Below are 72089 nucleotides of genomic sequence, written 5' to 3'. Positions count from 1 at the left end.
CAAAACCCAGCTCCTCCCCCATCTCGTGCGAGACATTGTGACTAGCAATTCCCTCTGTGGGTGTACTGTTCTATATATCAGAGTGAAAAGGCATTTAGACATGGTAGTCCTTAATATTAGCGGTAATGGAATCCAGGGTAAGTGATTGTATCCCCTGCCTAAGCCTGATATACAGAAAAACATCAAGTGGGGTCTGCCGTGTGCCCTGAAACATATGCTCGACAGTGCGGAATGGGCCTTTATGATATAGGTCTCTCCAGGTTCGGATGTGGGCCCGCTCTTTGAAATTGTGAAATATGGCCTCCTGAAGCAGTGGCATGCTCGGGTGGTAAATGAGAGGTAACAGTGGCAAGTACAACATGGGGACATTTAGCATGCGCTCTATACGTTGCCATGCCGCTATGGTGCAGGTGAGGGCGGTTGGTATTCTCTCTCTAGCTCCGACCGGTTCATTTAAGGCACCATCTATTGGAATGGGGTATGGAAGCCAGTGTTCTGCCACAAATTGCGGCATATACCGTGGCTGCTCCACCCAAAACCATGCGTAGTGGGCCTGTGCGCTTGTGTAGTATAGTTCGAAATTTGGTATGCCAAACCCTCCCTGTGAGTAAGGCCGAGTCATTATATTCCATTGCAATCTCGGTTGCTTGCCACCCCATACAAGGCATATCAACTCCGATTTCAGCGTCTTAAAGACATAAGCCCCCGGATAGTACGGAATGTTTAAAAAAACGTAAAGCAGTTGGGGGAGCACCACCATTTTTATTAAGGACGCCCATCCCGCCCTGGAGAGGGGTAGAGGCATCCAGCGTGTGACGCAGTCCTCTATCCGAGTTATGGCCGTCCCATAATTTAATCTCATAAATTCCTTTCTGTCTCTAGTGATTTGTATCCCCAGGTACCTCAGTTCCTCCTCACATCACTCCAAGGGATAGTCCAGTGGGAAGCGCATTGTTGCAGCCAGTGGGAAAATACCCAACTTACCCCATTTAATTTGGATCCCTGACAGCCTCCCAAACACTATATATTCCCTAAGGATTGGGTTCAAATTTTGCTGTGAGTCTCAGATGTAAAGGGTATATCATCGGCATTTAGGGATATAAGTAGTTGGCGCAAATTGCACCGTAGAGCCTTGTCATTGTGGTGCTGTCACAGTTTTGCTACCAACGGCTCCACCGCAATAGCAAAAAGCAACGGGGAAAGAAGGCACCCCTGACGGGTTCCCCTAGTAATGCTAAACGACTGCGATGCGTGCCCATTAACAAGTACCTTGGCAACCGGTAAGTAATATAATAATTTGATCCACGAGAGAAAGAGGGGTGGGTAGCCCATGCATAGCATTACACCGAAAATGTAATCCCACTCTATAAAATCGAACGCCTTGGTGGCGTCTAAAAACATTGCAGCTAGAGGGAGGTCCAGTGAGATATTATTCAAAATAGCAAATAGCTTTCTCAAGTTATGGGAGGTGGCCCTCCTGGGCAAGAAGCCCGACTGGTCAGGTAGAATTAATTTCTCCATCAACAAGCACAGCCGAGTCGTGATCAGTTTGGACAAGATTTTGGCATCAGGAGAGTGGCCTGTAGGAATCACAATGCTTGGACGATTTCCCCGGTTTCCATAGCGAAATTATGAGAGCCTCTCTCATAGATGCAGGAAGGTGACCAACTTGCAGCGATTCCACATACACTTCTAGAAGAATGGGGGCCATCAAGTTCATGTATGTTTTATAGAATTAAATAGGAATTCCATCCGTCCCAGTGGCCCTACCGGATTGCATACTCATTATGGCTTCCCTTACCTCATCCAGTTCAAACGGAGCACATAAAAACGTTCTCTGCACGTCGCTTAGCCAGCCCAATGCCACGTCCCCAAGAAAACATCTAGATTCAGCTCATCCGTTCTGTTTGTAGTATAGAGTTGTTTGTAATGGCTCAGAAAGGCATTAAGTATGTTGGTTGTGTCCTTACAAATAATCCCTTCTAAATCTTCAATTTCCAATATATAATTAGAGCAGCGAGGCTGCCTTACCTTGTGCACCAGAGCCTTACCTGGCCTATCTCCTTCTCCATAACTTCTGGCCACCCAGTATTTTCCCCTAAATCTCGTTTCCCTCTACGCCTCATCCATGTACTCTGTAAGTGTGTCCCTAAACTTAGCTTGGGTAAAGCTATTCAGACCCACAGCAAGCTCCGTTTCCAGCACTTTAAGTTCTGTCTCTAATTTCCGCAGCGTATTAAGTATATCCCTAAGGACTCCGGGCCTCTTCAACATACAGTACCCATAAATAATTTCAACACTATTCACTGAGTCTTTGTTACGCGCAAAAAAGTCTTGTATCTTGAAAATAAGTTGCTGAGGCAGGTAAGTAATTAACTTCTTGTTTTATTGTCAACAGGACGGAGAGATCAGAAATACAACCTCTCTCTGTAACCTCTAACTGTCGTCCTCTACATTCCAGAACTCCTCCACATAGGAGTTCTGGTTATACATCATAAGCAGAAACCAACACATCTTTCCCCTATATAGAACAGAAACTTGAATCAAATACAAGAATACGAGAATAATCAGTTGCTAGACCCCTCACAGATGGGTTTCTGACCCAAATATGGGACGGAGACTGCTCTGTTGGTGGTCACCGAGGAATCTAGAAAGATCGAGGAGGATCGGTGGCAGTCATCCTCCTCGATCTGAGCGCTGCATTTGATACCGTTAATCACGGTATTCTTCTGCGGCGTCTGGTGGACATTGGAATATCTGGCAGAGCTCTGGAGTGGTTCAAATCATATCTGAACAACAGAGCCTTCCGGGTTTACGAACACAATGCCATCTCCCCCAGTAAACCTCTGGGCTGTGGAGTCCCTCAAGGTCCTTCGTGGAGCCCGATGTTATTTAACGTCTATATGAGACCGCTGGCTGAGATCGTCCGCCCATATGGGATTAAGATCATCACCTATGCGGACGATACTCAGCTGGTGGTCTCTCTGGCTCAAGAGAGTGGCTCCTCAGCCGGGGTGGATCTGGCAGGCTGTCTGGCGAGGGTCAAAAGCTGGATGACCAACTCTTGTCTCAAACTCAATGGAGACAAGACGGAGCTTATGTTACTGGGTCGGCTCGCTTCAGCTTCCATCGATTCGATTTGGCCACCCTGTCTGGGCCCACCACCGGCACCAAAGGACACCATTAGGAGCCTTGGTATCTGGTTAGATAGGTCTTTGTCATTTGACTATCAGGCAACCAGATTATCTGCCATCTGCTTTGGCTCCTCAGAATCATTAGAAAGATCCTTCCTCTGCTACCTTTTCAAGCAAAACAGACCGTGATTCAGGGCCTGATCCGATCCCGTCTGGACTTCGGGAACGCCCTGTATTTGGGAGCACCTGATTTTACCTTGCGCAAACTACAGACAATCCAAAACTGTGCTGCCCGGACATTATTGCAAATCCCCCGCAGGATGTCTGTTAAGTCTGGGCTAAAAAGCCTACACTGGCTCCCCGTTAGGGAGAGAATCAGTTTCAAGTCCTTTTGCCTCGCTCATCAGGCATTCTGGGCTACTGGTCCAGCAATCAACCTATCCCTCATCACCCCGTATCACCCTGTCAGGCAGTTGCGCTCAACTCATGCCACCCTGGCTACGGTGCCCAAAATAAAGAGAAATAGAACGGGAGGCCGTTCTTTCTCCTATAACGTGGCCAAGATGTTGAATGCTCTCCCCCAGTATTTAAGGTCCAATCCAGAACTCACCTCTTTTCGCAAGCAATTAAAAACGTTTTTGTTCAATAAGTAGAACCCTCTCTGGTACATCACTCTCATCTAACTACACCTCTGTTTTAGTCCCAGCGCTTGGACTCCTCAGGGCAGCTATGTGCGCTCTATAAAATTCAATTTCATTTCATTTAATTTCATTTAATTTCATTTCACAACATATTAAAATATGTAAAACATTTCATAGAATAGAGAAAAGAATTCTATTCGGACATATTATAATGCTAATTAAAATCATATAAACAATATTTCATGAGCAAGAAAAATGAAGTACAAACATATTATCACACCTATTTATATATTACATAGTCATGAAACTTATTAGTTAACTTTGTTGATCTAGTAGAGTGTTCACGAAGATGAGAACTGGAAGATGTCGAAGGTAGATCAGCACAAGTAATAATAATAATAATAAAGGGGTTTATAAAGCGCCTGGTGACGCCATCCCAGCGTATCCCCGCGCTGTGGAGCGAGAGTCAAGAGGGCAGAGACAACCATCCCTATAGGGCAAACAAATGTGTTTTTAAAAGTTTCCGGAACATAATTTCCGTTTTGGCTAGTCTGATCACAGCTGGCAGGCTGTTCCATTGGGTGGCTGCCAACACCCGAAAAGAGCGGCCTCCCATCCTGGCCCTTCTTACACGAGGAACTGTAAGGAGACCCATACCCATAGAGCGAAGTGCTCTTTGGGGCAGATAGGGGATGGCCAAGTCCTTCAAATACTCTGGCGCTTTTGCAGAGGTTATCCTATAACAAAAGAGTAGGGCTTTAAAGAGGATTCTTTTCTTTATAGGAAGCCAGTGAAGGGCAGCCAAAGTAGGCTTGGATGCTGTTCTTTTGGGGAGTCTGAGGACTAAACGGGCCGCCGTATTTTGCAGCACTTGCAGTCTTCTCAGGTTCTTCTCCGTAGTTCCTAATAGCAGCACATTCGCGTAGTCAACACGAGAAGTGACCAACGCTTGGGTCATAGTACGTCTGGCCTCAAGTGGCAGTAGGTCCAGAGTACGGTTTAGGGTCTTCATAACCCCAAAGCATTTCCCCACCAGTTTGTCAACATGACTCTCAAAAGAGAGTTTAGGGTCAACCCAGACCCCCAAGTTCTTAGCCTCACTGCACGGGATGGGCAGAGAGCCAAGGCAAGGCGGCCACCATTCCTGAGTCCAGCTCGCCCCATCTCCCCCTATCACTAACACCTCCGTTTTAGCCCCATTGAGCTTCAGGCAGTGTTGATTCATCCAGCCAGCGAGCTCCTGCATGCAGGTTTTAAAATTGGCCGCTGCTAACTTGGGTGATTGTGACAGGGAGATGAGCAGCTGCGTGTCATCGGCATAAGATACTAGATCTATGCCGTATGACTGAACTACAGCTGCCAATGGAGCCATATGCAGGTTGAACAGGGTGGGACTCAGGGCCGAGCCCTGAGGCACCCCCTGTTCTAAGGCAACGCTGTTGGAAAGGAACATACCTCTCTGAACCTGAAAACTGCGGTCCGAAAGAAAGTCCTTGAGCCATCCCAATGCTGCCTTGGTAACCCCAGCGCCGCTCAGACACCGTAGCAGGGTGGAATGTGCCACAGTGTCAAAAGCGGCGCTGAGGTCTAGCATAATGAGTGCCATAGTGTTTCCCTCATCAGCTCCGATCCGTAAAGTTTCGGTTGCTCTCAGCAGGGCAGTCTCAGTGGAATAGTTCTTTCGAAAGCCGGACTGAGAGCTGTGAAACATATTGTTTGACTCTAAGTACTCCATGAGCTGAGTGTTTACCAGTTTTTCCGTCACTTTCGCCAAGTAAGGTAAAAGGGAGATTGGACGGAGATTTTCCAGTATATCCTGGCTTACATTTGCTTTCTTTTTTATCGGCAAAACTATGGCTTTCTTCCAGTCTCCTGGAAGGGCGGCCGAAGAGAAAGACAGTTGGATAACATGTCTGAACAGAGGCTCTAGCACCTCCAGACTGGCATTGAGTATTTTGGGGGGGGCCGGATCACGGGGGGAGCCTGATTTAACCTTCTTGCATACAGTGACTAGTGTTTCCGCAGCAGGGACCTGAAAACTGGCCAGTTCTGAATCTAATAGACCCACCTCCCTACTACTGCCGAAATCAGGGCCACCAGTCAGATTACCCGTAAAATTGGCATAGATGTCCGTAATTTTACCTGCAAAATATTGAGCAATGTTGTTGCAGGTTTCCACTGAGTCAGCGGAGGGCACACTATTGTTCGAGAGTACAGATATCTCTTTGAAGATTTTAAAAAGTTCTTTCGAGGAGTTTTCCGCCTCAGCAATGCGATTTTTATAGTGTGTGGCTTTGGAGACCCTTATAGCCTTATAATACTCTTTTTGCATTTTCTTATAGTCTGTTTTAATCCCCGGACAGAAGCTGACTCGCCACTCTCGTTCCAGCTTCTTACAGGCAGATTTCACAAGTTGGAGTTCCGGAGTATACCAAGGGGTAGTTTTCCTCACATTCTTCGTGCTTCTCTCATTACGCATGGGGGCCGTTTTATCAAGTGCACCTAAAATGCGGTTATGTAGCTCATGATGGGCCACTTCACAGTCATCTCCTCCTAATGGTCCTCCTACTGTAATTAGTTCACTGAAGGTAGACTGCGAAAAGCCTTTCCATTTCCGCCGCTGATACCTCTGCTCAGAATCTCTCCTTGACTCCGCCTCTTCTATCTGAATCAGGAACGGAATCACAAAGTGATCAGACCAGGGGACCGGGATCGGAGTAAGAGGTTGTACCCCCGAGCGGTTTCCAAAAATAGGGTCTAAAAGGTTCCCTAATCTATGTGTAGGGTCCTGATTAATAAGATCAAGTTGTAGGGAGCAGAGATTGGAGCAAATATCCTTCGCTTCCATATCCAGTGGATCATTGAAATGAGCGTTCATGTCACCAAGCACCAGGAAACTCTTTTTCCTAATAGCTTGGTGAGCAGTGACCTCCGTCAGGCTGGAGCTGAAATCAAACATCCTACCAGGTGGTCTATATACCAGGATGCCTGAGAGAGAGGTTTGGGGTCCTAAGTTAATAGTAAAAGCACCAGCTTCCGAGTGGTTGATGGTAAGGGGTGCTAAGGAGCATTGGAGAGGCAGTCTGGTGGCGATAGCAATCCCCCCCCCCCTGCCTTCCTTTCTGTCCAATCTGGCCAAGGAAAATCCGGGGGGCATGGACTCTATAATATCAGGGTCAGATGAGCCACCTAGCCACGTCTCAGTAAAGAACATAATGTCATAGTCCTCGTCCTCAAGTAGATGGTAAATATGTGTGCTATGCTTACTGAGCGAGCGGCAGTTGACCAACCCCGCCTTCACCTGCCTGTTGCCCGGGACCTTTCTAGCAGAAATGGAGGGCTTGAATGAGCACCACGGGCAATCACGTAGGGATAGCGCTTCCGAAGAGTGCATACAATTTGAGACAGCCTCGGGACGGAGAGCTAACAGCTCCCTACTCTCGTATCGTATCCTAGGGGGTGATAAGCGGGCAGAGTCCTTAGCCCCGCGCCCCGTCCTGTCGCGGACGGGCGCAGACGGGCTGGACTTTGGCTCGACTTCGGCTCGCTTCCGGCGCGCCCGCTGCACATTTATGGGAGGGGTAGGGGCGACTAGAGCGCAGATCTTAGAGCCCTGAGCCCGGAAGTGTTGGGCTCCTCCTCCACCCTCCGCAACAAACGCCCAAGATGGACGCGGCGGACCGGGGCGGGAGTTAGTCAATCACAGTACCCCTAGACAGCTAATATCAGCCAACAGGTGAGGCAGAGTATTTAAAAATGACACAGCAATACACTCAAAATTTAAAATTAGCTTCAATCGCCAACATTAAAAAACGCTATTGATTCAGCGCTGCAGTGCAAGCTATGTACACACATCGTCAGCGGAGTAAGGACAGCCACTGCCACCGGCTGACCTCAGCTCCACAGCGCGAGTGCACTAAAAGGGAGTATTTATGTAAATCAGGTACAGCGCGACTAGAGCGCAGATCTTAGAGCCCTGAGCCCGGAAGTGTTGGGCTCCTCCTCCACCCTCCGCAACAAACGCCCAAGATGGACGCGGCGGACCGGGGCGGGAGTTAGTCAATCACAGTACCCCACAGTACTTATATCTAAGTGATGGTTTGATTAGTACCAAATGAATTGTACTTATCGGAAACAGAAATTTTACTTTTATTCCACCACCTTCTATCTTGTAATTGCACAGCACTCTTATTAGTTCTTACAACAAGCTAAGGCTGAGAAAACTTAGACGAACCCTTTGGCAAGATTCTAGAACATTTAACTTGTACAAAATCCCCCACTTTCACCTTGAGTTCTCTTGTGCAAGGTTGAATGTATTTATTTTGAGCTTCAGCTCTTTTCTTGGCAACTTCTTGTAACTTAGTTATTGGTACACTGAACACACCCATCCATCCCCTTAACATTTTTGAAGAAGGAACTCAACCTCTAAGTAATACTAAAGGAGAAACTCATGTGTCTGAACTGGGTTTAGTGCGTACTGCCCATAATAGATTTTTAAGTTCTTTTTTACAATTGAGATTACTGGCCTTGGAAAGTTGTGTGTTCTCTTTGATTACCCTATTAAACCTCTCCACAAGGCCATTACTCCTAGGGTGAAAGAGAGATGTTTAGGTATGTTTTATATCTAAGAATTTTAGAAATTCTTCAAATTCTGAGGACATAAATTGACAACCATTGTCGGATATATTTTCATCAGGAATCCCATCCCTAGCAGAAAGAAATTCCAGAAATTCTATAATGCCAGAAGTTGTCGGAACCTTAACAAATTTTAATTCTGGCCAACGACTGAAATAATCCACGACAACAATACCATATTAGAATACCATGATCTGTTAACTTCAAAGGACTAATGATGTCAATTGCCAATTTGGACCATCATTTAGACGGAACTTCCACAGCTTGAACAGGACTGGGGACAGTCACTTGAGTCTTATCACTGATGGCACATTGTAAACAATCCCAGACAAAATGTTCAACTTGTTTATCAAGGCCGGGCCACTAGACCTGTTCTCTGATCCTCCTCTTCATGGAACGTATGCCTACATGCCCCTCATGAGCTAAGGTAAGTACCTTGTTCCTCATACTGGTAGGAACTACCAGAGAAGTAGAACAGAATAACAAACCATCAATTATTGACACCTCATCAAAAACATGTTTTAATTTGTCAATGGAATCTTCAATGGAAGACTGGGAGCCCCACCCTGTGAGAATCATGTCCATCACTTTTTTGATGTCTTCATCACACAAATATGCATCTCTCCACGCGCTCTCCAAAATGGCACTACATGACTCTGAAATGGCAAAACAAAATACATCTCCATCATCAACCTCCTCAATGTTATCTGTGTAATTAATACTTGGTAATCTAGATAGACAATCAGCGACAATGTTTTTTTTCCCTGGAACCTATTCTACTTCAAAATGATGATTTTTCTCCACCTTTTGTTGTGAAAAGTTGCACCAAAGGCTTGTGATCAACTCTTACTGTGAATTTTGAGCCCCACAAATAGTGTTTAAAATGGACAATGCCCCACCAACAAGCTAACGCTTTGTGCTCTATTACGGAATAGGTAGCTTCAGCACCTTTTAGACCTCTTGAAGCAAAAGCTACCACCTCGTCTCTTCCATCTCTGCATTGCATTAGAACTGCACCAAGATCTTTTTGGCTTGCGTCTGTCATAATTATAGTAGTGTCATTGATATTAAAAGGTTTAAAAGGAATGGCGTGTGCAATGTCATACTTAATTTTCCTAAATTCTTTAGCGCACTCATTTCACCATTTGAAAACAATATTTTTCTTTAAAAGCTTCCTCATATGAAAAGTTTTCGAAGAACAATTGGGAACAAACCTTGCATAGAACTCAATTAGCCCCATGAAAGATCTCAGTTGATCTTTGTCAACTGGAACACAAAAATCTTCTATAGCTTTAATCAAACCAGCTTTTGGTTCAACCCCTTTCTCAGATAGTTTATACCCCAAATAATCCACAGAGTCTACATTCATTTTGCATTTTTCAACACTTAGTGTAACTCTTTTTTCCTTCAAAATGTTAAAGACTTTAGTTAAAACTTCATCATGCTCACATCGATTCGAACCATAAATTAACACATCATCCTGAAAAGCCATCACCCCAGGGATGTTTTTAATAATGCCTTCAACAATTCTCTGGAAAACTGCCGAAGCAGATGCCAAACCAAATTGCATTCATTTGAATTGAAACAATCCTTCTGTGATGATGAAGGTAGTATAATGTCGTGAATCAGGATGAAGGTCAACCTGATGATAGGCTGACGTCATGTCAAGTAAACTGAATTTTTTACTATCCTTAAGGGTACTAGTCATCTCAGTTATATTTGACAATTCGACAGAGGTTTAAGTTACAGATCTCTCAATTGTTTTAGATCTGCTATTTCTGCTGGACATTCTCTAATTAACAATAAAACGGTAGGTAAAAATGCTATTATTTGTAGAATACTTAAGAGTATCAGACTTAGAAGACCTCCTCAACCTAGATATTATTCTCTATGGGATGTTAATTTAATTCTCAACCTTTTCTGTTCTTGGCCAGTTAATTCTCTTCTCAGCAGGAAGAATCTTTCTATCAAATTAGCTACTCTTCTTTGCTTAATTTCATGCAGAAGAGTTTCTGATGTTAAAGCTCTTGATATTTCTTATCGATCTTATGATATGTTTGGGGTTAATTTTGAAATACATAGAAGAACAAAAACTATGTCAGATTCTATTTTCTATCCTCGTTTTGATAGTTGCACTAAACTCTGTGTTGTTCAATGTATGAAAGAATACGATGTTAGAATGAACTCTCTTCGTCCTTTGAATGTATCTCAATTACGCATCTCTTTTTTTAAACCCCACAAAGGAATTTCTTCTTCCTCTATTGCTAGATGGGTTAAGACAGTCATGAATCTTGCTGGAATCAATCTGAATATTTTTAAACCACATTCTATTAGAGGCGCAATGGCCAGTAAGTCATTCTGGTCAGGTGGTAAGTTAGATGATATTCTAAAAGCTGCTGATTGGTCTAATTCTAGAACCTTTGCTCATCATTATTGCAAACCTGTATCTCACATGTCTGATGTTGTTTTACATGGCTACCAACATGCATAATGGTAGCCTCTGGTCTTGTAATGAAATTGCGATACTCCTATTAACATGACCAGAGAATCTGGATTTCATTAAAGACACGGAGGCTAACATTATCCCTCCCACCCTTTCCCTGGGTGGTTGATTATATGATATAATACGGTACAGGTTGGTTTTATGATATGATGTGCTTATTTGAATATTTTACTTACAAGCTAACATTCTTTTCCTTTGCAGGACTACTTACATTCTTTTCCTGTTCAGGACTATTATTTAGCTGATTGTTTAATATTCAGATCCTTAATATTTTTATTGGGATTTATTAACAACCTTTCTTTGCTTTGCAGATAACTTCTCTTGATTTTGTCTTCTTGATTCCACATCTGGTGGATCAATCGTGGATGGTGTATTCTTCAGTCATCCTTCTTCAAGTTTGATGTTTCATTGGAGTTGTTTGGACATTTCCTTTCTCACTGTCACCACATTTAAAAGAGGCTGATTGCCTAGTGATTCATGCTATTGTTGGTTCATATGTATTCTAAGTTGGAACTTTTGCTTTGTGACATATGCTTGGACTGCATTAAAAGTTGTATGTATAATGTTAGACTCCGTGTCTTTAATGAAATCCAGATTCTCTGGTCATGTTAATAGGAGAATCACAATTTTTTACTATCCTTAAGGGTACTAGTCATCTCAGTTATATTTGGCAATGGATATTGATCTATCCAGATGTTGCGATTCAACTCACGAAGGTCAACACACATGCGAAGGGAACCATTGACCTTGCGCGCTAGAACTATTGGGGACACCCAATCGGAGGATTCTATGGGTTCTATGACACCAGATGCACAAAGTTTGTCTATTTCATTTTTGAGTCCCTCGCGCAATGCCAATAGCACCCTGCGAACTTTATGTACAACTGGTTGACTGTCTTCAATCAATCTAATTGTATGCTTAAAACCTTTAATTAAGCCTAACTTGTCATTAGAAAATTCTGGATTAACAGTTACCCCTGGTTCATCTTTGAGTGCATGTACAAATCCTTCTTCAGTGTGACCTGTTCAGTATCATGCGGATCCAGAATAATTTCCAAATTATCTTGGTCTTTCCAACCCAAAAGACATGAGTCGTCTTTAGCAACATACACAATTCCATCGGTATGATTACCTTTGAAACAAAGATTTGCATCAAATTCACCCATAACATTTATGTTTTTGCCACCATACGCAATAGGTTTAACAATAGAGCATCTTAAAACGTGACCTTGTGATTTAAACAGATTGTCCCATATTTTTTCTGATATGAGAGTGAATGGAGATCCTGAATCAGCTAAAACTTTGATGTCAACTCCATTAATTGATAATGTACACAGTGGTCATTTATTTTCAGATGCAATTACAGCAATGACATCAGAATTGTGGGAATCCGACAAAGTGCAGATTTAAGTTGTTCGATATTCATGACTTTTTTCGTGGATGACGTGCTTGGTTTGTTGAATGATGATGGCTTGATGATAGAATTGCAAGCACTAGCAAAATGACCTTTCTTTTGACATTTACTACATGTCTCGTTAAGGGCTGGACAAAACTTGGCATTTCCAAGGTGAAAACCACTTCCGCAACGATAACACCCCCAATGTTTATCAGGTTTAGAATTAAAGTCAAAGCCCCCTGGTTTTCCTTTATGTTTATCCTTTAATGAGCTTTTGAATTTGCTTTTAATGGCAGAAACCATTGGTGCTGGATTATCAGAACTGGAAATAGACATTTGCTCCAAATGAGAAAAAGTATTTTCAAGTCTTACTGCTATTTCCAAGGCTTTTTGTAGTGACAGGTTTGGTTTGTTCAGAAGGGCTTCCTGGATTTTTTTGCTGTTAGTTTTTTCCACTAACTGATCTCTTATCATTTCTTCCTCAAATGTTTTGTAATCGCAGGATTCAGCTAAACTACGTAAAGCACATAAATAAGTAGTGGCAGACTCACCAGAAAGTTGTGCTCTCTTTCTAAATGTGTGTCTCTCTAAGGTAATATTTTTACATGCTTTGAATCTGTTGTCAAGAGATTTAATTGCTGTGGTATACTCATCTTCACCTCCGGGATCACCTTCACCTCCAGGTAAAAGCACAATTTATTTTGTGGTGTGTTTTAGAATGGTGCGACCCTCAGATCCAAGACAGTGCCTTAACATTGTGAATTTCTTTTTATGGTGAACGAATCGCCATACCTATATCAGTATGGTGGTACTTCATTAAGGGCTTTGCTCAGTATTGTGGTACCAGTGCTGGTACTGGGGTTTTTAAGGTTGGTCATTGGGTCTGACCACTGACCGGGCCCTGCTCTCAGCTCCTCCTGGGCACCCATCCACCAAACACATGAGTATTTTCCAGCCTGGTCCTGTGTCCATCCCTCCATGGGCATCCAAAGCCAATAGGCTCCCAACCCTCTGTTTTGCACTACCATTGACCGATTAGAGCTGGAGGGGACATGGCCGTGCCTCCAGTAATCCCTGCACCCTGCTTCCCAACCTTGCACTGTGCACAGAGTTTGTTTGAGTACAGCAGGGGTTGGCAGTAGGACCTGGCATCTGACTAGGCCCAGCACCCATCAGTCTAGGAGCGCCAACCCCCACTGCAGATGGGCTTCAGCTGTGCACGCATGGGAGCGCCACCCAGCCTCCCATGGGCACTCAACCAACTGTGGGAAGGCAAACCCTCACTCCAGCAGCAATTCTGGCTATCAGTCACATTTGGGGTGCAAGTTGTACTCCTTGTTAAAGACGGGAAAGGAGGGCATAGCATGTGGTGGAACGAGTATGGCATTTACGAGTGAGCTTCGACAGGTGCTCGGGCTTCAATGAGACAGGAGCACAGGAGGAGGAGACAGCAACTTCACAGGCCTCACTCATCTGAAAAGAACAAAGGAAGAGCCAGGGACAGTGAAGGACAAGATGTTGACAAATTAAGCATCCGCAAAGCAGCGGTGGCCATCCTTCTGATCCCACACTTGAAATCAAGGACAGTCTCAAATAAATCAGTGGTAATTCCCAGGGCTCAATCTCGTGCATTGCAGTGAAGTCAGAGGGCTCTGGGAGCTTTGTTTACTTTCTCTCACCTGCAAGGAATGTAACCTGGTAAAGCACATTCAGGAAAAACAATGCTACCATATTAAACCATTCTTAACCTGGTGGCTCCTTTGTCAGGTGCCCCTAAGATTATTTGCAACTTGTGCATGAAGACATAAAAATAAAACTATTAAAAACACCCAGATAGTAACAAACTTAAAAAAATGTGTCTCTTTTTTTTTAGCTGCCCCTGGAGAGACAAGAGAGAGAGAGAATTGGAAAGCTGAAAGAATAGAAGTGATAACAGTGGCAGCTCCTCCGCCAAGGCGGAGAAACATCGCCCCACTTCTCACTGAGTGAGCAATTAAAATTGGAATAATAAAATGATAATAACTAAACGTTACTATTGTTTCATTTAAATGTAGCGGCTCTGTTGTTTGGGGCAGTCTGGGGCTGGACTATTCAGAGGCTTGGGGAAGAGTGGTGCCCCCCTCCATATTTCACATGAATGTTTGGCCGGCCCTCTTGCAGCCTGGGTGGAGAACATGCCCTGAGTCCCATTTCTTGCATGAACACCAAACCAGGGTGCTCAGATCAATCACAACGCTGCATTGCAGAATTGTGATTGGTTCAAGGGAGCTTGGGTGCTTACCAACCATAACACTGAATTGCAGTGCTTTGAATGACTCTGGGGAGTTTGGGTGCTTCCTGCTGCCAGAGAAGTCAGGAAGAGGACGAGAGGACGGAGGAAAAGCAGTGGCTGCCTGCACCAAGGTAAATGTTTTTTAAAATTTCTTTTTAGTTCCCTCTCCCCTCCCTCTGCTTCCCCTCCTCTGACCCCCTATGTCCATTCGGTAGCAGTGCTATTGAGAAAGAAAGAAGACAATACCATGTAACAAGGACATCTTAAGGATTTTGGGGGCTCCTGTTCAGAACAGCTTTACATTTATGATCTGATTTCAGCTCTTTCATGCCCTCTATGGTCAGGTCCCTTACACTCTGACAGACAATCTGGTCTAAATTCTAAATATGTTTCCATCTAATATTCAGGGATAGTGATGTGTGTTTTCAATACTCTAATACAGTAGCACCTTACTAATATAATTGCTAATAACCTCTGTGACCGTCTCCTGTTTTGCATATGTGAAGTCCTGTTTCCGATCTAAAATAAACTTTTTATGGATGCAGTGTTGTGTAGTTCCTGTATATCTATATACGATCTGCGTATTTAGATAACATAAACTACATGATTGGAGTCTAAACTGATTTCACACACCCTGAAGGATATGTTAGCCTCTAGACCAGTGTTTGAAATGGGGCTCTCTAGTTGGTAAGGGTTTGCACCTTTGTCCAAGTAGGGAACCTTCCTACTAGTCAGGATAAGGGAGTTTCACTTCTAAAATAACCCCTGCTCACACCCTTGGTAGCTTGGCATGAACAGTCAGGCTTATCTTAGAGGCAGTGTGTAAAGCATTTGCACATACCCAACAGTAATACAGTGAAAGCACTACAAAAGGACACCACACCAGTTTAGGAAAATATCCAATATTTTTATATACTAAAAACAAGACCAAACACAATAAAGAATCCATAATACAGTACTTAAAAAAATAGATACTTTGCAAGATGTCTTCTAAACTGCAGAAATACCTGAAAAACAGTTTGTATGAGTAGGTAGCTCTGTCCGGGGATACTGCAATGCTGAAAACACCAGAGTCTAACAGTTCCAGCCGACCGCATCGATAGGGACCAGCAAAAGCGTGAACAGACTCTATAAGAGTACTTTTCTCATTGTAGCTTACATGGAAGTGCGAGACAGTCATGGCCACCGTCACGGTGGCATTGCAAAATGTAAATTGTGCAGGGCGCGGTGTCCTCTCAATGAGGTGCAGGCAGCGGCTCATGAAGATCATCCAGACGGTGTTGGTGAGACCAACACTTACGATGCAGGGCAAGACGGTGCTTAATGCGGTGCTGATAGGTTGCGGTGCAGGTGACAGAGCCGGTTTGTGGGAGCTGGCGTTGGTCGGCCCAGCCATCTGTGCAGGACGAGGTGGTGCGTTTTGAAACTTTACGAGCGGTGCCTCCAACCACGATGCGTCACAGGTGTCGAGTCAGCAGCAGCCACAGCATCGGTGAGACCAGAACGGCGAAGTGTACTAATGTGGTGTGGACTGCGCTGCCCCCAGGTCACGGTGCAAGCAGCGGCTCAGTGGTGGCAGCTTCGGTCGTCGTCGTCATCAGTGAGACCATGGTGTTGGTGCAAGATGCGGGCGGTGCCGTCTGCAGTGCCATCAGGACAAAGAGTCAGCGACGGAGTCAGTGATGAAGTCGGTTGCAGTTCCCTTCTCTGTAGCATCTGACACAGCAGTTCCAGAAGCCGTACCCAGAGGTTGGTGGAGTCTTTGTAGCCCGTGAGCCTCCAGAAAAGGAGGACAGCTCGATTTCAGGCCCTCAGAGATACTCAGCAGAAGTAAAAAAAATTCTGTCCAGTCCTTTCAATGCCCAAGGCAGAAGCAGCGGCTGCAGGCCAACCCAACAAAGGAACAACACAGCAAAGGGGCAGTACTCCTTCTGGCAGCTCTTCTTCTTGGTAGGTTCCTTGATTCCAGCGAGTTCCTAAGTTCTGGGGTCTGGGCCCCAATATTTATACTCCAAATTCCTTTGTCCTCTCAGGAAGAGAGTGCCTGTGCTTAGTCCAAACAAGTTTCAGTCTCTCTGGCCATGCTTCCCAGCAGGATGCAGATACAGCATTGTTCAAGGCAGACAGGGCCTATTCAGGTGCAAGGGAAATCTCCTCCCACCACATGTAAGAAAAGGGTAGGTTAGGGCCTGGCAAATGGGTACACTTGCCAAGTCAACATTGCAGTTACAAACTGTGCGCAGACTCTGCAGTGGCAGGTCTGAGTTACCTTTTCAGGGCTACTCATGTAGGTGGCACAACCAGTGCTACAGGCCCACAAGTAGGATTTGATTTACAGGCTCTGGCACACTCAGTGCACTTTATTATGGACTGACAAGTAACTAAAATATGCCAATCATTAAAACGCCAATCCATAACACAATTTCACAGAGAGCATATGCGCTTTAGCACTGATTAGCAATTATTTGGACAACATGAACTAGGGGCTTGGTGCCAAGACTTTGATTCCGGAGGATATGTTGAACTATAGAACAGCTGGCTCACAGTGCCACCGTAAACCATCCTAACCTACCAGGGAGTGAATCGTTTCTAGCAATTACTGAACACGACAACCCTGGCCCCTCAGTGATCGAGGAAACAGTACAGATCCTTTTGCTCCGTTTCTTGTGCTCACTAAAATGCAAAGAATACTCATTGGGGCATTTTCAATAAGTTGTATTGAACTAACGTTATTCTTGGATTAAATATGTGTGCTGCAATGATTAATAGACAGAAGCAGATGAATGTGATTACAAGCACCAGATACGTAAATAGCAGATATAGTCCTACCATGGTGCTAAACGGTGTATATACGCAGGCATAAAAACAAGGAAGTATTCAAGCATACTCATACGATGAGAGCCCTACTCCAAGTGTACCTAGAGTTGATGATCCAATCCAATTACTTGATGGGATATAATAAAGGACTCCGTCTTGGCTACAAACTGGACACCCCTGACGAGATGTCAGGCACCTGTGTGGTGTAGTCTCAGCATGCTGGGACCCTCGGTGTCAGCTGAAATGCTTCCTCTAACAGTCTATGGAGATGCTCATCTTTTATAATAGAAAGCTGCCTTGAGATATGCATATAGATTAGTGATGTTAAGGATATGTAGATAGCTCTGTTGCCCCATGGATGAAGATAGAGATGACATTTGCACATAGTGCATAAAGAGACCTTGTACATGATGTTCATGGCATTGTGATAATGTTTTGCAGAAGAAGACAAATATTCTACTGCAGTGGGGACATCCAGTATTGCTCTTCCCGGATTTCACCCTTGTAGTACAGCAGCATCGGGCCTACTTCTTGGTAGAAAAGAAAAGACTATGAGATTTATCCTTGAAACAGGTCTTCTTGTTCCCCGTCTGCTTGAAAATTATCATTGGTGACCTCAATCACTTCTTCATGGATCCTCAAGACACCTAGCCCTGGAAAGATGAAACTTATGGCACTAAAGGTACTTCCTATAGAAAAGACACTCAGGTCAATAGGCAGGGAAGACAGGGATGGCAGGGCTGTCAGCAGAAAAGAGCTGGTTCTATCAGGGTGGTCTGCCCCCTAAAAGGCTGGCCCCCTAAAAGCCTCTTGCTCACTTTGTCTATGCCTTAAAACATCTCTGCAATGTAACATCTTAGGTTAGAAGGTGTGTGTGCATGTGTATGAGAGAGAAAGAGAACACAGAGCTGGGGAGATAGAGACCAGTTGTGAGAGAGGTTAGGCATTTCTGAGGTGAGAGGGGTAGAGAAAGTGAGGAATGCAGAAAGGAGACAGGAAAGTGAAAGGAAAAAACAAGTGAGAGGGTAAGACAACTGAGAGTTGAAGGTGACCAGATGTTACAAAATAGCAGGATGGTGTGAGACCAGGAAGGTCCTGACCCCGGCCAGGACAACCAACTTTTGCAGGCCGAGAATGTGGGTGGATCGCCACTATATATACTATAGCTATACTCTGCAACTCAAGGATGACTCTAGGGACGCGTCCTCCACCCTGAGCTCAACCGTTGTCCCCCAGGTCACCCCGCAGATAGCAGATTACAATGTTTGAGGGGAAGTATCATCACAGTGGACAACTAGATTTTGCCTACCTCCCACCCTCTCACCTGAATACACCATACATCTTGAAACTACGGACTCATTCATTGTATCAGATGTCAGGCCCACTCTCTTCCCCTCCATATCCTCCTACTCGACCGCCAGGAAACTTTCTGTAGTACAAGTCTACGTTGCCTTACTATTATACCTGTTTGTATGCCTAGGAGACGCGGGCTGCCTATTGTTGGCCTCCCTCTAATTTTCAGCTCCCTCTCACAACAGTCTCACATAGTCTCACAGACCTGTCTTCATGTCTTCTTTCCACCTTGCAGGCTCTTTGTTTTTTGTTCCTGTTAGGATGACCTTTTTGTTATTGACTATGCAGTTCTTACTCTGGAGGGAATACCCTACTGGAAAGAGCTCTGTCACAGACATTATGGCCCTATTGGTAAATAACATGTATTACATGGAACATACAAGGAATTGGTGGCACCATAAAAAGGTATACATCCGAGCACAATTGATCTGGCAATCAGATTTGATCAAGAAATCCACTTGAATATGACCGAAGTTCTTGCACTTCTGGCGAGGACAAATCTTTAGTACAAATTCCTCATCCTTTGCTTGGGGTGACGCAACCTGGGTCGGTGCAGAAAACCCTTTACGAATAGAAGACACCTTAGTTGAGTTGATATGTACTAGTCTGATGATGCATGGAAGGCTTGCCTGTGGTACTGGGTAGGAGCGATGCTCCTAACACAACACAACCACGAGAATGACCCACCCACCCTGCTGCCCATACCCCGTCGACTGATCTTTTTTATGTGTTGTTAATTTTTTAGTGAGTGAAACAAAGGCATATAGTAAGAGCACCTTATGAGATTAAAGCATAACGGTACTGAACAGTGCAATGGAAAGGGATGTGATACAGTTTACTAAGGAGAGAAGGGAAAAGGGTTATGGAGATGATCAATGTCCAAGGGAAGCTGATATCCAGGAATAACCCACAAGCCCAGTACAGGCCTGTCCTTCAGGAGGCATATGTGTTGGGAGACCATTGGGCTAAGGGCCCTCGAATGGAGGGTGGTGGGAGGGGTACAGGAAGGTTCCCAGACAAAAAGGAGTGTCGGGTAACAGGATTGCATCTCCAGAAGCTTGGTATTGCAGACAGCAGGGCTGGAGGAAGGCAGGGACCATGTCAAGGTAGAGGAGAGCCCCCACTATCAGTTCAAGTAGTTCCTATGCCCATTGCTAAGGGAATGAGGGGTTCTTGGCAAAAGGTAGCACGGATGGAACAGTTGTCAGTGTCAGTTACCCTTGAGGAGGGACGGTGTCCCACAGACCTGTGAGCCTGAGTGTCTGGGAAGAGGGAGGGAGAGGGGTGGGTTAGGGGGGACGAGAGGGATGTTAAGGAGGAGGTGTGTGATGGGGAAGAAGGGCATGGGAAAGGTTAAGTAGGGAGGCAGGAAGAACACACTGGGGGATGAGAGTGATAAGTAGCGGGGGAAAAAGCGAAAGCGAATGAGAGAAAGAAGAAAAAAGGGGGAAAAAGAGATGGACACTATGAGGGGAGGGTAGAGGTGGAACCGAGGGAGGGAGCAACATTGAGGTGGGCCAGGATAGGGGGAAGGGGGAGTCATCATTGCACAGGTGGTGACAGGAGGGAGAGAGGTTGTGGCCATCCAGAAATACAGTGAGGTCCGGTTGTGCGATTGAAGCCGATAGAGGAACTAGGGCAGGGTACCTGTAAGCTGCATGGACTGTGAGGTAATGAGCCCACATCTGCATAAATAGCTCAGCCTTGTCCTGTAAGTTGCACATGACACCCTTGTGCAAGGCAGTTTAGATCATTGCCACTGACCAGTCTTCCTGGGATGAGAGTACGAGCGAGCTCCACTGGCGGAGGATACATCCTAGCTGACCCCAGGGCCGTGTGGAGGAGGCGGCGTTGTGGGTGGGGTTGAGAAGGAGACTCAGTGGCATGAACACACCCAGGACTGTTCCAATATGCACCCAGAAGGGTTGAATCGAAGAGCACTCGCAGATGATGTGAGCTATGTTGTCGTGGGTGTTTGCGCACCGCCGACAGGGATATAGTCTTGCTCTGTTCATTTTTTTCAGTGACCAATGGCAATCATTTTGAGAAGACAGAACTTTCAGCTTGCCTCTTTTGTGTTCTGGTCCATCTGCCCAATCTTCATCCTCCCACGTGGTCTGTAAGTGGGTTTCACATTTGCGCAACGATATGTAAAAGAGGTTGTGAGAAAAGGTATTGGCATCCTCACACATTCAGATAGGTCACTAGAGGTGAGGACTATAAGGATCAGTGGCGAGCACCCAAGCAGAACCGCAGGTAGTGCTGCAGTTGCATGTAACACCAGGTTTGCCACTGATGGATTGCAAACTTCTCTCACAGCTGGCCAACACCTTTCTGTCACTAGCAAGCAGGATTTGTTCCAAGGTGCGTATGCCCACCTCTCTCCAATCGGTCTAGCAGAGGTTCCTACCGCCAATGCGAAGACCATCATTGCTTCACAAAGGTGCCTTATTATGTAGTCATGGGTCTACACCGGATAGGTAGTGGGTGCACATACAGGCCTTGTGTGCTGCACGTAGCACAGGATGCAAGAGGTGTAGCTGGATAGCATGGCCGTCATAGAGAAGGGCATGTCCCTTGCCTCCAAGGAGTAGTGATATTCAATATGAACTGCTTGTGGTGGGTCTGGGATACCAGAGAGCAGCGATGCCAATTGGGAGAGATGGAGGGCCAGGGCATAGTGTTCTCCAGACGGAAGGCCAAGTCTCTGCAGGACCTTTATGCCATTAGTTTGGACACAGCTAGTTGGGGTGTTAAGGATCCCCACACGAAGGAGCAGATCTCGGAGGCGATGAAGTGCAGTGTGGACAAAGGTACCAATATGGGGAGCCTACTGAGCATATAGGTAAAGCGCAGCAGCGTGACCAATCATACTGCTTGCGCCCTGCCCCACATAGATAACCCCAGGTGGGACCATTTCTCCTTTTCCTGTTTCATCTGAGCCAGCAATGGATCCAGGTTTTCCGAGCCAACCCCCTCCAAGCACCCCAAGAGTTGGGCAGCCTCACTATTGTCCTAGTTCACCTTGTAACCAGAAAGGCATGATGGCTTCAAGCAGTGCCAGAAGGGAGTGGTTGAGATCCGTTAGACTAACCAGGACATCATCCGAATAGAAATGGATTTTGGAGGAGCTGTCCATGGCAGTTACACACACAATACTGGGTGAATTACGAATAGTAGAGGACAGGAGGAACATGAGGTGGAAGAGATGACATCCCTGGCGGGTGCCCCTCCAGATAAGGAAAGGGTCAGAGAGGAACCCCTGCTTTTAACTTGGGTTGTTGGACAGTCATGCAGCAGTCGCACATTGGATATGAAATGGTCGCCCAGGCAAAATTGTTCTATGGTGGCAAGGAGGTAGTCTGATTCGATGTGGTTGAACACTTTTTAAGCGTTTATGGAAAGAGCCATTGCGTCAACTGGAAGGTCCATGCACCGGTCACAGGGTGTGGGCCAGAGTGAGGAGGTGGTTCCTGGAGGAGCGCCCAGGAGGGCAAAGTGCATGAGAAGCTCACATAGCGGGACAGGCCAGGTAGAACAGGATCCCGTATCTGTGTAGGGTCACTGAGAGGTGGCTGGATAGCCAGATGTGGAATGGGAGAAAGAAAAAAGGAGAGACAGTGTTAAGGTGCATTCGGAGGCATGGACAGTAAGGTAGGGGTTAAGTCAGTGCTAACAACAGCGGGGCAAAGGTGGTGTAGTGTGTTTATCTAGGTACCTGTATCGATAGTCCTATTCTTGGCCCTTGCCCGGTTATAAATCAATAATATCCCTACAACGGCACAGAAACCCGTTTCATATATTAAGTCATAGCGCATGCTGTCACATTAAGCAAGCACTATTCCTCCAGCCCCCTAGAAAGCACACCGAGTTCTTAAACAAATCCAAACCTCAAGTAACCTGGAAAATCCCCGCCTGCGATTGTTTTGATTCCATTTGAGAACTCCTGTAGAGCACTGTAAGAACGACCAGTTTTTAGTGACATCTTTATTGACGTCTTATGTCCATTCTTACGTCAAACCCGGCACCTTTCAGGTATAAATATACCAACGCTGCCTTAAGCAACGACACGGTGGTGGTGAATCTGGAGCAGCGACTACTTGCCGAGAGCCCAGCTGATGAGAGCCCACGGACGCTGCCCCTCCCCTTTGACGCGCTGAGAGAGACGCTGTCTTTTCTCCTGCCGAGAAATCCAGCTTCCAGCGTTTCCAGCTCGCCTTCGCGGGTGACTGGGATATCGAGTTCTGAGAGAGAGATACCAACCCTCCTGCCTTCAAATCCCCAGGTACTGAACTGACTAAACCCTTACAGAGAATTCTTGAGTCAGATTCTTGGCAAACCAAACTTAACTTAAACTGCTACTTACTTACTCCCTCCCATGTATTAGGCTTAGGTCAGGTACACCGGGGTAGGCGTAGTTAGAAGCACCAGTTGACTACGATTAGTCAATGTATATATGTATGTATCTATTTTATCCATTTTAAGGTATCATATGGCTAAGTAACCATATCAATGCTTTTACAGTATTATTTCATAATCCTGCTTTTACTGTATGCACTTTACTTAACTATAAGTATTGCAATCGTAGCAATTCATTTCTCTTGTATGAGGAAAGAGACTGCTCAATAAATAACACCTTTTATTGAAAAACACCCATCTCTCTTTTTCTCTGCAAAACTGGTGAAACTAAGTACGCACGTATTGACTGAGTAAAATAGCTATCTTTTGTTTTCACACAACTCTAGAGATACACTCTTAATCAGGGAGAGCAAAGTTGTCATGTTTTGTGGTTGTCAGAAACTAAATCCCTTCTTGTCTATCCAGGGAGGTTAAACTTCTCCTTGCCTATTCCAGAAAGTTTCTAGTGAACTCTGAGCTAGCTGGCACACAAAACGTAAGTCTAATATAGTCAGTAGAATACCTAGTTAACCTCTGTCCTACGTCTATACTACTGAAGATATTATTCCAATGCGCAGAGCCTATTAGGAATATAGGAACTACACTACAGTGGTGGGGCATGTTAGAATAGAAATGTTCCTGTTTGTCCATTGCCTTGTGTATGTTAGCATTCACTGCACCATTTTCTACTTAGGTGCAATTTTGAACCATGATCAATACTAATCCTTTGCTGTTTATGAGAAAAAGCCCCTGTTACATTTCTTTTCTGCAATGTTAGGCTTTACCTCACTGATGAATAGACTGTTCATATTAGTGCATACCTTTCTCATTAGATAGAGGCCCTCTCCCACTTGTCTGGTGGTGGGTGCAGGGTCAAACGACCTTGGGTTGTATCAGGTGGTGTGAGATATGCGAATCAAAAAGTATTGTTTGTATTTTGCTCTCCAGATGCATCTGCGTGGAAAATTCCACTGTGGGCGTGTTTTAGCCTAGTTGCAAGATGTACATATGTATCTTTTTGCTTGCTGATTTCAGTCCCTCTACAGCACTCCTAGTGACAAGGTTCCACTCTGAGTGTATCTGAATAAACTGTTATTGTTTTGTATTCTCTACTGTCTGACCGACTCTTCATTTGGTATAGAAGGCTGAGAGATGGTCATTAGTGACCCGGGGTGAACCAGAACGGGCCACTTCCTTCAGGCAAGAACAGGGATGGGGTTGGATCCAAATAAGGGGATGATGAAGGACTAAGGCATATGTGAGCAACAGAGAGCAGAGAAGAGAGTGATGGGGAAGAGGGTGGGGTACTGCACCTATGGACTAATTGATCCTAAACAGTGATTTTAACACTGTCCTGGACATTACAGTGGAACAATTCCACCCTTCACCCCAGGGCAACCCCGCCATATTCAACTCACTGGTTCTTGCTGATTGGATTCACCATTCGACAATTGTAGAAGTCTTGCTGACTGTCAGATCTTATAAAAGGATACTCTTGATAACCGCACAGGAACAGAGATGCTGGCTTCCAAATCCCCTCAAGGCAACCGCCCAGAGCTCAACACTGTTAAATGAGACTCCAGACTTTTACCTCAAAGGGAAGGGGAATTGGATAAAATAATAAACAACAAAGAAGAGATCCTCTTGAATGGCTCCCTCGTCAGTCCGACCCGCAGACCGTCTCAATCTTTGGAATACCTGCAAGGAAAAATATTACAACTGTCTAAATTCACCTGTTACCCAACTCTAACTTCTATTACTCTAACCCTTACTTTTACCTACCATTTCTACCAAGAGATTTGACCCCTCTTCTAATGGATGAAACTCTAGGTTTCTTTTGTTCGTTTCTTGGGTGTCTTTCGCTCTGTAATTAACAATAACACTACATTAATCTTATTTCTCTTGTGTGTGTTTTTCTGCTATCTAATTCCTGCCCCTGTTCCTTACTCACTTTCTGTTCGTACTCTGCCTCCGCTATTCTGTAGTCTCTTTCAGTTTCTTGATATCTTTTTCTTGTTTTAACTGTAAAACATATTTAATATTAGACCGTTAACTTCTGTCCTTTTGTTTCTAATATCTACTATGCTCCTTAAGCTATGTTCCTTAACTTACTTATGTATTCTTATCAAATCTCTTCTAGTAACTCCTGGCTTCACTCATTTATTCGCTTGTACTCTCTCGTAGGACTCGGCTCTTAACTGCCCCAGAGTTACCACGAGATATCCTGTACTGTAAGTATTTCTTAGAACAAGTTTTGTCTCTGTAATTATACGATTTCCACAATGTCTATTAATATTCTTAAAAGTCACTTATCTCTCGCTTTCTTTCTTCAGGTGTGCTTCGCAAGACTTCTGTTCAGGTTCTGCCGTCACTGAAACGCCTTCAACGCAGACGCGCAGATTGACCTCGCCGCCTTTTTCCGAAGCTCCAGGCAATACTACGTTTTCTCACTGGAATGACACTTGACTCTGTATTATTGTCTAACACAATAGATTCTATAAACTCGGTAATCTCCTGTCCCTAACTAGGCTTTCCCTGAACTAACTAACGCTGAATTCCAAATTTGCCGCTTCTCCGTGAAATACCGTTGGTGAAGTGCGCAGTTCTTCATTCTCTCGCGCCTCACCTGAACTCGGTCGTTTTGACTTCAAACACTAGACAGCTGACCGCGGCACAAACCAGCGGCCATCTTGAGATTCCGGGCGCTCCACAAAGCGGACCAGGAACCAACTTTTGACTTCTCTTTTGACTGATAATTTCTGCCACAGGCAGTGATTGCTACTTGCAAATTAGGAGTCCTGACAGTACCCCCCAACAAGGCCGAAGTTTTCCCCCGGGGTTTTGTGGGGAAGCGTTGATGAAAGGATTTGACTAATCTGGGAGCATGTACATCCTCTTCACATTCCCAAGATCGCTCTTCTGGCCCATAACCCTTCCAGTCTATGAGATAGAACAGTTTCCCTCTTGAACATCTAGAGTCTAAGATTTCCTTGACTACATACTCGGTTCCTGCCTCTGGATTAACTGGTTTTGGTGGTAAAGTCTTCCGTAAATTGCTCGGGGCCTTTTTTAACAATGAAACGTGGAATACTGGATGAACCTTAAGCCTAGATGGTAAGATGAGCCTATAAGAAACTGGATTTATCTGTTTCTCTACCGGATATGGGCCAATAAAGCGTGGCTGGAACTTTCGATTTCCTTTCAGCCTAAGATTTTTGGTATTTAGCCACACCTTATCTCCCTTCACTAGCTTAGGACCTTCTCGCCTCTTCTTATCAGCATAACCCTTGTATTTTTCTTTTGCCTTCTGGAGACTTTCCCTAGCATTCTGATGTACTTGATCTAAATGCGTTACCATCTCCTGTACTGCCGGGACACTTAAGTCTACCTGTCTAAGGGTTGAATTTGGATGTCTTCCATAGTTCATATAAAAGGGGGAGAACCCTGTAGAAACATTTTTGGCATTATTGTGGGCGAACTCTGCTGCCCACAAATAATCCACCCAGTCTCCTTCCTGTTTCAACAGAAACAATCGCAGGTACTGTTCTAATTCTTGGTTGACTCGTTCTGTTTGACCATCGGTCTCGGGATGGTAACTAGTGGAGTATCTTGCTTCGATTCCTAAATTTTCCATAAAGGATTTCCAGAAATGGGAAATGAATTGTGTTCCCCTGTCTGAAATTACAATCTTGGGGATTCCATGTATTTTAACTATATCTGTACTAAGGAGCAAGGCTAATTGTTTAGCAGATGGGATACCCTTCAGTGCCGAGAAGCGTGCCATTTTTGTAAAGGTGTCTACCACTACCAAAATTGTATTGTAGCCCTTACTAAGTGGTAAATCCGTGATGAGGTCTAATGTTATAGTGTGCCAAGGATGAGGAGGTGTAGGTAATGGTTGAAGGAAACCCTTCGGAGCTTGCCGTTCAGACTTTCCCTGTGCACAGATCTCACAAGTCTTTACATAGTTCTCAATATCCTTGTTCATCTCTGGCCACCAGTACTGCCGCTTAATTAGTTCCTTGGTTTTTGCTTCTCCCTTATGACCAGCCAACTTCATATCGTGATTCTCTTGCATGACTTGTAACTGCAATTCTTTGATAGGGATATAGAGACCTTCCTGATAGTAGGGGAGTTGACCTACGACTCTTCTTCCTTCTTCTTCTCTAGTCCAAGCCTCCATCTCTTCTGGTGTCATAAACTCCAAAATTTTGGTTTCCAAATCCACCGAAGAGATGGCTCCAATGATTTTCTCTCTGGGGATGATGGATTGATTCTCCAAAGGGGTTTTCCGATTCTCGGTATCAATCCGGGACAAGGCATCCGCCTTACCATTCTGCGCTCTTGGTCGGAAGGTTATTATGAAATCGTAGTCAGCAAAATACAATGACCATCTCAGTTGCCGAGGAGTTAATGTCCTAGCCGTCTTCAAAAATTTCAGATTCCGATGATCAGTAAATACTGTGACTTGATGTTGGGCCCCCATGAGATGATGTCTCCATTCCTTGAAAGCGTCCTTTATCGCCAACAACTCCTTCTCAGTAATGGTGTAATTGCTCTCGGCGGGAGACAATTTCCTCGACCTGTACGGCACTGGATGTAACTGTCCCGTTAACTTGTTTCGCTGGGAAAGAACCCCTCCCACCGCTTGATCAGAAGCATCAGTTTCCACGTAAAAAGGTTCGTTGGGATCAGCATGTTGTAGAATTGGGGCCGTGGTGAAGTTCTGCTTCTATGAGTTAAATGCCTCCTCAGCCTCTTGGGTCCAATTGAAAGGAATACCTTTCCTCAGCAATTTGGTAAGCGGTAAGATCTTGTGAGAAAACTCACTGATGAATCTGCGATAAAAATTGGTGAACCCAATAAAACTTTGAACCTCCTTCACACTCTCTGGAGACTTCCACTTGACAACCGCTTCGATCATTCGTTGGTCCATAAGTATTCCTTTTGGTGAAATTACAAAACCCAAAAACTCCACTTGGGTCACATTAAAGGCGCATTTCTCTAATTTCACAAATAGTCTGTTTTCCTTCAGCTTTCTCAAAACTCCCTTGACCTGTTCTGTGTGCCTTTCTGAATCAACTGAGTAGATTAAAATGTCATCAATATACACGATGGCACATTGGTCAATGAATTCTTTTAGTACATCATTAATGAAATGTTGAAAGGCCGCCGGGGCATTACAAAGTCCATAGGGCATAACTTGATATTCGAATAAACCAAATCGAGTCCGGAAGGCAGTCTTCCACTCGTCGCCCTCTCTCATCCTGACCAAGTGATAGGCTCCCCTTAAATCGAGTTTTGTATATATTTGAGCCCCTTTCACTTGATCCAGTAAAACCGATATCAGAGGCAACGGGTACCTATTTTTCTTGGTGATTCTGTTGATAGCTCTATAATCAATGCAGGTTCTCAAATCCCCTTCCTTCTTCGGCACAAAGAATAAGGGCGACGACACTGGGGATTGGGAAGGCCGAATGAATCCGTTAGCTAGGTATCTGTCTAAATACTCTTTGAGGTGGCGATGTTCTTTTTCCGTCAAGGCATACACCCGACTACAGGGCAAGTTGGATCCTGGTTCGATCTCTATCTTACAGTCATAATCCCTGTGTGGGGGCAATTGTTCCGCTTCCACCTCGTTAAAGACTTCGTGGAACTCTGAGTATTCTTCGGGAATCGCTTGAGCGTTGATTACACATATTGAACCTTCCAGTCGACTTAAAGAATGAGATGGGCTGACTTCCGTTTCAACTTCTCTTTCCTTATGTTTGAAACAGTTTTCTAAACAGTATTCTGAGTTCATTTTGATCGTTCGATTACTCCAATCGATGGTGGGGTTGTGCTCAGTGAGCCAAGGAAGGCCCAGGATCAATTCGAACTGAGGAGCGTCTATCAAATTGAACTGAATTCTGTCTTCATGACCACTATCCGAGACGAGCTGGATCACCTCAGTGTGACTTACAATGGGACCGGATGACAGGTTGGTTCCATCCACAGCCCTAACTGGTTCGCTTTTACTCTTCATTATCGCCTGTATTCCCACCTTACGAGCAAATCTCAGATCGCAAAAGTTCCCCGTGGCCTCAGAATCTATCATTATCGACACACCTGATAAGGTGTGTTGTCGAAATTTAACTTCCATTGATAAATTTAGATGCAGGGCTGCCGACTGTAAGGTGTTGGCCACTCGATGTTCCTCTGGAGTCTTCTCTAATATCGCACCTACCTGTTCAACTCCTCCAACAGGCAGTGCAACTAGTTTTCCTTCGGCTTGAAGATAGTCTTAGGCTTCTTAGGGCAGTTCCTGACAAAATGGCCACCAGTCCCACAGTACATGCACAGATTTCCAGTCCGTCTTTTTTCTTTTTCTTCCTTTGACAAAGGACCTCGGATAGTTCCGATCTGCATGGGCTCCACTCCTGAGGGACCTTCATTATTTCGGCTACTTTCTGACCGAGCCCGATCAAACCTTGGCACCGTTGGTCGAAAATCCTTCCTTTTTTCACCTTTTCGTTCGCCTTGCCGAAAGTCTATTTCCAATACTAGATCCACCAATGCAGATATCTCTGTGGGGCGATTCGGTATTCCAGCCAAGGCGTCCTTGAGTTCGTCTCTCAAGCCACGATAAAACACCGCTGCTCGTTTACTCTCTGGCCAGTTTGTCTCTACTACTAGTTTGTTGAACTGAGCCAGGTAACCCACCAGGTCACGGTTTCCTTGCTTCAAGTCAAGCAGTTCATTGTCGACGACCTGTGATATTCTTCTTCTGTCGAATATTCGTAAGAACTCCTCCTTGAATTCTTCATAATTTCTCAAGATTGGATCATTCCTAGTGATGAGCGGCATGGACCAAGCTGCCGCGTCTCCACTCAAATAGGATAAAGCGAACGCGACTTTGGATTGTGCGTCAGGGAAATTTGAAGGGCGACACATGTAGTGCAGTGAGCATTGAGTTATAAATATTTGCGCCTTCTGTGGGTCACCATTAAATCGCTCCGGGGCTGCTAAAGGAATTACAGGGGATAAGGAATGGATCACTTGAGTAGTCATTCTATTTGTACTATCTGGTAAAGGGTTCTGAGTCTCTGTACCCATACTAAAGGGTTGCCGAAGTTTATGTGCTAGCTCTGCTGTTTCTTTCCTATTATTTACTAACTCCAACCTGAAATTTTGGTTCTCTTCTCTAACTGCACTTAACTCCTTTTGGATTGTGTCTAAGATAACTCCTAAACCTTGCAGGTTTATTCCCTCCGCCATCTCTGCTCGGGTGCTAAGTGCAACTTGGGCACTTCACTCTGTCAGATCTTATAAAAGGATACTCTTGATAACCGCACAGGAACAGAGATGCTGGCTTCCAAATCCCCTCAAGGCAACCGCCCAGAGCTCAACACTGTTAAATGAGACTCCAGACTTTTACCTCAAAGGGAAGGGGAATTGGATAAAATAATAAACAACAAAGAAGAGATCCTCTTGAATGGCTCCCTCGTCAGTCCGACCCGCAGACCGTCCCAATCTTTGGAATACCTGCAAGGAAAAATATTACAACTGTCTAAATTCACCTGTTACCCAACTCTAACTTCTATTACTCTAACCCTTACTTTTACCTACCATTTCTACCAAGAGATTTGACCCCTCTTCTAATGGATGAAACTCTAGGTTTCTTCTGTTCGTTTCTTGGGTGTCTTTCGCTCTGTAATTAACAATAACACTACATTAATCTTGTTTCTCTTGTGTGTGTTTTTCTGCTATCTAATTCCTGCCCCTGTTCCTTACTCACTTTCTGTTCGTACTCTGCCTCCGCTATTCTGTAGTCTCTTTCTGTTTCTTGATATCTTTTTCTTGTTTTAACTGTAAAACATATTTAATATTAGACCGTTAACTTCTGTCCTTTTGTTTCTAATATATACTATGCTCCTTAAGCTATGTTCCTTAACTTACTTATGTATTCTTATCAAATCTCTTCTAGTAACTCCTGGCTTCACTCATTTATTCGCTTGTACTCTCTCGTAGGACTCGGCTCTTAACTGCCCCAGAGTTACCACGAAGTATCCTGTACTGTAAGTATTTCTTAGAACAAGTTTTGTCTCTGTAATTATACGATTTCCACAATGTCTATTAATATTCTTAAAAGTCACTTATCTCTCTCTTTCTTTCTTCAGGTGTGCTTCGCAAGACTTCTGTTCAGGTTCTGCCGTCACTGAAACGCCTTCAACGCAGACGCGCAGATTGACCTCGCCGCCTTTTTCCGAAGCTCCAGGCAATACTACGTTTTCTCACTGGAATGACGCTTGACTCTGTATTATTGTCTAACACAATAGATTCTATAAACTCGGTAATCTCCTGTCCCTAACTAGGCTTTCCCTGAACTAACTAACGCTGAATTCCAAATTTGCTGCTTCTCCGTGAAATACCGTTGGTGAAGTGCGCAGTTCTTCATTCTCTCGCGCCTCACCTGAACTCGGTCGTTTTGACTTCAAACACTAGACAGCTGACCGCGGCACAAACCAGCGGCCATCTTGAGATTCCGGGCGCTCCACAAAGCGGACCAGGAACCAACTTTTGACTTCTCTTTTGACTGATAATTTCTGCCACAGGCAGTGATTGCTACTTGCAAATTAGGAGTCCTGACACTGACATGGCAACCTCAACCAAAGAAATAGTCCTTTTAGTCACCCGCCCATACCCACCATGTTCATTTTGATCACTTCATCAACTGATTTGCAACATATCCCTAAAAATATAATTTTTTTATGCTGATTATCTCTGTAAACTCCTTTCTGATTATAAACCATTAATTGTGCACCTTGCCTGGGAAAGAGTCCCTAGCCCGGTACCTACTTGGAGGATTTAACCATTGTGGCTGGAAGACAAAAGAGCTATTGAAGGGAAATGTACTAAGTGGACATTTGTGACAATACACTGCACACCACAACTGTTGTGTGTTCATCATTGTAGACACATTTACAAACGACTGAGTAAGAGATGGAAGAGCTCGAAAGCAAACCATCCACTGCCCCGACCTCTCTCACATGGTTGCACACAAAAGGGACAAACATGTTGATCTTGTAGAACGACTGCAATGCCAGGACACTACAGCTTATGTGGCTCAAACCCACACTTAATCTGCTAGTCCAGACAGATTGTAGTACACGTATTCCACTCCATTAGATAACATCCTGTATGCACTTCAGAGAAATGTATGGGTCAACAGTATTCACGTAACATCAACCCAACGTTTGTGCCACATTAAAGGAACTTATACGTGTTAGCGCCTCCTCTGCAACCACCAGCTTTTCATCAATTTCTAAAGGGCCTAATGGTCCTCTTTATTCCTCCCCATAACGAAGCTCTTAAATTCCCTAACATTGTGCAAGAAATCCATCAGGCAATACAAGTCCCAGCACATGGTGAGGCCCTGGCTTAGCCTATTGACGAAGCTGTGGGCCAACCTTTACAGTTCTTTAAGTCAATGGACCTTTGCTGTAGCCTGAGAATTTAAGGGTTATTGACAACTTTAAATTCCATAGACAGTGTGACCAATCTGACCATAAATTAAGAATCAGATTCTGTATCTTGATGTTGAAAAAGTATCTAATATATTCTCAAACATAAAGTAATATAAATCAAATACAAAAACATACAACATTATTATTGGAAGAAACAGGCCAGAATTTACCTATCCATACACCAAGCTAAGAATAAAGGAAGCCCCATTAATCCATAAGCTCAGAAAGGTGTCAGCATCAGAACTGCTGTAGAAACCTTGGAAACAAATGATTATGTATAGCATAAAGCAACGCAAGCAGAAGTCAGGAGATATCTGTACCTATTGTGTTTAAAGGCATCTGATCTGACTTTAAAATAAGTTCACTAATAAAAAACACTTAGAAACTTTGAAAAACACATGCCCTCACGTTAATCAACCTCATCATTTAGATTCTCTTGAGGAGTTCCAGCGCCTAGTACAAGACTCCCAACTTCCAGTCTTCACTTCTGAAGCGTCCTTGTATTCCTCCCTTTGACAGACATCGCCAACTGGTAGTAGCACTTCCTTGTTCTTCTCATTAAATTTAATTGGCCTTGGAAGTTCTTCCATGCCTCACTATCTCAAATCACACTGATCCTTCACTAACTAAAAATGCTTTGGTCTGTACCTGCAAAAGAGAAATATATCGAAAACAATTTTCACTTTCAATGTTGAAAGATCTAACCGTAAGTGTAAGACACAAAGCCATGCTAACATAGCATGTTACTTGCAAAAGCATAGAATTGTGAAACACACATATAAACCTGTAAATACATTAAATGCATTTTAATGAAACTCCAGTACAAACTTGGGTTGTAGCTGAATTGTTGTTGGTGGTCCAGCTGTTCCTAAAAGAAAATGGTTTATGCACACACACTCATTAGAACACGCTACTAACGTACTTTCTATAAAAGTGCACCACATATTTTTGAGTCTGATTTTATTTTTTACGAATACCTGAGGCCAAAAGTAGATAAATATATATGTGGCTTCATAAATATGAAAGGATGGAGCAAATTTACGCTACTCCACTTCCAACAGAGTTTTATGCCACATATGAGTGTCTTCAGAATCGATTGTGACCTCCATACCTAAGTCCAAAAACAGTACTACATGTGTTTCCTCTTTTTGTCTACTGTCTATCCTCATAATGGTGTGTTACATCCTCAGTAATTTACTGGCAGACCGCCTTCTCTCTGACCTTTTGTTGAATATTTATTCAGATTAAAATGTATTTGTCCATTCCATAATACCTCCCTCAATGTCTGATGCATAAAGCCCACAATGGGAGGGGATTCACTAACATGGCCAAAGATGGTCTCTATCTCCATCGACCTAGAACAATACTTTGACATGCTTAGCTGGGATTATATGCTAGCAGAGTTCAAGCATTAGGGGCTTGCCCCAACCCGGATACTGCAATGGATCCAATTGCTATACCCTTCCCCCTTTGCAAACACTGCATGTCTGAGTCATATGACATCACTCTGCTCCTCTTCATATATTGTTATTCTACACTGTAACACTATAAAATGTCACGCTACAGGCCCGTCCCACCGAGCTGTATCCACAGTCATCTCCATCACAATCTGCTCAAATTCATATATTGCTATTCTTCACTATAACACTGTATATTATAATACTACAGCTGCATACCCCTGAGCTGTATTCCCAGTCATCTCCATCACACACTGCTTCTCTTCATAAATTGTTATACAGCACTATAACACTGTACAATATCATGCTACAGCCCGTTCCCCTGAGTTGTATCCACAGCCATCACCATCACACTCTGCTCCTCTTCATATATTGTTATTCTAAACTGTAACACTGTACAATATCACACTACAGCTCCGTCCTCTAAGCTATATCCAAACTCAACTCCATCCCACTCTGCTCCTCTTCGTATATTGTTATTCTAAACTGTAACACTGTACAATATCATGCTACAGCTCCGTTCTCTAAGCTATATCCAAACATTTCTCCATCCCACTCTGTTCCTCTTCGTATATTGTTATTCTAAACTCAAAAATGCTGGAAGCTTGGAGCTGCCCCAGGTGACGGCTGGGACAGCTGGGACAGCGGACGAGATCATAGATGGGTGATGTAGACTCTGGCTGGACATCGGAGGAGCTTGGGCTAGAGGAGGGGGCAAGGGAGGGGGCTGGATCCGGAATAGGTTGGCTAGGATTCGCCTAATGAGGACTGGGGTGCCGGCAGGGGCTGTGGACAATATGTACAAGAGGTCCGCAGATGAGAGGCCCTGGAAGGGGCTGGTGCAACACAACAGGGGATGGGCACAGGTTGGAGGCCTATTAGGTGTCCGATTCTCTGAAGCTGAGGGCTTACCTCTCGTAAATTTGGGTGGGAGTAGCTCCCTAGGGGTGTAGAGGGAGCAGTAGAGTGGTAGTTTGGATGGGTTCTAATGTTGTAGTGCCTGTTCTGGGGGGAGGGCATAGGGAAGGGGTTCGGAAGGGGTTGAGGGGAAATAGTAACACCGGTGTGCTCTTAGACAGGAGCTGTGCATTGGGGAGGGGCTGCATGGCCAATGGGGTCGCTACATGATTTGAAATGTATTACCTGGAAAGTGAGGGGGCTTCACACAATGCTGGTGCCACAAGGTGCATGCCTATCTGGTGCAGCGGGGGTGCAGGTGGCTCTCCTTCAAGAAACACATATTAACAGGTCTGAGGGAGCACCGCTGAAGAAGAGATGGAGGGGGCAGTTATTCTACACAACTTATTCAGCCTTTGCCAGGGGTGCTCTGATATGGGTCAGAGCGGTGTTCCTTTTCAGCCAATGCAGCAAATGATTGAACCAGAGGGACGGTTTGTTGCGATCTTTGGGAGGCTAAATGGAGAGGATGTGGCACTGTGCAGTGTGTGTGCTCCCAATGTCAACCAGCCCTCCTTTTTGAGAGCCTATCGGGCAGCATGGCGCCATATTTGACCGGGGCGATCATACTGGGGGAGATTTAAACTCAATAGTAGATGTGGATAGGGACAGGTATCACCACCCGTTTTCTGGTGCACCAGTGCATAGGATCTCCAAAGCGAGGAGAGCGTGGCAAACTAACTGGGGACAGATTGATGCTTGGCATGCCCAGCATTTGGAGGAGAGAGATTACTCTTATTATTCCGGTCTCCATGATCTGCACGTGCGGCTAGACGCAATATTATGGTCCCCTGATGTCGATGCCAAGGTGGTAGGAAGTATTTATCGAAAACGTTGTCGGACCATAATCTGCTCATAGTGCGAATACGTTGGAGCCCTGAGAGGTCACTGATCCCGACCTGGCAGCTCCTCCCAGAAGTGCTGGAAGACCAGGTATTTGGTGAGGACCTGGGGGCGGGCATTGAGCAATACTTTGAGCAGAACGAGGGGACGGTAATGTTGGTGGCAATGGAATGGGATGTGTTTAAGGTGGTGGTCAGGAGCATCTGCATTAGCAAGGTGGTGGGATTAAGGAAAATGTTGATAGGGGATCTGTAGAAAGTGGAGAGCCGATTGCGGGATGTGGAGAGGGACCGGCCAGGGAGGCCCGAGGCACAGACTGAGGTATTGGAGGCTCAAGAGGCAGTAGCGGTACAGGTGGAGAGACTGCGCTCCTTTGATTATAAGAGTTATAGAGCGCGGATGCACGTGGAGGGGAACAGTTTGAGTGCTCCGCTGGCGTGGCTGGCCAACCCAATACCCAGGGTTGAACCAATCTTGGGCCTGATGGCGCCCACAGGGGAGATGGTGAGCACGCAGACGGGGATTAACAGCATGTTCCTAGAATATAACGCTGAGCTTTATAGTACCAAACTGACCACAGATGCAGTGGGCATAGAGGAGTATCTTGAGGAGATGACCCTGCCGAGTTTAAATAAGGAGCAGGGAGAGTTGCTGGGCAGCGAGATTACGGTGGGAGAGATCAGGATTGCGATCAAGCAAATGGCCGGTAACAAGACATCTGGGGTGGATGGCCTTCCCATAGAATTCTATTCCACGTACGCAGACTATCTGGTACCGCGCTTACAAGTGGTTTATAAGGAGGCGAATAAAACAGGGAGGTTGCCCGAGAAAACAAGAGAGGCTATTATTACCCCCCTCTTGAAACCTGGTAGGGAAGCCACTGATAAGAAGGCTTACCGCCAGCTCTCAATGCTAACAACTGATTAGAAAATCCTGGATAGGATTTTGGCATCTCGTATGCTTCCATACATGCCGCAGTTAGTGCACCGGGATCAATCCGATTTCATACCTAAACGCAACAAGTCTATTAATGTGAGACGATTATTGCAAATTTTGTAAGAATGCTAGGGTCCGACATCGACAGTCTTTATTCTGTCGGTGGACATAGAGAAGGTATTTGATAGCCTGGAATGGCCATACCTCTTCCAGGTAATGCGCAAGCTGGGTTTGGGCGAAACATTCGTGAGGTGGACCCGAATACTATATGATTCAGTGACGGCCCGGGTACGGACTGAAGGGACGGTGTCATCGCCCAGTTCAGTAGGAAGAGGGACGAGGCAGGGCTGCTCGTTTTCTCCGCTCATGTTTGCACTGGTGATTGAACCGCTGGCGTTGCAAGCTTGGTCAGGGAGGCACTGTGCTGGGTTGGAAGTGCGCAGAGAAGTGCATTACATATCACTTTAAGCAGATGATCTGCTGATATTTTTGGCCGCCCCTGACGGGGTGCTCACGGGAATGACGGAGTTGTTGCGGACGTTTGCTGAAGTATCAGGGTTGCGCATGAACTGGGAGAAGACATGCCTGTTCCCGGCGTGCAGGGCAATGAAACCCTCAGATGAGCTGGAGAGAATAAGATGGGAGCCCTCTTGCCTTCAATATCTGGGGACGAACATCTATCATGAGCAGCCGGATCTATTGGAGGGTAATGTGAACAGAGCGGTGCCAGGGGTCAAAGGAAGCATGGCGTTTTGGAGAACTTTGCCACTCTCAGTGGCTCTACTGAAAGTGGTGGCGTTGCCTAGACTCTTATATTACTTTAGTACGCTTTCGATCTGGATCCCAGGCTCGCTGTTTAAGACGCTTAGGGCCATGGTAGGGGGATTTCTGTCTGGGAATGGCAGGCTGCGGGTGGCCCTGGCTACAATGATGAGGCCTAGGGGAGAAGGAGGATGGGTGGTCCCGGATTACGAAGTATATTATTTAGCAGCCCAACTGCAGTGGCTCACGCAGGTGGTGGCACCGGAGTTTAGGGGACCAAATGGCCCAGCAGACCGATGGCTGCCAAGGCATGTTCTCTCATTCGTAGTTCTTGGCCAGCAACTGCGAGTTGACTCCTTGACGAATGAGGAGAAAACACCAAAAGCATGGTGGAAGAGATACAAGCCTAGGGGTGGTATTACTCGCCCATACGCACCGGATATCCCCCTGGGCATGTGCATGGCTTTCCCGCATGGGGGAGACTGGTCAGTGTTAGCGGAGTGGGTAGTATTAGGGCTACAGATGATCGGGGACTTGTATGAGGAGGGAGTCCGCTTGCCTTTCCAGGCACTACAAGAAAGGTATGGGTTGCCTAGGGGTGACTATTTGCTACATGCTGCTCTGGTGTCTGTGATTCAGAAATACTGAGGGAAAGGGCTAACAGAACCACAGACATCCATAACATGTCAATATATTGTAATGGCAGCGGGGACGGTAAAGGCAGTAACGTGCCTATGCAGGCGAATGGTGGAGGAGGGACAGCAGCCATTAGATCAGTTGCGTGAAAAATGGGAGGCGGACTTGGGTAAGGATATACCTGATATGACCTGGGACAAAATAGTGGAAAGAGATTGGAAAGGCACGACGAATGCCAGATATCAACTTATCCATTTTTATGTTATACACAGAACGCTAAATACTTTCATGTGGAATCAGCATGCTGCCGGGACGTATTGGGTGGAGGTGATGGATGTCCTCTGTGTGGTCACGGATAGACAGATAGAGCCCAACATGGGAGCATGTATACTGCACTGGTTCCCGCATACAGCGCAAACTAAGATCACAAACAAGTTCATTGATTTAGGTCTATTGCTAGCTAAATGGGAACTAACTCGACAGTGGAAACCCAGGCAGGGCCCCAATGCAGCTCAATGGAGGGCTGAGTTCACAACTTGGGCGACAAGTGAGAGTATGATTAGGCTCCAGCAAGCCAGGAGAGCGAATAACGAAAAGGCCATAGAAACTGGGCAGGCATGGGAAGCACTGGTGGCCCTATTGAGGCTCCCAGAATCGGACTCAGACACGGATTTCTTGGATATAGTGAACAAAACGGTCCTTAGCTTATTTCAAGATCAACAAACCAATGCTGTATAGAAACACAATGGAAAACTATACGTGTTATAAAATTTCCAAACCCAGCCGGGAAAGGAGTTTATTTTATAAAGAAGCAATGTTCAATTCAGTATTACATTCGTAATCACAAGACACAAGCCTGTGTCGTACATGAAAAGAAGGAAACAGAAAGATAGCATAAGGGTGAAAGGGGTGTCTATCAGGCAAAGAGCGAGAGCAAAGACAGGGTACTGTTTATAAGTAAAAAATCAATCACAGTATCGCCTGGAGTGGAATATAAACAATCTTATTGATCAATGTTGTAAATATGAACCCACTCATGGGTGTCGACGTTTCGATCCCTATTGCTCAATAAGATACATGGGATCATCATCAGGACATTTGTAATGAACAAGACATGCCTGATTGTAAAAGAAGCCTGTTCAGGAGAGACGAAGAGAAAAAAATATTTCAAACAACTTAAGAGTAGTTTGCAGACGCATGCCAACTATGTATCGAAATCGCAGTGTGTGACCAAGTGCATGGTGTATGTGACTTAATCAAACATCAAGTAACAGCATTTTCAAGTTCCTCGGAATCGCAGTGGCGTGCGTGAGTGGCTGCGAGAATTAGCGTGAAATGACGTGATTGTGAACCATTCAATATAATGGTCTACTGGGTATGGGGATTATTACTAGGAAGTGTCAATGATAGCACATTAACGTGGAGTGAGGGCGAGGGTGGCCTTTACTTCGAGTGCGGTGGGCCGTGTGATAACCTCGGGGCCAAAATGCTAGGGACAGAATCAAGTTGGAATGCCCAAGTTTTAAAAGTAGCACAAACCATGATTTCTTAAATAATGAGGCTACAAGCGGACAACGTACCACGCAGAGAAATGACAAGGTGGTTTCTTCGGGGGTCCGGACGCAATAGGTAAGGCAGGATACTTAAACCGTATTGGTCGTTTCTAAACGCGGAGGTGGCGCTGAAAACAGAGAGGCGCAATTAATAACAGGCTACGGGGGAGGCTCTGTGACTAAGAGCAGCGGCGGTATAGCTTACCTTGAGGTGCTCAAATTGGCAAACCAGCCGGAGTTTATTTTGAACAAAAGAAATAAAGTAAAATAAAAAATATGTGTAGGTATCGTGGACCGTACACGTGGGATCCCAACAATGGGGATTTGGACGCTGTAAGGTAAAGAGTAAGGAGTGCATCAGTACCGGCCATCGGGCGGGTCATAGCCAAACAATTTGGACGCTCCACAATTACTTACTCAGTCCCGATGAGGACTCGTCTTCCCGTGGCTCCTCGGTCGATGCCGAATGCAAGTCAGTGGACTGCGAGAGCACGCCGAGATAGTAGCACGCCGCGCAGGTCACATGACCTTCAATACGGGTGCCAAACCTTAAAGGCGGGCTGTCTACTGCGGGGGCCATTTTGTAATGGCTAAATACGGGGGAAGGGGCACCAGTGAAAACAAAGTGATAGTGCCAAGGTGACTTTTAGAAACGGTGAATAATTAGTAAAAACACATTACATAACCAGTCGGTAATTTCACTTCCAGGAGATCATATTTATATTTAAAGTTCGCCATGATGTCATGGAGTATTCATTGTGCAGCATTAAACCAGAGGGTTAGGCCATTACTGTCTTATCTCATGAATTCTTTGTTCACTGTTCAATCAGAGCAACGTAGTCCAGTCCTCACTTCGATTGAGCCCAGTCCGAATGGTATTGAATTGAATGATGGATTTCAATTCCTCACGATTTAGCAACTGCTGTAGGTTACCGCCCCTCTGTGGTAGTTTGACGGATTTCAGGACTGTCCATTGGAGGTCATCCGCTGTATGCTTCATACTGGCATAGTGTTCAACAAGGGGTGCATTTGGAGTGCCACACCTAATGCGGCTTCGATGCTGACTTATTCTGGTCCTTATTTTTTGAGTAGTTTGGCCCACATACATTCGCGGGCACGGACATAGAATCGCATAAATCAAATTGTGACTATTACAATTTGTGAAGTCTTTTAAATCAACTGTGATGTTATTGTGACTAAATGTGCAACCCTCAAGTGTCAGATTACAAACAATACAATGCCCACATTTCACATGACCCCTAATTGGGGGCAGGCCCCAGCTAGACTCAATTGTACCTGTCGGGGGTTGCGCAGGTAAGGCTGCTCGTACCAAATGCTCTTTACGAGCAGCCTTACTTGCACATTTAGTCACAATAACATCACAGTTGATTTAAAAGACTTCACAAATTGTAATAGTCACAATTTGATTTATGCGATTCTATGTCCGTGCCCGCGAATGTATGTGGGCCAAACTACTCAAAAAATAAGGACCAGAATAAGTCAGCATCGAAGCCGCATTAGGTGTGGCACTCCAAATGCACCCCTTGTTGAACACTATGCCAGTATGAAGCATACAGCGGATGACCTCCAATGGACAGTCCTGAAATCCGTCAAACTACCACAGAGGGGCGGTAACCTACAGCAGTTGCTAAATCGTGAGGAATTGAAATCCATCATTCAATTCAATACCATTCGGACTGGGCTCAATCGAAGTGAGGACTGGACTACGTTGCTCTGATTGAACAGTGAACAAAGAATTCATGAGATAAGACAGTAATGGCCTAACCCTCTGGTTTAATGCTGCACAATGAATACTCCATGACATCATGGCGAACTTTAAATATAAATATGATCTCCTGGAAGTGAAATTACCGACTGGTTATGTAATGTGTTTTTACTAATTATTCACCGTTTCTAAAAGTCACCTTGGCACTATCACTTTGTTTTCACTGGTGCCCCTTCCCCCGTATTTAGCCATTACAAAATGGCCCCCGCAGTAGACAGCCCGCCTTTAAGGTTTGGCACCCGTATTGAAGGTCATGTGACCTGCGCGGCGTGCTACTATCTCGGCGTGCTCTCGCAGTCCACTGACTTGCATTCGGCATCGACCGAGGAGCCACGGGAAGACGAGTCCTCATCGGGACTGAGTAAGTAATTGTGGAGCGTCCAAATTGTTTGGCTATGACCCGCCCGATGGCCGGTACTGATGCACTCCTTACTCTTTACCTTACAGCGTCCAAATCCCCATTGTTGGGATCCCACGTGTACGGTCCACGATACCTACACATATTTTTTATTTTACTTTATTTCTTTTGTTCAAAATAAACTCCGGCTGGTTTGCCAATTTGAGCACCTCAAGGTAAGCTATACCGCCGCTGCTCTTAGTCACAGAGCCTCCCCCGTAGCCTGTTATTAATTGCGCCTCTCTGTTTTCAGCGCCACCTCCGCGTTTAGAAACGACCAATACGGTTTAAGTATCCTGCCTTACCTATTGCGTCCGGACCCCCGAAGAAACCACCTTGTCATTTCTCTGCGTGGTACGTTGTCCGCTTGTAGCCTCATTATTTAAGAAATCATGGTTTGTGCTACTTTTAAAACTTGGGCATTCCAACTTGATTCTGTCCCTAGCATTTTGGCCCCGAGGTTATCACACGGCCCACCGCACTCGAAGTAAAGGCCACCCTCGCCCTCACTCCACGTTACTGTGCTATCATTGACACTTCCTAGTAATAATCCCCATACCCAGTAGACCATTATATTGAATGGTTCACAATCACGTCATTTCACGCTAATTCTCGCAGCCACTCACGCACGCCACTGCGATTCCGAGGAACTTGAAAATGCTGTTACTTGATGTTTGATTAAGTCACATACACCATGCACTTGGTCACACACTGCGATTTCGATACATAGTTGGCATGCGTCTGCAAACTACTCTTAAGTTGTTTGAAATATTTTTTTCTCTTCGTCTCTCCTGAACAGGCTTCTTTTACAATCAGGCATGTCTTGTTCATTACAAATGTCCTGATGATGATCCCATGTATCTTATTGAGCAATAGGGATCGAAACGTCGACACCCATGAGTGGGTTCATATTTACAACATTGATCAATAAGATTGTTTATATTCCACTCCAGGCGATACTGTGATTGATTTTTTACTTATAAACAGTACCCTGTCTTTGCTCTCGCTCTTTGCCTGATAGACACCCCTTTCACCCTTATGCTATCTTTCTGTTTCCTTCTTTTCATGTACGACACAGGCTTGTGTCTTGTGATTACGAATGTATTACTGAATTGAACATTGCTTCTTTATAAAATAAACTCCTTTCCCGGCTGGGTTTGGAAATTTTATAACACGTATAGTTTTCCATTGTGTTTCTATACAGCATTGGTTTGTTGATCTTGAAATAAGCTAAGGACCGTTTTGTTCACTATAACGTTGTTATACCCATGGTACTTAGCTATCTGTTGGGTCTCCCTTGTTACTTATAAAAACGGATTTCTTGGAGGCCTCTCAGGAAAATGTTAGTGAACATAATAATTGAGCAGGACTGGGGCCAGCGGAAATAGGGGAACATCCCAAATAAGGTCCACACCCCAGCACAATGACGATGATTGAATATCCTTTCTTATTTTACTTGGAGCACACTGGTGGGAGGGGTTAGAGGGTGAAGGGAGGGTGGGGCAGAAGCATGCGGGAGGCACCAAACTTGGGAGCCATTTTGCTATGGGATGGTACCTTGGTACTGATTGCGATAAGGATGCAATCTCAAATGTGAACAATGAACACACTTGTAATGTATCAAGAACTGTGATCCCCTCTAAAAATGTGCCTTGCAATTGGGGTTTGTGTGTGTTAAAAACCAATAAAATTACTTTATAAAAAAAAACTAGTGTTCCTGCAGCACTGATTGTACCACCCAGAGGCTAGGGTGGCCAACCATGCTGCTGGGGAACTGGGTTTAACTCTCGGTGTGAGGCTCATCATCCTGTAATTCTGGGCAAATCACTGTAATCTCCCCATGCCTGAAAATTAATGTGCCCATCTGTGATACAACTGGTGCTCATGTAAAGTTCTCTGATACTTCGGTTGAGTTCATGTTACATAAAATATTTTAAAAAAACAAAGTAGCCCTGTTAAACCTTTCTCAGGTTTGCCACTGCAAAGCCCATGTGTATAGCTTCACCTCCACCTTGACTTGACATTTAACACCCTCAGCCAAGCCTTAAATTTACCTTTTATTACAAACCCCAGATACACACTGCCACATCACTACCACCTCATATCCACTATGCCAGGCCTAGTAAAACTGGAGAAATGTGTCCATTCCCAACTATGCAGCCACATAGCTCAATTCCACCTCATTGACCAGTTCCAATCAGGCTTCGGTCAGGACCATAGCTGAGAAACACTCCTGACACACATTGTCGAGGACGCGCTCCGAATACTAGATCAAAACAAATCCTGCCTACAAATCCTCCTAGACCTATCCTCAGCCTTCGATATGGTCAAACATGACAGTCTCCTGGACTTAATTGAACCCAGAATGGGTTTATCAGGCGTTGTCCTAAAGTGGTTTAGACTTTTTTAGACAACCAAACTCAAAGAATCAAGATTAACCAATCGCTGTCCCCTGCCACTCAGGTCACCTTGGGAGTCCCTCAGGGTTCCTCCTTATAACCTACCCTCTTCAATTTATTCATGGAGCCCTTACAGAAAATTCTGAAAATCTACAATGTTCATCGCTCCTATATCTGCGCCCTTGTTCCATAGGTCTTTAACACTATAAACTTCACCAGGAGTAAAGTGTCCCCCATTCTCGACCTCCATGCGCTTTATTATGTTGATCAAATCCATCACCTGCTGGGTGTTTTCATCTCCAGTCGCCTGGTTGTTAAATGCATAGTAATGATTCCCACATTTTGCAATAAGCTTCATGAGCTGTGGCTCAGCTTCCCTCACAAACCGATCGATTTATTTATCTTTCAAGTCCTCTATTCCCGTGAACACAATCACCATGTGCTTCAGCGCTTTCCTTTCAGGCTTTGAATCCTTTTGACAGATTGCTGTTCCTCTTGGCTAAACTGCCCCACCTGGAGTACCAGGAGAATGGAATATGGTCCTGGATGACAGAGCTTTAGAGACCCTATCATATTGCTCCTCACTTCTTCAGGTACCTTTCTGTTGAAGATCTCAGGAGTATCGACTACTACAAGGTTCCTTCCATTCAGATTGCTGGTCGTTGCCTCACACGTCAAGGTCACTGAGTTCTGAAAAGCCCTGGACAAAAATGGCTTCCCACCAAGGATGGAGTTTCCGATGGCACTTTTTCCAACTCCTGCAATTTCAGTGAGTATAAATCTCAGCTCTCTGCCTTTAGCCCCATAGTTTCTGTAATCTGCAAAGCAAAAAAGATGGACAATCTTATTGTTGTATCTTATTTTATAATTTTATAAACTTCTCAGCACCAGGAAAACTGAAATAAACAAATGCACCAGTACAATAGACTAGAGATAATTTTGGCACCTAAAAATATCCTCTACTGAAGTGCTGTCAGTTTGTTTGTGAAGTACCATGCATTTTGTATGTGGGGATCAGACCTTCCTTTCATTTTATTGTTTCTCATTTGGAAGGGTTTCACTTTTCCTCTGTGTACTATTGTGAATAAATTGCCTGCGGTTGGGCCACCATCTTGGGACTCTGTTTATCTTGCCTGCCATTTGATTAGCTGATGGAATATACTTTGGCTGCCAACTGCACAGCATCAGACCTCCATAAATCTTATTTTTGGCAGTTATGAAAATCTTCAAGTCCTACATATGGTGAATATTAGTTATTTTGCATGCTTACATGTGGCAGGACCTCCCCTTGGTCTTATGCTGACTATGTAACCCTAAGCATATATAATGCCCCTGTTTTCTGTACTCCTTAGACTGCCTCATACAGTTTCTCAGGGTACTTTGTGACGTAGTCTCCCTCATCTGAGGTGAATAAATTAATTATTTTTATATTACAGCTTCTCTGCCAATCCCTTCTTTGTTGTTTTAAAAGGATCAGGTATCAGTAAGACCCCTGAGTAGGTTTCTCTTTTCTTCAAATGGTACCCAAAGTGGGACCTCATCAGAGAAGTGACTATCCAAGGGAGTGATCTTGACAGGAATCTACTGAGGAGGACAGGACTCTACTAAGGAGGTACTCTGTGCACAGAGATTCTGGGGATTCTCTGTCTCTGCAGCCCAGTATACTTCTGATCTTCCTGATTTTGAACCTCCACATGTTTACCACTCCTGCCTGAGAACCTTTTTGACGTGAGTATTCTAAAAAACGACCGCTAGGTCTTTCAGAACTTGGCAGTTAGAATCTGGACACCAGTGATTGGTAAGGGTCGTTTTGATGCGACACTTGCTGTTGGTTTGATACCAGGGATTGGTAAGATTGTTTGATGCGGCTTACTGTTGGTTTGGAATTTGTATTGGCCAATTTTGGAATCTGTAATTGAGAATATATGAATTGCAATTTGTGTTGGCAGGTAATGAGGAGACTTTTCTCTACTTTGTATAAGATTTAAACGGCACAACGTACAAGCGTACTTTAAGTGCTACTTTGCGTATAATATTTCCATATTTTGCAATATTTTTGGCATGCCTGTTTCAAGCACACATCGAAGAATCTGCTGCTTTTTGGAGGTACCATAGTGAGATGTGAAGTAAATTGGCCAGCTCCCCTAGAGGGAATACCTAAATAGGTATAGGTATAAAAACATATTTCTTCCTTGTTGATTTTGTACCCCATGGAATTGAAATATGAACATAAAACAAACAAGGATCCTATTCTGCGCACTTTTATAAATGGAGATATGCAGAGCGATTTTTTGGTGTTGTGCCAGCCAAAACTAGTGAATTGAGTGTATTTTGGCTTCTTGAAAATAAAACAGTCTGTTGGGCTGTTTTGTGCAGTCTTTTGGAATACTATTGAGCAGCTCTTCCTGTAAATATGACTTACAACTAGTATTAAGAAATGGTTTGGTTAGAGTACAGTCTGGGGCTGTCCTTTGTTTCTGTCCTAAGTGTTGATCTGTGGGTTAATGTGTGTTTAAATATCTATGTGGTTTGTGGTTTCACATTAGTGGTTCTTCTGTGAGTAAATAGAGATTGCACTCTGTGTGTAATAATGGCTAGCCTTAAGCGCGCTGTATTGTGTGTTCTGAGTGTATGACCCCTTCTGTATATGTCTGGAATGAGCTCAATGTGTTTGTTTTTTTGCTGTCATCATTCTGTTATGCAAAATGTAATTTAATTAATATTAAATAAAAATTAAATAAAAATCCAGAAATTAACCATATGATATGCTAAATAACTACATGTTACTATTAAATTGATTGAGTAAGCAACAATGCACATGTACAAACTATCACAAGGCTAAAAAGATAAAATTTGAATTCACATTCATTAGGAATAAAATAGGCCTTACAAACGAAATGGGGGAAGGAGGCTGGCTCCTCTACAAATTAAGGGCAGGCAAAATGTATGCTTCTTTTTTTCCTCAATTTTTGTTTAACCTGTCTAAGCTGTCTGTGAAATAGCAAGGAGACATTTAATTGGCTATTCAGTAGTACTGTTTTAAACATTGTTAGCATTAATAAAATGAATAAATATATATGTTATGTTACTGTCCATCCTTTTTGATGAAATTATGACAGGATGAGTAGTGTAGATTGCTGTTCCCTTAGTTGACCTTTAAGGGGAACTAGATGTGGGTAGTTTTTGTTCTACAAGTCTTAGGTGATAACACCATTATTGTATGTTTGTTATTCTCAAGCGACATAGTTTTGCAAGGGCATTGCTAGTTTTTATTAGCTAGTCTGTGTAAATAAACTGACAGTCCTTATTAGATCTGATGTTGCATAGTTGGATCATGAAAAGTAGAATGCAGGGAAGATGCCCTTGTGATCCTTAGCAAACATTTTTTGAAGAAAATATAGTTTTATAGATAAGAACCCCTGTTAAATTAGCAGTTTTAGACTTTCCTGTTGCCCCTATAACATGAGAGCATGGTCCTAAGCGTACAATGGAGGCGCTTTTATTAAGAGAAATCATTGTAGAAGTGTCTGCAGTCCTATACAAGTAATGTAAAGTTTATGAGCAAAAGTGTAGAACATTTCCTTTTCTCTTGAGGGTTTTCAGATTAGTACACAGGAATACACAAATGTAAGGATTTAGGGTATGTCTGTGTTGCTTTTCTCTTTTCCTAAGAATTTAGTAAATGAACACAGACTTCCTTGGCTGCTTGGGATTGGGTGATGTATTACTCTTGTCAGTTCACCAAATAGTTCCTTTTATACTTCCCAATAGGTCCAGGCTGTTGTTTTTTTTACTCTCACATAGATAGATGGAAGTGGTTCTTGGGTGCCTTGCTAATATATGAGGAGTCCCAAGACTAGGAAGTATTCTGAGACTATCCTCTCTGTTGATAGACTGTTTCTGTGCCTTGTCTAAAGACCTTTTGTTCTGTCCACTAATATATATTTGCTGCCTTACAACCATTGCCAGAGGGGCCCAGACATCAGATTCGGCCTGGGGAGTCAGCGTCAGCACCAGTCCAGCTTGAAGCCAAGGTGAAGGTAACCAGCACAGGCATTGCTGGCAACTAGGACCTCAGTGAAAGCAGAAGCCCTGGGATGTTAATTGTGTCCCCCTGCCACTGTCTTGGGCGAAAGACGGGGTCACAAACCAGAAAGGAGAAATCGTGGATCAAGTTTTTGATGCCCAGCTGAGAGTCACAGACCGACCAGAGCAGCAAGGAGGATTTGCTTTGAGGCGACCCCTTTTAAAACAAGGTTTGCTTCAGAGATCCCAGCATCAGGCCTCTGAAACCTGGTCCCAAAGTGAATGCAAGTTTGCACCTTTGTTTGTTGGTCCAGAGATACCTGGGCACACTGGATGCAATGTGTGGCCCCAACGAATGAGCAGTGAGCCAGCAGAGCTTTACAGGAGTTAGGGAATAACTTGAGTTTAGGGTACAGGTGCTGTGTCTCTGGTGCCTGTTAGATTGAAGTGAAGGAAACTGGTGCACTGCCTGAGACACTGGACAGGATCGCTGAGAGCATTTGCCCTTGTAGGTGACTGCCCTATCCTGAAAGAAGAAATTTTTTCCTTGAAACTGGGCCGTGATTCTTGAGTTGCGAGCTGTGCAGCTCCACCGTGGAAACAACAAGAGCCTACCTGCGAGGCTCAAACGGACACAGGGATAAGACTCCCCTCTGGCTTGGTTATACAGCGGCTTCAATTTTACCAAGGCCTTTTTCTTTTTCTTATTATTAATAATGTACCCATTTGGTCATCCCATTTTTGAGGAGGACCAGCCCTTTGCAGCTCTTTGTTCTAATTCCTATGGCCCTGTGTGGTCCTCCTTGTCCCAAAAATGATTAATGTTCTAGCCCTCATAAAAGGCAAATGGAAAGGTCTATGAAAATATTTTTATGAGATATGTGCTGTTGGCTATTCTGAAATTGAAATGGATTGTCACTGAAATGCATAGGAGCCCTGAAAATGTTTACTAGATGATTCTAGGATTTGCTTTTGATTAGGGTTGTGAAAAATGATAATTCTGTTCATGATAGTGGTCATTACTCTCTCCTCGTGTCTGCATGTTAATTATGACCCAATGCTTTGTTTCCTTTGTATTCCTGCCTATAACTCATGTATACCCGCTTAATGAAAAATGACCACCTAGCAATGAATTAGGATATTGATACATTTATGAAAATTAATGTGCAAATATTTTCTGTGTGCCTACTGGATCATAGGAATGTCTTTAGCTCATGCTAAAAGGACTATCTGTTAAAGATTGCAGGGATTTGTTAGCATGAGCTGAAAGCCATTTTTGTATAGTTTCTGAGGGTACTGTGTGACATAGTCTCCCTCATCTGAGGTTAAAAAATGAATTGTTTTTATAATACAGCTTCTGGGCCAATCTCTTCTTTGTTGGTTTAAAGGGACCCGGTATCAGTGAGACCCCTGAGAAGGTTTCGATTTTCTTTACAGTGGCGAAATTTATAAGGCCACATTACATGACTTTTCATGACCTTATAAATATGTGCCCCTTTCGCGCTGAAAATTGCATGAAAAGGGTGTTCCTTGGAGGTTGCTGGGGCCGTTCCCAGCAACATCCATGGCTTTTTGACACTGCCCCAGATTTATGAGAAATCGTAAGTCTGAGGCAGTGCTATAAATATTCGCTACCCCAGGGGAGAAGTAAGGGAGGCACACCCGGGAGAAATATATTTATCTCTCCTTCTTTTTCCTCTTTCTGTGTGTGCTGCATTCTGCAGCACACACAGAAAGAGAAAAACTCTCATGTGATTGTTTTTGTGTTGGAACGTTTCCCTTCCTGCACAAAAATAATCATTCCTGCAAGGTAGGCACCCTTGCACCAAGGTGTAAAGGTGCCTGCATTGGCACACGGTAGCCCATTGTGCGCTGGCATAGGGGAAAAGGACAGGAATGCGCCGTATCTAATAGATACTGCACATTCCTGTCCTTTTCTTTTGCCATAGGGCCGCCCAGAAGCAAAGTCTGCTGCGCTGCACTACGACAAAACCTTACAAATGAGGACCATTTTTGCGGACAATGTTATTCATTAGTGCTGCACTTTGTGAGTTTTGTAAGGGAAATGTTTTGCAACAAGTGTTTAGATGTCTGTAGTCCAAAACTAGATGATATGAATTGTCTGGTTTGGAGACAGGAAACAAAGGATTGTTCATTTGTGAGGTGCATGTTTCAATCACCCCCTGATATTCAAGTTGATCTAAGATCTCCCTGGCTAGTTTTTTAGCTTCTTGCTTAACAGAGTACTGCCTTTGTGCAGTTGGTTGATTTTTTAACTGAATTTTATGGTGAGGAGAATCATCATCCCATCCTACATGATTTTTATATAATGCAGGGGCTTGGGCTACTGCCCATTTTCTAGCAAATGTGTATTTTTTATGAAGTGGAATGTGATTTGAGAAGGCAGACATAATCATTTCTTCGCCATGTGGGCACTCCCTGCCAAACTCTGGTGGCCAGTCTTTCTCTGCTAGAAGGATATCATAGCCTTTAGATAGATTCTCCCAAAAGAGACCTTTTATTTTCCTAGTTTTATCTCCCTCTATACGTAATGTTATTTCATATAGTTTATGGGGCACGCTAACTGGAGTGTCCGCAGTTTCCACTTTAATGTATTCATTCGTGTCCACTGTCTCCAGAAGATTCATCAGGATCTTACGAGCTATGGTCACTTCTGCTGCGCTGTCTAGCATTGTCTGGGACCACTCTCCGTTTTTCAGTTGTGTCCTCAGAATTCTCGGCATTTTTTATTTTAATACTGGCTACCTTCTTTCTGGGAAATAGTAATTTTTTAATTTGATGAGCAGGTTCCTTGTCTTTTGACTTGACGTGCTCTTCTTTGTGTTCTGACCGTCCTCTTCTTTCCGATTTCTGTGAGGAAGTCTGAAAAGATCGAGAGGGACGTGTATCAATATCTTGATATCTGTCAGGTTTTCTCAAATTGTCCCTATTTCTAAGGTTGTATCTTTTTTCAGAGGGCTCCCGTTGTGGAGACTTGCCCCCGTTCTGGAGATCTATCTCTCCATTGGGGAGACCTTCCTCTGGTCTGAAACTGTTTTTCTCTGGGAGTGGTTTGTTTGTTACCCTCCCACTTCTTCTTCGGCGTGTTTAAATTATTTTTAATGAAAGTCTTTTCAGGATGTTCAATTAGTTGTGGTTTTACTGGTTTGCCACCCAAACTATCTCTATCAATTATTCTGGCAAGTTCAAATGGTTGATCTGTTATATCTGTTTCTTTCATTTTTTGGCGGATCGCCACAGATGCTGCTTCTCCTTTTATGTTGGCTAGTAATATAGCCGAGACCTGCTTAAAGTCTTTCAGTAATTTCATACCTAGAGTTAAGGCAGGTTCTGACCCGTATTCTTTTTTAATCTATCTTAGTACATCTGGTATAACCGCCATAGACGGAACACCATGTGTTTTTGTGTAGATGGAAGCAAAGACTGTGCCCCAAGTATCACAGTCCTCCATATGCGGTGCGATCCCCATTGGGAGACAGATAGTCAGAATTCTGTGTTTTTCATGAGGGGTAGTATCAGGAAATACTGCCTCTATTTGAGTAATTTTTTGAGCTAACCAGAATGGAATTTGTTCCCGTTTTGCGGGTGTTTTACTTAGACATGTTGTATATTCTGTGGTGTAATTTTATTTGTGTTCCCCTGATGAGGGGTCTGTTGTGGAATTTTAATTGCAGGTTGGACTGTTGAAGTTCGCATGACATATTGGACCAATTGTCTTTGCATTTTAATTAGTTGTTTTAGCTGAACTAAAAGTTCTCGTCTGACATTTTTTCAATGTCTGGATGTGGTGTGTAGCTGGCTGGAACCGGCCATGTGGCTTCTGGTCTACCTAGTGGACCGAGCCTGGTAATGTGATTTTGATGTTTTAGGGCGCCATTAAACCAGAGCAGGTGCTCTTGGTATGTTAGTGGAATTTCAACTTCCTCGAAAGGAGAGTATTCCTCTGTAGATTCCTCTATTTTGTAGTAGTGGAACTCTCGTGTCACAGCGTGTGCTGCTGGAAAATGTATCCAGGAATAGAATACCTCTGTCTGCCGATACTCATGGGCCTCTACCACAAATACGACCGTACCACCTCTTGATGATACTCCATTTTCGATAAGTTTTATAGTTATGGTTTTTCTTATGTTGACCAGGATTATTATAGCATTCGGGTCATTTTCATTAAACCCTGTAACGTCTGCACCCGGTTGATTCGCATCTACTGCGGCTCCACCGGTTTCGTTGTTGTCCCCGTTAGTTGACATTGATTGTTTATTGAAAGTTTGCAGTTCAAGTTTCAAGGAAACAAAGATTAGGTGCACAATATTTTGGAACACTGTATCATTCAACGTTGACTAAACCAAAACTAATACATAGGAATCTCTTCCTACTAAGTTCCGGTGGATATTAACCTTTTACCCACTCCAGACGTCTATTGGAGTTTTTACGGGAAAAGGGGTCTGTGTGAACAGCACGACTGAGTTACTCTAGTATCTTGCGTTAGATTATCGCCTTACCAAAGGTTGGGCGCCATGTAGTGTAGTTCCTATATTCCCAATAGGCTCTGCGCATTGGAATAACATAAACGGCAGTTTAGACGTAGGAATGAGGTCGACTAGGTCTCTACTGAATATGTTAGACTTAAATAGGTTTGCCAGCTAGCTCAGAGATCACTAGAAACTTTCTCGAATGAACAGGAAGGAGTTAACTTTCCTGATTTAGACAAGAAGGGATTAGCTTCTGACAACCATATAACATGACAACTTTGCTCCCTCCAGAACGAGGAGTATATCTCCAGAGTCGTGTGAAAACAATATATAGCTATTTCACTCAGTCAATCGTGCATGCTTAGTTTCACCAGAGTGCAGAGAAATAGAGAGACGGGCGTTTTCAATAAAAGGTGTTATTTATTGAGCAGTCCTCTTTCTCATGCAAGAGAAGTGAATTACCGTAATTGCAATACTTGTCATAAAGTAAAGTGCGTACAGTAAAATAAGTATTATGAAATAATACTGTAGAAGCATTGATATGGTTTCTGAGCCATATGGTACTTAAAACGGATAAAATATATACAATACATACAATGATAAAAGTTGACTAAACATACTCAACTAGTGTTTCTAAATACGCCTACCCCGGTGTACCTGACCTAAGCCTAATATGTGGGAAGGAGTGAGTAATTTAAGTTTTTGCCAAGAATCTGAATCAAGAATTCTCTAAGAATCTAATCAGCTCCGTAAATTGGTTTTAGAATGAAGGAGGTCTTGTATCTCTTTCTCAGGACTCGATCTCCCAGCAACCCGCAAGGGTGACTGGAAACACTGGAGCTGGATTTCTCTGCAGGAGAAAAGACAGCGTCTCTCTCAGTGCTTCAATGGGAGGGTCGGCTTCCTTCGGCACTCGCATCAGCTGGGCTTTGGATAAGTAGATAGCCGCTCTTCTCCAAACCACCGTGTGCTTGCTTAAGGCAAATGCCGGTATATTTATACCTGAAAGGTGCCGAGTTTGACGTAAGGTTGGACATAAGACGTCACTCAGAACTGTCACTAAGAACTGGCAGTTCTTTCAGGACTCTCAGGAGTTCTAGGGCAAATCAAAACAGAAGCAGGGGGAATTCCCGGGCTGCTGGATGCTTGGTTTGTTTAAAGAACGCGTTGTACTTTCTAGGAGTCTAGGGAAGTAGCCTTGCCGCATTTGGACCGCATTGGCTAAGACTAAATATGGATATGATTCTTATGCCTTTATAAAGATATGATTTGTTATACCCACATAAGGGTATAATTCGGGAATATTTAATTAGGGTCCTAGATACATTCACAACATGGATATTGACACTTTGCTTGGTTCGGTAATGGCTCATGCAACGTGGTGTCCCCAGCGGCTACCAATCCTGATGACAGCATTCATTGAGGTCTCACCGACTGAGGGTGAGATAAATGGAAGACCAGGCACACAGGTACCATCTTCTGTGAACATTGCTAATGCGGATGACGCTGACAGCGATGCATCTCATCTACACACTATTGATCTTTTTTCTGACATAGTCCAACTTTCACCTACTGTGGAAGACAAATTCTTTGCCAGCCTGCCTGATTTAATGTTTTCTCCTACCAACGAGAACAACTTTTGAAAATAGAACACACTGTTCTCTGGAACTCTGAATTCGACCTTCACTTTTCAAAGCAAAGGCCTCTAACTTGGGAACTCTATTTTTCAACAAACTGATTCGACTTTTTCCTAAATTGACTCTTTCTTTTGGCACAGTAAGCTACTTAAAGTAGAACTATTCTTAGAGAACAAGATTGCTTTTGAATACTTCCTAGAGACAATATTTGGCCTTATCAACTAGCATGATACAATTTTACATGATATATAATGACTTGGTCTTCACCTTCTCTTCTGTATTAAAAGCCATTTCATGAATGTAATTTTGTGATTCATTCAGTAAGCATTTCCAAAGTCATACTATATGCTTTGAATGATAACACTGCTTAAAATGCATACAGTACAATGCTCATTTTCGTGTACAGCCATTTCAATTGCATTTTTTGTATTTTTGGATGGGATTGTAAACACATGCTTTAGATATGTTTTAAATGCTTACTATTTAGTAAGGTTGAACATATAAATGTGGAGTGGGTGTTATGTATCATTTTAGGACCCTAGTGTACTTTTCCCGATTCATACCCTTATATAGGTATATATTACCATATCCTTATATAGGCATTTGAAATCATAACCATATTTAGATTTACCCCATGCAGTCCAAAAACGGCATGGCTACTTCCACTAGTTCCGAAAATACACAATGATTTCTTGGAAAAACTCGCCTTCAGCAGTCAGGGAATTCCCTTGCTTGAATATTGATTTATCCATGAACTCATGGAGTTTTCAAAGAACTGCGAGTCTTTAGTGACGTTATTATGTCAAACCTTACGTCAGACTCAGCACCTTCAATGTATAAATAGGCCCACACTTGCCCTAGCAAAAACACGGTGGTTTGGAGCAGTTCAACTATCTACTTACCCGAGGCAGCTCGCTACAGCAAGTGCCGAAGGAAGCTGACCCTCCAGCAGACACATTGAGAAAGACACTGTCTTTTCTCCTGCCGAGAAATCCAGCTCCAGTGTTTCCAAGCTTCCCTTGCGGGTTGTTGGGAAATCGAGTCCTGAGAGAGAGATACCAGACATCTTCATTCTAAAACCAAGGTACGGAGCTGATTAAAACCCTGAGAGAAATCTTGAATAGATTCTTGGCAGAAAATACTAAACCTATGCTACAACACACTTACTTCTTCCCTAGTACTAGACTTAGGTTAGGTACATCGAGGTAGGCGTATTTTAGAAGCACCAGTTGAGTATGTTTTAGTCTTTTATTATTTATGTATGTATTCTATGGCTTAAATACCATACCAAGCTTTTACAGTATTATTTTGCAATACTCTTTTCACTGTATGCATTGTACCTTATAACAAGTTTTGCGATTGTAGCAGTTAATTTCTTCTGCATAAGAAAGAAGCCTGTTCAAAAAATACCTTTTGATTGAAAACGCCCGTTTCTCTATTTCTCTGCACCTCTGGTGAAACAAAGCATGCACGATTGACTGAGTGAAATACTTATCTATTGTTTCCGTGACTCTAGAGATATATTTCTTATTCTTGGGAAACAAAGTTGTCATGTTTATGCGGTTGTCAGGAACTAATCCCTTCTTGTTTATTCAAGAAAGTTTCTAGTGACCTCTGAGCTAGCTGGCACTCACAATTAAGTCTAATATATTCGATAGAGACCTAGTCGACTTAAGTCCTACGTCACATCTATAGTATATATTATTCCAATGGGCAGAGCCAATTGGGAATATAGGAACTACACTACACAGTTTGAAGATATTATCCCATCGAAAAATTGGAGTGTATGAATGCTCAGATTGGTTATCATCTGCAAGTTTATACTCAAAATCTAGAAAAATCATTTGGGTGAGTCTAAGTCTTGCTGCAACTCGAAATCGAGTACTTAAATCTGTACACGAAATCAAATATTTAGCAAAAAAAGACCCAGAAAGTACAGATATTGTCAAAACAAACATGTTGGACACATACTATCCAAATAGAAGTCATCATCTTGAGAACATATATCTTTATAAAGTGCTACAATATTACACTTTTAAACGGAATACTACAGAAAACATAAATGAAGGAAAATATGCAGTGATTGGTTCCGATGGATGTTTGGTGAAACAAAAAAAAATAATTTTTATTAATCACAGAAAACTGAGTTCTGATACTCAATATAAAAGGGAATTTTGCTATTTAGCACTTTTGCAACTCTTCAAACCGTGGCGTATAGAATTGGAATTTCTTGGAGATTTTCAGAGCTACGAATATTCCTTCAATGCTTGTAAAGAGAGCATTGAATGTAAGGGTGGGCGTAGTTCGCGAAGTAGCGCTACGCGAAGCTACGCGAAGTGCACCCCGCACTATGTGAACTTCACGTAGCACTAGTGCAAGATGCGTTTTCACTGATTGCACAGTGCGAGCTGTAGTTTTCTGCTGCTCGAGTATATTTTTACTCGAGCGGCAGCTTTCTCAACGCGAACTGGTAGTTTCTCATCACGAGCAGTCAGGAGCATGCGCAACCACTCGCAATGAGAAACCTGACCTCCCCGCGTTAAGAATCTCACTGGGATGTCATTTTGCTTGCTCGCGGTCGCGAACATGACATTGAGGACCGCGAACAAGCAAAAAATGACCGCTGCACTACGCGTGTTCGCACTGTGCTACGTGCAACTCGCATAGTGCGAAGTCGCGCAAACCTCGCAAACTACGCGGGCGTAGCATAGTGCTTCGCCCAGGGTTAATTAAATGTACAGTTTTTGCAAATTATCTGAAAATGTTGAATGATGAAATTGATCAAGAAGCTTCTATTGCAGCTTAGATTGCTAGAGACAGTCAAAGTTCTGCTCCACCGAGTCAAGATGCACTAGGACAACCAATTCTTGAAAATTAAGTGGCAATCACTATGAATGAAGTGGAAACAGGAATGCATCACGCGCAAGAAGATATTATGGATTTAGGAAACTTGGAAGAACAACCAAATGTTGAACAGAAAGAAATGTATCAGAAAGTGACAGATTGACCATGGATTTCTTCATGAAAAGAAATAATGCACATGCTCATCATTTCAACCTATCCGAATGTATGTCAGTGGTCAAGCTGGAACATTAAAAAGTTTCCTAATTAAAGTTTTGACCGGTTATCTAAAGAAAACAACTGGCTCACATTTGTCTTGTGTTGTAACTGCTCCAACAGGGTTGGCAGCACACAACATTAAAGGAATTACATTATATTGTTTACTTATGCTACCTGTAGAGCATGAAAACAAATTAGAATTTCGCTATCTGGAGAACCTTGCTATGAAGTTTCAAGGGTGCTACAGAAAATGAAACATATGATTATTGATGAGGTAAGCATTGTCTCAAACTTAATGCTTGCGTTTGTGCATTTAAGAATGCAGCTAATTCTTAAAACAGAGTACGATGTCTTATTTGGAGGAAATCATATCATAGTTTTTGGAGATATACTGCAACTTACTCCCATAAAAGGACAACCAGTATTTAAAACACTCCAAACCAGCAAGTGTTGTCAGACATCTTGTGCCTCGGTAGAACCGAGGCACAAGAAAACAGAAAAAGAAACATGAAAAACGCACGCTTGCGGTACGCGTACCATGCCGATAAAAAACGGAATTTGCATTTTTGGTTTTTTTAGCCCCCGGGGGGCCAAATCCCAGGGACAATATAGTTTATTATTATGGAGGGCACAGATTGCCCCCCTGGCCCTGGGGGCCGCCACCCCCTGGGGCTTGAATGTTATGTATGCGGGGGGATGATGCCCCCCCAGCCCCGGGGACTGCCAATCCCGGGGCTTTAATATTATGTATGTGGGGGCTCTTGACCCCCCCGCAGCCCCGGGGACCACCACCCCGTTCTTCTTTTTTTATAAAATTTAAAAAAGAAATGTGTGAGGGGCTCATGCCCCCCACACGCCCCGGGGACCGCCACCCCCTGGGCTTTTAACTGTAGGGAGGGGGAGCAGCGTGCCATCCCTCCTTAGCCTTGTGGTGGCTCTGGGGATGCATTTATCAGACAGCGGTGAAAATATCAAAGCCAGGCTATTGGAGTAGAGCACCGAGACACGTACCACAGTAGTGGCTCCGCAAGTGTGAAACAGCTGATGTGGGGAGTGGCTTCTAAGCGGAGGGGGCCAACAGGAATAAAGTGCTCACAGAGGAATGGATCGGAGGTGAGGGGGGGTCCCTTGACCTTAAAATAAACTGTATAGGGAGGTAATCCTGAGGCTATCGCTTCATCATGAGGCCACAACATGGCGGCCGTACGAGCCACGTAAAATCTCCAGTACTGCAGGTACTGATTGGGACAATTAAATCTGTAGAGACTACTAAGCGGTTTATCCTGTCCGCTAGAATCATCAAGATGCAGCGGTTGAGAGATCCCAAAATACCTGACCTCAACATGGCCTCCACGCAAATTGACTAAACAACTACGCTCCTTCCTTCTATTCCTCATTCTCAAAGCCCTTCCTTCACCCTTCCCCTTCTCTCTCCACTGGACTGCAGCAAATAGAGAAGTCCCTCCACCTACACCAGACTCCATGGAATTTCACATCGAGCTTAAACCAGCGAGGCTAGGGGTGCTCCCCCACCACCCTCCCCCACCTGGCTCACCAATCATGACATATATGTTTTGATCTTTCTCTGACTGTTGAGACCTAGCTAGCTGACCGATGCCCGGTGGAGCTACCTGTTAGCTAAAGAGGAGATGGGTTGTGGACTACCCCCTCAGCCATCACCTACCCAGCTAGACATTGGGCAGACATATTTTTGTCTCTCAGTTGTATTCTCCCCTTACCCTTTTACCAATCCCCAACCCTTTTTTGCTCCATTTATCTCGTCTTCCTATGCTCTTTAAAATGTTTTTTTAACCGAGACCTTGCTATTTGGCCGAAGCCCGGTGGAGCTACCATATAGCTAAAGAGGAGATGGGCCATGGACTTCCCCCTCAGCCTTCACCTACCCAGCCGGACCTGGGGCAGACCTTCCTTCCTCTCGCTATCATATCTCCCTCCTACCCCTTCACCATACCCCCTTACCCTTCTACATTCCATTTATCTCATCACCTATGCTCTTTAAATGTTTTACTAGTAACTTATGTAACCTGTTAACAGATGTAATTTTGTGTAACATTGTGGTACCTCATGTAAAGCGCTCTGATACCTTCGAATCTAGCCAGCGCTATTTAAACTCAATAAACAAATAAACAATAAGCAGACGCGGGAAGCAGGCAGGGACCGTGGAGGAATTGGGGACAACTCCACGGTCCCCAACGAAGAGGGCCAGAACAGGGGGATGGATTACCCGGGGCTAAAAGTGGCCCTTGAGGGGGGCCATGTGGCCCCCCCCCCCCAAATATTTAAAAAAATAAATAAAGGAGGCAGGCCGGCCCCAGGGGATGGGGTCCCCGGGGCCTTAAGTGGATAAGGAAGGGGGGCTATGCAGCCCCCCTTGTTAAAAAAAAAAAAATGTGGCCATGCCCCAGGGGATGGGGTCCCCGAGGCCTGGAATTAGCCACGGGAGGGTGCAACGCGGCCCCCTTCCCGTTAAAGGAGTCAGGCCCTGGTGGATGGGGTCCCCAGGGTCCAAAAAATAGAAAAAATATATATATTTTTTTAATAAAATCGGGGAGGAGGCCACGCCCCCTCCCTACACCAATCTGCAAATGCACCATCTGGCGCGTTTGCAGAGGGGGAAGTAATTCCCCTTGACTATTGGGTGTCCCTGAGGGCCAAGTAGCACACCAGGAACCTCCAGTATGCGCCAGGGGGCTGCGTTGCGGAGAGATGTAATGAGGCCACACCCCTTTTTACACCTCTCTGCAATGCAGCCCCCTGGCGCATAATGAAGGTTCCTGGTGGGCTAGTTGGCCCCTAGGGACCCCCAGTATTCAAGGGGACTTAATCCTCCAACTTAGAACGCACCACTGGGCGTTTTTGCATAGTGGAGAAGTTAGAGGGAGGGGCTTGAGGTGATGTGTGTGCAAACACACGTTTTAAGTTGGGGAATAAATTCCTCTTCAGTCCAGAGGTCCCCTAGGGGCCAACTAGCCCACCAGGTACCTTAGTAAGCGCAATGGAGCTGTGTTGCAGAGGGTTGCAAAAAGGGGCATTGCTTCTAAACACCTCTCTGCAACCCAACACCCTGGCGCATACTGGAGGTACCTGGTGGGCTAGTTGACCCACAGGGGACCTCAGGAATGAAGAGGAATTACCTCTGTAACTTAAAACGCGCCACAGGGCATGTTTGCAGACATATCACCTCAGTACACGCCCTCTTCCTTCATCAGTGTGCAAATGCGACCTGTGGTGCCTATTAAGTTGGGGAATTAATTCTCTTTCAATACTAAGGGTCCCTGAGGGCCGAAAAGCCCAACAGGTATCTCCAGTATGCACAAGGGAGCTGCATTGTAGACATGTGTTCAGAGGCCAAACCCCTTTTAATTCTCTCTGCAACACAGCTCCGTGGTGCTTATTGGAGGTACCTAGTGGGCTAGTTTTACACTAGGGATCCTTAGGATTGAAGGGGACTTAATCTCTCAACTCGGTGTCAGGGCGTTTTTACACAGTGGTCAAGGGAAGGGACAGGGGATAGGTGAATAAGTATATTTGATAGTGTTCTATTGATCATTGACTGCATATATGAGTGAATCTGTAGGTAAGTGATTAGATGTGTGTATAGATCTAGGAATCACTGACTGGGTTTTTAGAAACTTGTATTGGTGTGTCAATTGATTCAAATATGGTACTCCGTATTTTACAGTGAGTGATGAAAGGTTATGATGAGGTTATCTGATTGTCACGTGGATGATGTAATCAGTGATGTAATCGGTGATGTCATTTGAGATGTACAACTGACTATATCGGAGGAATTTCAATAGTTTTGTACGAGTGAAATGTCCAGCTAACTATAACACCCCTAAAACCTATGTTTTTTTCAGTGAATTTCTAAGGTTTTTTAAAATGCTAATTCCTAACTATAACAGGCCTGAAACCTATGTTTTTTTCAGTGAATATATATATATATATTATTTTTTTCACTGAAAAAACCATAGGTTTCAACAATGTAATATTTAAAAATTAGCATTTAAAAAACCTTAGAAATTGACTGAAAAAACCATAGGTTTCACACATGTTATAGTTAGCTGGACATTTCACTCATACAAAAGCATTGAAGTTCCCCTGTTATAGTTAGTTCAGCTAACTATAACTCGCGCACCCGCAATCCACTCCTGATGAAGTCACATATTACATCACTCACGACATGGTCAGTGACATCACTCATGACATCACTGATGACATCTCAAATGACATCACTGATGACATCATCCTTGTGAAAGAGTGGCAGACCTCCTCTTACCCTAATATAACCTTTGATACACACATTGAAAAATACAAACTAAAATTGTGAAAACAATGGAGATACCAATACCAGTTAGAACAACCTATTCAGTAATTCCAAAATCTTCATACGCATCCACTCATTCACCAACAGTTCAATATAGTCACTCATACATGTACTCACTCATCATATATACTCATACACCTATACATCCTATTAGACACCTACACTCATACATACAGTTACTCACACACATACTCACACATGCAAATAAACTATTAAACATCTATTTACTTGCATATACAGCTATACACACACCACTAGATTCACTTCTACAGAAACGTACACATACTTACTCTCTTATACAATCACTTATAGAAACACATACTTATTTATACAGGAACTCTTCCAATCTCTCACTCTCATATATCCTCACTTATATACATCAATACTCACATATACTAGTTTAAAACATATTTACTTACTCATAAAGACACTATTGAGACAGTCATTCACTCACTAACACCCATAAACACACTCACCCACCCTTACAGTCCTGCACACATGCTGTCTTCAAAACACATAAAAACAGTGGGTCACTCATTCATGCATATATGCGCTAAGTAATATCCCCCACCGAACCATACAGACACTCATACTGATACTCAAAAAAACAACTAATAACCCATATACACACTCATGTAGCTACTCACCAACCCATGCAGCCACGTATACACAAAGTGAGACACTGATACAGATATTTAAAAATGTAAACATTACTCACTAATACATGTATTCACTAAGATACACTTAATAAGTTAGTTATACAATCAATTGTACAAAAAAACATCAATTTTGACACTTATTTACCCATTTATTCTTCCATCGACCTTTAGATATACATATATAAAAAACATTTATTTTTCAGAAAGACACACATTCACTCGATGATGCCATCAGTGATGTCATTTGAAATGTCATGAGTGATGTCATGAGTGATGTCACTGACCATGTCATGAGTGATGTAATATGTGACGTCATCAGCAGTGGATTGCGGGCACGCCAGTTATAGTTAGCTGAACTAACTATAACGTCGGAATTTCAATGGTTTTCTATGAGTGAAATGTCCAGCTAACTATAACATGTGTGAAACCTATGGTTCTTTCAGTGAATTCCTAAGGTTTTTTAAATGCTAATTCCTAACTCTAACATGCCTAAAACCTATGTTTTTTTAAGTGAATTTCATAGGTTTTGTAAATGGCAATTTTTAAATGTATTAATTGTTATATTTATTTTTTTGATACAAATTTACTAAATTTTGTATTATAATTATTTTAAGCTATTTTATTTTTTAAATGACATTACATTTTTTAATGTAAAATAATAAAAAATACAAAATTTAAAAATGATTTTTTTAATTTTAATATTTTTACCAATATATTAAAATTCATTTCTATATATTTTTTCTCGCATTTTTTTGTGGTAAACGTAGGGTACGCATACCGTCCTCGCACCCACCAGCGCATCTGTAATTGTACTGTACGCATAACCGCGCATATGTTAGAAATACGTTTTGACGTTGCGCGTCGCATTGGCGCTTCCGCATGACGTCATGTACGTTTTTACAGCGCACGGTACACGTACCCCGTCAAACTTTTTTATTGTTTAAAAAGATATATCTATGTATTTAATGTAAATATTAGGGCAAGACATTATCTAAGGTAATCATGTAAATAGTATTTATTTAGTTTTAAAAAGCGTATATTACTTTTAAAAGCAATTACGCGAATTGCGGGGGTACATCGTACGTACGCGCATCATAAGCGCACCCTACGCATACCCCATGTGACTTCAAAACAACAGATTTGATTGGGTCATAATACTTCCTATTCTAACTGTTGAAGGACCCCACCCATTTTAATCATTCTTCTTTGACCTTCAATAAGAAACATCTTTTTGTGAAGCAGCTCTTTCTTCAATAGATCTTCATTATGGCTGCACAGCAAGGTGAAGATATGTCGGAACACTCTTCAGAAGAAGAATTTGTGGCAGAAGACCTAGCCCCGAAGAGGAAGGAGGCACTAATTTGGATTTTTTTTTCCTTTCGGAAGGAGAAAGAAAAAGTGAACGCAGCAAAAGTTACCTTCAAGGTGTGTTCAGCAGTGCTGTCTCGAGGGAATACTGATGAATATTACTCCTTTGGAACTGCCAGCATGGTAAAGCACGTCAAAAATCTACATCCACGGAAATATGCTCGTGCTGCATGCAGCAGACTTCGTGAGGAGACTCCAGCCCCTCCACCGAGCACATCTGAAGGACCATCAAGTCCTCACTCGGACATCCGTCCAGATTTTGTAGACCTCATCATTTTATGCAAATTTTGCAAAGAAACACTATGTTATGGTGAACAATTGATTGATTTAATTTGCAGGCGCAAACAAGACCACCGTTGCTCCCACCGTTAATTTTTTGATTGTTTATTTGTTCCAGTTCCAGACTGTTTTGTTTGTGCAGCTCCCTTTTTTCCTTTAAAAAAAACTAAACAACAAAAAAGAAAAAAAAGTTATTTTAAGAACTAACTTCACTGGTCAAAAAAAAGAGCTATATTAGTATGATAGGGTTTACAGGTTTTTTTGAATGAATGTATAGTGCATAATTGAATGAAAGAATACATTGGTAGTGTATGGTGAATTTGAAAGTGCAGAACTATAAGGAGGTACTACAGCATAACTCTATAAGATCTTTACTTACAGTGTACTGTAGTACTTCCGAAGCACAGGTATGTAACATATGTACATGAATATGTTACAAGTCTATGCTTCCCTCTGCACTGCTGGTGAAACTGCCTGGGTGAATTTGTAAGTGTTTCTGTTTTAATGCAGTGAATGGATTAATACATACTGATGAATGGGTCACTACAACAGTGCAACAGTAGTGACAGAGTGCTTCGTGAAAGTGTAAGGATACAGACTGGAGAATTGAAGGTGTGAAAGACAAGTGAAGAGGTGGATACAAGACTGCATGCATAGTGCATAGGGATTTGAATCAGTCCACGGCCTAATGCTTACTTTGCTGCATGAGTACTTGGGCACTGACTGAATGATTACAATTCTGCAAGGAGAGTGCCTGACTGAATTTATAGGGGCTTCAGTTCTGGTGAAGTGAATTTATTAGTACATACTGCTGAATGGGTCACTACAATAGTGCAACAGCTGTGACAGAGTGTTTGCTGAAAGTGTAAGGATACAGACTGTGGAAGTGGAGGTGTGAAAATAGGATGGATAGAAGACTGCATTTATAGTGCATAGGAGTTTGAAGCAGTCCATGTCCTAAGGCCTACTTCACTGCATGAGTACTTGAGTACTGACTTAATGATTAGACTACTGTAAGGAGAGTGTCTAAGTGAATATATAATTGTTAGAGTTTTAGTGCTGTAATTGGATTAGTACATACTGCTGAATGGGTCACTACAACAGTGCAACAGCAGTGACAGAGTGCTTGCTGGAAGTGTTAGGATACATACTGGGGAATTGAAGATATGAAAGACAAGTGTACAGGTGGATAGAAAACTGCAATCATAGTCTATAGGGGTTCGAAACAGTCCATGTTCTAAGCCTTCTTCACTGTATGAGTATTTGGGTACTAACTAAATGATTACAGTTCAGCAAGGACAGTGCCTAACTGAATTTATTAGTGCTTGAGTTTTAGCACAGTTAATAGATTAGCACATACTGCTGAATGGGTCACTACCACAGTGTAAGGGCAATGTCAGAGTGTTTGCTGTAAGTGTAAGAATACAGACTGGGGAATTGAAGATGTGAAAGACATGTGTGCAGGTGGATAGAACACTGCATGCATAGTCTATAGGGGTTTGAAGCAGTCCATGTTCTAAGGCCTACTTCGCTGTATGAGTACTTGGGTACTGACTGAAAGATTACCGTTCTGCAAAGACAGTGCCTCACTGAATTTATAAGTGCTTGAGTTTTAACACAGTGAATGGATTAGCACATATTGTTGAATGGGTCACTATATTAGTGCAACAACAGTGACAGAGTGTTTGGTGGAAGTGTAAGGATACAAAGTGGAGGATTGAAGATCTGAAAGACAAGTGTGCACATGGACAGAAGACTGCATGAATACAGCATACAGGTTTTAAGCAGTCCATGTCCTAAGGCCTAATTCGCTACACAAGTACTTGCATACTGAGTGAATGATTACAGTACTATAAAGACAGTGTCTGAGTGAATCTATAAGTGATTGAGTTTTAGCGCACTGAATGATTAGTACATACTGCTGAATGGGTCACTACAACAGTGTAAGGGCAATGATAGAGTGTTTGCTGTAAGTGTAAGAATATAGACTGGGGAATTGAAGTTGTGTGTAAGACAAGTGTGCAGGTGGATAGAAGACTGCATGCATAGTGCATAGAGGTTTGAAGCAGTCCATGTCATAAGGCCTACTTCGCTGCATGAATATTTGGGTACTGACTGAATGATTAGAGTTCTGCAAGAACAGTGCCTGAATGCAGTGAATGGATTAGCACATACTGTTGAATGGGTCACTTCAACAGTGCAACAGCAGTGACAGAGTGTTTGCTGGAAGTGTGAGTGTACAGACTGAGGAATCAGTGTGAGTGTACAGACTGAGGAATTCAAGATGTGAAACACAAGTATGCAGGTGGATAGAAGACTGCATGTATAGTGCATAGGGTTTTGAAGCATTCCATGCCCTAAGGCCTGCGTTTCAATATGCAAGGCATCTATAGGAGAGATGGTGTACGTTTTACAGATGAAGGGAACAGAGTCTTCCTCTTGAACTTTAGACATTGGTACTTACTTAATCTCTCAATAAACACAAGGGCTCTTTTTAGAGCCACCCAACATCTAAACACATACCCCTGATAGATATCTGAAAAATATTTTTCTGGCTTGGATACGCGTACCGGACGCCTTAGAAATTGGGTAGCATATGTGGTACGATACGTTCCCACCCTCTCATTGCAAACAACAGTGTCCCGGGGTGGGTACCACAGGACACTGCAGGAGACAGCCCTGGGGGTGTCGGTCCCCAGGCCCATCTTGGGCTCCAGGAGGGGGGCCACACGCCCCCCCTCACTTTCTAGAAGCCCCAGCGTTTGGGAGTTCCCGGGGATGGTGGGCCTCAAAGCCCCCCACCCATTTTCATTAAGCCACGGGTGTGGTGGTCCCCGGGGCTGGGGGGCCTCAGAGCCCCCCTTACATAATTATGCAAAGTCCCGGGTGTGGCAGTCCCCAGGGCTGGGGGCCCCTCTAGGCCCCCAAATATAATCTATTCATTGCCCCCCGGATTTGCCCCCTTTGCATGTTTTGCACACTTGTTTTTCAGTTTACGTGTGCCGTCGGTTCTACCGAGGCACAAGATGGCTGCCAACACTTCCTGATTTGGAGTGTTGACAGACAGTTGACAGCCAATTAGCATGCAGCTCGTGCTCTTAAGGGTACGCGCAGGATGCTCAGCAGATACGCGTATACTACTTAGTCCATAGATATATCTATGATTTTACTTTTGATTTTCTCAGGAACTACTGCACGGATTTACATTATTTAACAAAAAGCGTGATCTGCGAACCAAACTCTACCTTTTCGCCAAATTTGGTGTAATTCTTTTCAGCAGTTCGGGCTGCAGCTGCGGCTAAATGTCCTTATGGAAAATTGCATGGGGAAAACAAATTTTGGAACCCCCCTTTTTTCTCGGCCTCCGCTTGATGAATTCCCCGAAACTTTAAGGATAGGAGCGGAGCTGGCCATCTTCTTGGAGAATTTCGCGAAGATTCGTCAACCGGCCCCAAAGTTATTCCAAATAGAATGTTGCGGATTTCCTATGGAAACTAGGTCATAACTATAACTACCTTCAGGTGGGGGGTGCAAGCTCGAGGGGACATTGTAATACTCAGTCCTACCTGCGCTGAGTCACGGACATCTTCGCAACCTGCTCTGCTCTCCCCCGCCGCCGCTCCTGACACTGCGGCTGCTGAGAGGGGGGAGCCAAACAAAACTACACTACCCAGCGTCCCCTGCTTCCACACGGGGACTCCGACTGCCACGCCAAAGTCCCGCGCCCGGAGGCGCATAAGACCGAGCCGCTCCTGCGGCTGAGCGGGGGTGCAAGCTCGAGGGGACATTGTAATACTCAGTCCTACCTGCGCTGAGTCACAGACATCTTGGCAACCTGCTCCGCTCTCCCCCGCCGCCGCTCCTGACACCGCGGCCTCTGAGAGGGGGGAGCCAAACAAAACTACACTACCCAGCATTCCCTGCTTCCACACGGGGACGCCGACTGCCACGCCAAAGTCCCGCGCCCAGAGGCGCATAAGACCGAGCCGCTCCTGCGGCTGAGCGGGGGTGCAAGCTTGAGGGGACATTGTAATACTTAGTCCTACCTGCCCTGAGTCACGGACATCTTGACAACCTGCTCCACTCTCCCCCGCCACCGCTCCTGACACCGCGGCCGCTGAGAGGGGGGAGCCAAACAAAACTACACTACCCAGAGTCCCCTGTTTCCATACGGGGACGCCGACTGCCACGCCAAAGTCCCGCGCCCGGAGGGGCATAAGACCGAGCCGCTGCTCCCGCATCGCGGGACGTGCGCGGGTGTCGCCGGGCTGAGCCCGGGCAGAGGGTGGGCCGTCTGTGGCCTTCCGGGGCAGGAGGAGGCAGGGCTGGGCCACCCCCTTTCATCTATCACCATCATGGGTAAGCACAAAAACCTTACTAACTCTGAGGAGGGTGTCAAAAAGGCCAAAGTCGCTAAACACTCCAAGTCAATCATCTCATATTTGATCTCTGCGGTAGGGGCTCTGTCCAAAGAAATAGCAACTGCGCAACATGAGCTGGGTTTGTTATCCCCCACACCCATCGTAGAGCCTAACACACTGGAGTCAACTCCCGTCCCTGGCATTCCCTTAGAGCCTGAAGTGATCGTGCTTAAAGCACTGCCTTGCCCGGGGGATAGTCCTTGTCAAGCCCAAGACTGCTCTATAGCATCTTTGCCCCCCAGCCAGCCTCTGGGGGCCGGACTTCAAACTACAGTGCCCACTAAAAAGAGGAAAAAGATAGAGGGTGATAGAGTTGGCAAACAGCTGGACATGGACTCAATTGGCGAGCATTTGAAAGCGCTATTCGTGACACGGATTGAACCTCTGTTAGTAGACATTGCTAAAGACATTGTTGACACCATGAGTACATGCCTTGCTGGGTTATTAAAGAAATGTGCCCTGATTGATGATCTAGTTAAAAAACTTGATTCTGCCCTGGTTTGTAATAAGATGGATATGTCGGGAGCAGAAGTCACTACTGTAAAAGCTGCATTGCCTCTGCCGCCCCCATCATTGTGTAAAGGAAACACTGTAAACACCACCAGAGAAGGGGTCTGATAACTCCCATAGCAGATTGCCTAGCACCCAGTTAATCGCAATAGCCCCTAACATTCCCCAGGGGGCTAATAGCCCAGCATTGGGGTTAAGGCCCAAGGAGTGCCAATTACATCTGGACCTCCCCCCGGCAGCTGCACCCTTCCTCGCTGTGTTTATAGGGGTACCCTCATTAGCACATGGGGAGATAGAACCCACAGCAGCACTAATACATAAGGCCAGCCAATGGTGTGCTGACGCCAGTAGTGGAGGAACAGTAATTTCTAACCGGATTATAATGGCTAGAAGGGTGGGATGGATTGGACACTGCCCTAAATCTGTGAAGGGCGAGTGCATTATAGTTAATTTCGATAGCTTACATCTGACAGACAGGCTATTTTGGGACGGCTCAGAGATACAAGACAGTGGGAACATGAGATCATGGGCTTTTTTTATCCACCCCCAGTTAGAAAACAACTTGCTATAGCCCCATACAGTAGGTCATCCCAGCAGTCTGCACTTGTAATGAATGGAGGGTGGTACCTAATAGGGCAACACAGGGCAGAACTACCCCCACAAGAGCAGGTTTGGATCCAGTTCTGTCTAACAGATTCGCCCCACTCGCCGATATGGAGGATATGGAGGATATTGACTGACAACCAGCCCCATTGTCGTCCCCCGAAATTGGGCCCCCGTGGGAGGAGAAGACAACACTCTGTAAACTGATTAGCTGGAACGTTGCAGGCTTGATAGCTAAAAGGGTAGATCCTTTGTGGGTTAATTTCGTTTCTAGCTACGATGTGATAGCCATCCAAGAATCCTGGGATACCTCAGCAAGTTCTTGGTTGGATGGTTTTGCCAGCTTCTCCGTACCGGTGACACCCAGTACTGCGGGGAGAGCAAAGGGGGGCCTACTTCTCTTTTGTTCCCTGCAACTCAGTGGGTCTTTTAAGAAATTAGAGTCAGGTTCCCCCAACCTCCTAATTGTGGAATGGATTGTCTCACCGGTCTGCACACTTTTACTAATTAACTTTTATAATTCCCGGGAGAGGGCAGTAGATACTGATCACATTGCCTCCCTGGAAACCTCTTTAAGTAAATACAGTCTAAATAAATACACTACTGTTGAACTCATCTTAATGGGCGATTTTAACACCCACATGTGTGATTCTCCCTGTCACTCAGATGAATATGAGGGTTTTATGGTGGCGGCTACACCTCATTTTGAACACACAAAATCTGGAGAAGCGCTTGAAGCACTTTTAGCTAGTTTTAATTTATATGAACCTTATTACACGGGGGGAAGAGAGCAGCCACCTACAAGGGTACGGACCATGGGTCCGTCATAGACTTTATTTTTTTCCTCACCAGGGCTGATCCCTAAGATCCGGAAATATAAGGTTATTGCTTCATCCTTTAGCGATCACAATCCTTTGCTATTAGAGATGTTATGGGGAGACTCCCAGTGCAAACGGGTAGGCCGCTCCCAGGGCTGGACGCCAGTGGTACCTACCGACCAGGGTAGACGGCTTAAGTGGGGCAAGGTGGTCCCAGAAGATTTTATGGCAACTCTACTTCCTAAAATTGAGGGCCACTTAGGGTCTTGTCTGTATGAAAGGCCCCTAATCAAGTAATTATAGAGGCTTTTGAATCCATTTGTACACAAGTCTCGAGGGACTTGACGCCAAATCATACCCAGAGACCTCCCAAGCCCTTCAAGTGGTTTGACGCCAACTGCTCGAGAATTCACAGGCGTCTAATGCAAGCACTCAAATCCAAGCCAAGAGATAAGGTCCTCATCGCTAATCTGAGGAGGGAATATAAACTAACCTTAAATGGGAGGAAAAACGCCATCAAAAGCGATGCATGGAATAAATTACTTGCCACAGATGTCTTGCGAGACAGTAAGCAGTTTTGGGATATCATTAACCAGTTGTTCCTTACAGGTGTAGATAACGCAGTCACTGACTGCGTTATCCCTGATGAAAGGTGGCTTCTCCATTTTAAAGAGGTATATGGCGACAAGAATAGCCTAGCCCCATGTGATAGAGAGGCAGTCCGGGCTCTTGTTCCGGTAGAGTTTAATGAGGATGATGTGATGAAGGCGATCCTAGAGACCTCGAAAAATAAGGCGCAGGGGCCTGACGGCGTACCTGGGGATCTATATAGATATTCCCCGAAAATGTGGTCTCAGGTGCTAACTATGGTCTTCCGTGCAGTCAACGATGGCGTATTTCCTGCCTCCTGGGCGACCTCTATTATAGTGCCAATATTTAAAAAGGGGCAACGTGTGGACCCGGCGTGTTACAGACCGATTTCCCTCCTTGACTCTGCCATAAAGATCCTGGGCAGAGTCTTACTATCTAAACTGAGGGAAAATCTCGAGGTCTGTGGGGGGCTCTCGATTATACAATACGGGTTCAGAAAGAAACGAGGCACCCTGGACCAATGCTCCAATTTGCATCTCATAATCTCCAAATACACGGTGGCCGGGGAGGGGTCACTGTTCTTGGCCTTTATGGACCTCTCCTCGGCCTTCGATTAAGTGAATAGGTCCAAATTATGGTCCATCCTATTGGAGATAGGGATAGACGCCTCACTAGTCTCCTTTGTGGCCTCTTTACATCAGGAGCTATTTGCTACAGTACGGGTCACAAAGGAAGGCAGATGTACGCCTAGATTTAGGTCAGAGAAGGGGGTGCGCCAAGGGTGCATTCTGGCCCCCCTCCTTTTCACCATCTACATTAACGGATTAGGAAAACATCTAGAGGTAGGGGGGGCAGACATCCCGCGTGTAGGAGGAATGTTTGTGCCGTCCCTCCTATAC

At 44.2% G+C, this 72089-nt stretch overlaps 1 pseudogene; it reads right to left on the bottom strand.

Moving 5' to 3' along the window:
- Positions 1-44510: 44510 nt before the first annotated feature.
- Positions 44511-68488, bottom strand: LOC144805474 (GTPase IMAP family member 9-like; annotated as a pseudogene).
- Positions 68489-72089: the final 3601 nt, after the last annotated feature.

This window comes from Lissotriton helveticus (genome assembly GCF_964261635.1).
Source record: "Lissotriton helveticus chromosome 1_1 unlocalized genomic scaffold, aLisHel1.1 SUPER_1_unloc_11, whole genome shotgun sequence".
Classification (NCBI taxonomy): Eukaryota; Metazoa; Chordata; class Amphibia; order Caudata; family Salamandridae; genus Lissotriton; species Lissotriton helveticus.
This window is presented reverse-complemented; position numbering and strand designations above follow the sequence as displayed.